The sequence below is a fragment of the Pholis gunnellus genome (assembly GCF_910591455.1).
Source record: "Pholis gunnellus genome assembly, chromosome: 13".
Lineage (NCBI taxonomy): Eukaryota > Metazoa > Chordata > Actinopteri > Perciformes > Pholidae > Pholis > Pholis gunnellus.
Genome location: NC_136540.1, coordinates 20130905 through 20202993, shown reverse-complemented (window position 1 = coordinate 20202993; position 72089 = coordinate 20130905). Strand labels below are relative to the sequence as shown.

General features: G+C 40.7%; 3 protein-coding genes across 3 annotated transcripts; 2 read left to right on the top strand and 1 right to left on the bottom strand.

The window, feature by feature from the left end:
* Positions 1-28376: 28376 nt before the first annotated feature.
* lim2.1 (lens intrinsic membrane protein 2.1) lies at positions 28377-31218 on the top strand (the record flags this gene model as incomplete). The annotated part of the gene is made up of 4 exons (XM_079172374.1): positions 28377-28551; positions 29758-29907; positions 30118-30252; positions 31157-31218. 4 exons carry the CDS (start codon positions 28377-28379, stop codon positions 31216-31218), a joined length of 522 nt encoding a protein of 173 aa, XP_079028500.1.
* Positions 31219-34881: 3663 nt separating this feature from the next.
* On the top strand, positions 34882-36888 carry bsx (brain-specific homeobox; the record flags this gene model as incomplete). The annotated part of the gene is made up of 3 exons (XM_079171361.1): positions 34882-35125; positions 35743-35933; positions 36646-36888. 3 exons carry the CDS (start codon positions 34882-34884, stop codon positions 36886-36888), a joined length of 678 nt encoding a protein of 225 aa, XP_079027487.1.
* A 4952-nt stretch (positions 36889-41840) lies between these two features.
* Positions 41841-68645, bottom strand: jhy (junctional cadherin complex regulator; the record flags this gene model as incomplete). Its single annotated transcript, XM_079171947.1, has 7 exons — positions 41841-42041; positions 45429-45557; positions 49937-50023; positions 55736-55979; positions 56332-56780; positions 61601-61895; positions 68296-68645. 7 exons carry the CDS (start codon positions 68643-68645, stop codon positions 41841-41843), a joined length of 1755 nt encoding a protein of 584 aa, XP_079028073.1.
* Between the last annotated feature and the right edge of the window lie 3444 nt (positions 68646-72089).

The window sequence follows — 72089 nt, the reverse complement described above, 5'->3', positions numbered from 1 at the left end:
AAACAGCCTCCGTGAGCCAAAGTCTGTCTTCAAACCGCCACTAAACACTACTCCACTACATCTCATGATGGTCTACATTTGTCTGACAGGTTTGTAAAATACGCGCACGACTGTTTGATTTTCACGCGTGCATGGATCTCATTTGCGCTCTCGGATTTTGACAGTGATTTGCCTTCATAACTTTGTCTTTAAGTGAACAGCAGCTTTGGTAAGTGAAGTACTTTTGTGTTTTTACATCTGCAGTAGCGTTACTACCGTGTTAATTTGTCTATCGTGTCATTTTTATGATATAGTTAATATTGTTCCCTCTGATGTGAATAATATTTTAATGGTTCGTGCACTTCAGTGTGCGGCGGAATACGTGTTTTAGCACCGCAATTTTGCTGGATTGATTTGTCATGCTTTGTTGTCATATAAATATGTATGATAATAATATATGACTGGTTCTAGTTTGTTCTTGTCATTGTGTTAATTACGTTGATTTTGACTATATGCATTGTCCGTTAATGACGAAGCATCCCGTCAAGCTTGGGATTAGGGTTCAGACATTTGATTCTCTGTTTGAGGTTTTCTTTTGTTTTACAAAGCACGAATTATGGTCTGGAGAAATGGGAATTGTGTGGCGATTGCTTTAGCCCTGTTTGAATCAGTAGGGAACAGCTAAACGTTGCGGGGAGAGTTTGTAACGTGTGTGCTGCTGTTGTTTTCCTGCTAAGCTAGTTTAGCGCGCCTCCCAGAACACACGCGCCACACCAGGGTACAATGTTTTGTTTCCGGGGTCAGAGTGTCTCTTCCGTGGTGGCTTGCCTGTTTGAGCGAAGTCCACCGAAAACATTATATTTCCTACAATTTAAGCTTCTGCATTTTCCAAATGCACTAGTATTATTCAAACGTATTGTTCAGTTCGTAAGCCTCGTACCGAACGGTTTAATGTGAATACGTGTTACACCCCTAGAAACAAATAATAACCATAGCTGTGAGGTTATTAGGAGGTGGTTCAACTAGGACAGCACTGAAGGCCCAGGTATAAAATGCACGGCCCGCCACTGCTTGGAAGACACTTATAATATTGGGTCTGCACAGCAGGCACATTCACAGCTTCCCTCTGCGGTATTCTTCCCGCTGATTCTCTACTACGCATTGTTTGTACTCACAAGCACATCAATATGCATTTGTTTGATGAAGTTACTAGAATTGATGGGAAATACACAAAATATCACAGAGCATAAAGCGACAACCTTTTCGATGTCCAGCGCCAATTTACACTGATTATATTTTGTTATAATGCACATGGAATTCTTTACAGCTGCTGCACGTCTCATGCAAAAACTGACCAAATTGCTCTACAATGCTAAAAAACAACATACACTAATATATAACCTGTAGCTTATTATATTACAGGCTTCAGGTGGAAATATGTCTAATATATATCTCTGAGACGCTACATGCGAGAGACTTAATTTTGCAGAGAAGTTGAGCGTTCCGATGTGATCGTATCCCTTTCAGAAGCCTTGCTCGGGAATCTTGTGTGTTTTATCTGAGCTTCAGACAAAATCAAAAACAAAAGCCATGGGCTGAAAGGCTATGGCATTATGAAAACCCAGACGCTCCGTCAGACCTACTGTTAAAGCCTACATTTAGGTTTGATATTCTGCTGATATCTTTTTAATACTGTAGCAAGAAAAAACACATTTGGGCAACAGCATGGACCTCAGTGGAGCATGGTGACTGATTTATAGTGACTAACCAAGGTCAAAATATCCCCCAAACACTTCAACTTAACAGATTCTTAAAGCTTAAAATTGCCATCCCAAAACACATTAGAGGAAATGAAATACTGTGTCCTTGACTTGTGGAACTGCACCTCCATATTACCTGTAATCTAGCCCCCAGGAGAAGCGCCGGGCTTTGAGAAATTCTAACTGAGTGGCCAAATGGTGGAATTACAACTTCCAGGTCGGTAACGTGATGCCATTGGGCCCAAACGGACTATTCCCATAGACTTACATTGGGAAAGAGTAGTCTGTAAATCAGCAGATTTTTTTTTTTTTAGGTGAATCAATTTCCCAGTATACGAACACTTGAACTACCCTTATTTAAATCATTAGGTCCTAAAAGTTGTACAATGCATTAGTAGCCATATCCAGAGTTATTTCCCTATAGGAATAATGAACTGCTGTTCATGTGAGTGAGCTAAGACCGAGCAGCTGGGAGGCGGGGTTAAAGGAAACACTAGTGTGCTTGCTCTATGGCACCACGGACGTGGAAGGTTGCCGGAAGATCCGGGTAATTTTTTCAAACACTTTTACTCTAAAGTGGAGCTTTTCTTGCTTCATGTGCCACTGAGCTACTTTCATAGGAATGCAATCAGTTTTCTGTATACTGTGTAAATCACCAGCTAGTGATCCATGACAGGGGATCTTGTATGTCACTGGGACTAACTGAGGCCAGGATCTTTTTCAGCTCCTGCGTACCCTGTACATATGGTGGCTGTGTTGTTGTTGTTTTTGTGTGGGCAGCATATCATTTTTAATTGATTCATACCTCTCCAAAGGCTCCTTGTCTACCAGCCACTCAAACACCCTCAATGGTGTTTTCATCATCACTGCTGGAGCTGCCATCTGTCTGCTCGGTGCATCCACCTCACAGCTGGGTCCTCAAACTCATTCACAGCGGTGTCAGCACACAGTGTGTACGCATTGTTTCACATACACAAGCTATTGTCCCACTGTCTCGAGTAAATATGTGAGGTACTTCTACTTCACTGATTATTTCCATTTCACCTACTTTGTACTTCTACTTCAGTGCATTTGAGCAGTGGTGGGCCGTCAGGGTCTGCAAAGCCTTCTCTGCTGGCCTAAACAGAATCACAAAGTTATAGCTATTTTATAATTTAATATTTTTTCTTATATGTATTATAATTTATAAAAATATTTTTCCCATTATCTTATTTTCTCATTGCACAGCTACTGTCTTCCTCAGTTGCTCTGCTTCCAGTGCAGCTTATTTTAAGGAGAGCTTTTATCCAATCAGATGTCACCTCTGTGTCTCTAGGTAAGAAGAGAGGCCCCAGGCCTGCAGACTCACAAGTGCATCCTTGTGCAGTTTAAGTGAATGGGGACGATATTCTTGATTGTCAGTGAATGGGGACGATATTGTTGATTGTCATAGTCTTCAACCAATCAGATCTTTAGTTTGACATTCTTTGACACGCCAGAGCAGCTAGCTGGCCTACAACTACGTCAGCATTAAGTGCAGCTCAGTTTGCAGGAGCAGCACTGCAGTGGGGTGCAGTGTGCGCTGTGATTCGTCAGTGGGCGAGCACGTGACTATTGTGAAACGAAACTTAACTTGCCAGCAGACCTTAGTTGGAGGAGTAAGAGTTCAAATTGAAAGCTATGGAAGAAATTATAACATTTTTAGGGTTTTGCTTGGTGTATTTTTATTTTTTTTTACCTAGCTTTGTTTTTTCAAGACTCAACGGCTGAATAAGGAGGAGAAACGGATTTAGTGGTGGAGTTACTGACAACACCTTTCTCAAGAAAGACATTTCAGGAAAAGCTGGACATCGTAAGAAATGGTCAGTCAACGCCACAGCTGGCAGCCCTGACTCAGCTAGGAAAAGGATTTGTATGAACAGTATTTCTTGCTGACAGTGTCGGAGAAGCATTGAACATGTTATGGCTGGGTTTGGAGCTATGCTACGCTAACCTGAAGACTTTACTGAGTACAGTGAAGAGCGACCCTCCCATGCTTCTGGGCCTGGCTCCCGTTTCTCAGCACAGAGTTCTTCGGAAGGGGCAGTAGATTGCTCCATGGGGTCTGTCATTCGCATTGGCGCTGGCGCGCCTGCAGTTAGATACAAGGCAGCCGGAACCTCCGCCTGTGAGTGCCTTCTTCAGGCGCGTTCAGGCCCACCACCTTTGCTGTTCCTCCCTCCGAAGAATATCTGAGGGAGCTGCATGCCTGCAGGAGAGACACCGGGACTCTGGCCATGCAGGACGCAGCAAAATGTGGCCTCGCCCGTATGAGCCAACTATTGCGTCCCTCATAGTTTCCCCTGAGGAGACCCTGAGGCCCGATGCCAGGTGCCCTCGACACCAATGTTGGGTCACAGATGACATGTTATCCAGAGCTTATGACACAGCAGCGAGCATGGGCCGTATTGGCAACTCCCTCTCCCACCTCATGCTTGCCCTCTCAGCTTGTCAGGCATTTGCATTCATGTCGAGGGAACTTGGACGGCTGATGTCCACCCTGGTCCAGACTCACCGCCAGGTTTGGCTGGCACAGTCACCCCTGTCTGAGACATGTAGGAGGACCCTCCGTACTATCCCAGTGGAACCTGGTGAGCTGTTCAGGTCAGCTGCTATACAGGTGCTTCAGTGGACTGTTGAAGCTAGCCAGACCAGGCAGCAGTTCTCTGGTCTTCGCAGGGACATACACGCACCACGCAGACCTAGGAGTTCCACTTCGGCCCCCCGAGGCCGTTCTCAGCCCCCAGCTCACCCCAGTAGCCGCCACAGGCCTCAGCATCCCGCTGAGAGGCCAGCCCGCTACCCATACAGCCCTACTTACGTCCCCCCCCAGACAACCTCTAAACTTGGGGACTACCAGTTGCCCCCCCCCAGAGCCTCAAGGGGCAGGGGGGCCAGGAGATGATGTCTCCGGGCCGGCCATCGGTTATTTCTCCCAGCAGCACATCAGCTAATGGGCAGCTCATGCTTCGTACAAGCTTCAATTCCAACGCCGGCCCCCAGCCTCCAGCCAGGTCAAAATGACCAGCATCACTGATCCGGCGAAATCCCTAGCCCTGAACCAGGAGTTATCCGCGCTCCTGATCAAGGGTGCAATCGAGAGGGTTCTACTCAACTTACTTTCGTAGTCTTAGACCTAAGGGGACTCAACAAGTTCCTTAAGGTGTTACCATTTCACATGCTAAGCACAGCAGACATCCTTCGGGCTGTTTCCAGGGGAGAGTGGTTCACATCTGTCGACCTGAAGGATGCCTATTTCCATGTTCCCATTGTGCCTCACCACAGGCAGTTTCTTTGCTTTGCCTTTCAAGGCAGTCACTCCCAGTTCAGGGTGCTCCCATTCGGACTCTCCCTCTCCCCACAAGGTGCGTTGCTGCTGCCCTTTCCCCCCTGCAATCACAGGGCATGAAAATACTGCCCTACTTGGACGATTGGCTGATATGTGCGCCATCCCAGCTTCAGGCGGCACAGGACACTGCTCGCCTTCTCTCTCACGTGGCCCGGTGGGGGACTCAGGATAAGGTTATGCCCTTTTCAGAGCATAACCTTAATTGGTGTGGCTCTGGATACAGTCACTATGAGTGCCTGTCCGACACCGCAGCGTGTGGACGACATCCTCCACAGCCTCTCCCCCTTTGGAGAGGGCAGGCGGTTGCCCTACATTATTTTTCTCCGCCTATTGGGCAAACTGACAGCTGTCGTTCCCTTAGGTTTGCTGTCACTGCGCCCCCTGCAGAGTTGGCTGAACAGCCTTCACTTGGACGCCAAGTGGCACAGACACAGGGCGAGAGTAGTATCAGAACAGTGCCTACTCGCTCTATTCCCATGCAAGGGAGAGCATACCTTGCAAACGGTGTCCCCATGGGCTCTGCCCCATTCCGCCGGGAGGTGGTCACAACAGATGCCTGCCTCTCAGGATGGGGTGCAGTGTGGCAGAACAGGACTGCTCGGGGCAGTGGTCTTCCCAAGACCACACGGAGCATGTTCTAGAGCTATGTGCCATGCACCAAGCGCTCAAACATTTTCTGCCATACTTGAGGGGAAAGCAGGGAACACCTCTGCTGTGTTTCACACAAACCATCAAGCACCAGATCCACAGAGTTACTACGGGTATCCCGTGCCCTTCTGAGTTGGGCTGTCCCTCGCCTTACCAGCTTTCGGGCAATGTACCTCCCGGGAGAACGGAACCAGGTCGCAGAGCATCCACCGGGGGAGTGGCGACTTCATCCAAATTTAGTACAGAACATCTGGGGTCTCTTCGGCAGGGCAGAGGTGGATCTCTTTGCCTCGGAGATGTCGACCCACTGTCTCCACTGGTTCTCCCTGACGGAGAGGACCAGTCCTCCGGGTCAGGATGCCCTGGCTCACACGTGGCCAGAAGAGCTTCTTTATGCCTTTCCACCGTTCCCTTTGATCTTGCCAACGCTTCTCAGAGTTCTTCAAAAGGGCCACAGACTCTTGCTAGTGGCCCCCTTATGGCCAGCCAGGACTTGGTTCTCCCTACTGCACAGACTCTGCTGCAGGACACTGTAGTGCCTCCCCGACAGGAGGGACCTCCTGTCGCAACTAGGAGGTTGGATTTGGCATCCCGATCCCAGCCACCTCCAACTATGGGTCTGGCCGCTGGAGGGCCCGACTGGCTGCTGAGTGGCTGCATAGACCAGTCAGAAGAACTATCCTGAATGCCAGGGCACCATCTACCCGTCTGCAGCACGAAAACAGGTGGAGGCTGTTTTCTGACTGGTGTGCAGTTCGGCACAAGGACCCAGTGCAGTGCCCCGTGCCTGCTGTACTTGAGTTTCTGCAGTCCCTCCTAGATAAGGGCCGGTCTCCCTCTACCCTGAGGGTATACATGGCCGCTATTTCGTGGCACCATGCTAAGGTTGACAATGACACTAGGGAGCCACAGACTAGTGTCCCTCTTCCTAAGAGGGGCTCTGCGTTTGCGTCCCCCGAACGCCCCGAAGGCCCCTGCATCCAAAGCTTGTCTCCTTTTGAACCCCTGGCACAGGCGGAGCCGAGATAACTGGCGACCAAAACGTTTTTTCTCCTTGCCATCACTTCAGCTAAACGTGTAGGTGAGCTGCATGCCCTGTCGGTGAGTGAGTCATGTCTGAGGTGGAACTCAGATGGCTCGGGTGTTACTTTGTGGCCTAATGTAGCGTTTCTCCCAAAGGTGCTGACACGCTCACATATCCAAGCCTATCCAGCTTGCGCAGTTTGACCCCCCCATCAGGATAGGTCAAGGCTGCTGTGCCCAGTGCGGGCCCTCAGAGTTTATGTGGAAGCCACCGCATGCATAGGGCGGTCGGAGCAGCTCTTTATCAGTTATGGTGGGCCTAAGAAGGGCTGTGTCCTTTCAAAACAGCACCTGTCACACTGGATAGTGGAGGCCATTGCTTATGCATACAAGGCGAGTGACCGTGCTCTACCATCTGGAGTGAAGGGCCACTCTATCAGGAGTGTCTCCACGTCATGGGCAGCCCTGAGAGGTGTGCCTGTGGAGGATATATGTGCTGCAGCCTCATGGGCATCACCGAGCGCAAGAAGACTCCGTAGGACTGATCTTAGGATGACACCGGAACTTATAGACGACAGGGGTCATCCGAGGTCACAGGTGACTTTGTTGTTATAAAGACTCGACCTGCGTGGGCGCGAGACAGAAGATATCCAGTGTGAAGCACTGCCTCTGGCGGTCATCCAGGAATCATAGAACCGTAGTTACATTCAGACCTACGGACCGTCTGAAGTCAAGGTTTGCGGCTTTGAGACGGACACAAAACGGAGGACTTTCCTTTTCTTATTAATGCTTATTTTGTTCTGCACAACTATTGTGAAGTCCACATACATAAACTATAAAGGAACAAAACATGAATTGCTCTCCAGTACAACAGAGACTTCAGTCACCAGCAAAGCTACGTGTGAGAACAGACTACAACAAAACTGAGGAAACAGGTGAGAGACGTGTGTTGACCACATTTATGGACCCATAATCTAGTAAACTTTTATGTGTAAGTGTTAATTTTAAAGTAAATTTGATGTGAGAGAGAGAGAGATAGAGCAAGACCCGCAGCGCTGTAACTAAGTCTGAAAAATAAAACTTTCCACGAAATGTGTCTGTTTGAGTTTATAGAGGCAGGATTATAGAGGAAGAGTAATATCAAACACGACTTTTCATTATTAAAGACTACTTTATTACTCTGTCATATTTTTTTAACTAAGCAACCAATCTACTTCCTATGACATTGGCACCCACCCGTATGCCCAGTGTATGTGAATAGTTACGTGATATTTGTTTTCAGGCGTTTTAGTCTGGACGGAGATCATTTCGAAAACAATGCTGAAATGCCGTGTGGACGGAGATCGTTTTTGTTTGAAAATGAAAATGTATCAATGTGGATGTAGCCTTAGATGTATTAAATTTGAGGAGCTAAATGTATTTTTGAGGAGCTGGTATTTCCATTTTGAGAGCCTTTATGCTTTAAGTCCACTATATCTATCTGACGTCAATAATGTACAGATAAAAAGTCTGGAACATCCATAACGAACCTATAAGTCATACTTCATCAATAACTAAAGTTCATTAACAATGTCAGATGTATCCCGCAAACTGAGAATAAACGGCAACAAAACTACAAAATCAATTCAATGAATACATTTATATACCAAACTAGAAAACATATGATTATTGTAAAGAGTTAGTACTATATGATAGAATGTGAGAAATGTAGAGTTTACGAAGGTCCATATTTTTCAGCTCGTATGGTTGAAAATACTTTACAGAGCTGCCAGCATCCTGATGAAATGAAGTATCATACATCTGTTCTTTGTGATTAGAATTGGACAAGTCCAATCACAGAGAAATGGGACAACCAAGTCTCAGAGCATCCAGCGATTGGACCTTAGCTGTGTATGTATGTTAATACAGCTTCTTATCACAAAGACCCACACTTTACACAGCTACCTCCAGCCTTTCCAATGCACACACCAGCACCTTATTTACCTACAAGAGGCGTCTTTATAATAGCCAATTGTTTCTCTATCACAACAAATGCACAAACCTCAGCCAATAAAGGACTCTATGAGTAACCCTATGCACATTTCATCATACAGCTGCAATGAGTGTTCCCATAGTATTCCATCACTGCTAGGCAGGCTTCAGAGATGAAGAATGAAAGTAATATGCACAGGTCCTGCCCTTAATTTGTACATACATTCTTCTGCATTTACACAAAAAGCATGTGGTGGAGGGGGGCTTTGCTAAGATTCTCCTCTTTGGCAGCTCTACACTGAGAAAGGCAACAGCTGTTCATTTGATGCCGCCTGCACCTTTGTTGACCCCATTTCCGTCTGTGCGGTCGCTGAGACAGTAGAGAAATTAGTTGTATTATCCGCTCCCTACCGCGACAGGTCTAGCTGTGATTCTGCCCAGATTCTGTCCATTACAGTGGCCCCTCTGTCTGATTAGCCCAACACACTCACTAACATGCCAAATCACTGCCTCACTCAGCCGCCGCAAACCTCCACTCACTGACAAACAGATGGAGTAAAAAGGGAAACTCCACCGCAGATAGGCAGAAGTGTGGATGACAAATGTGCTTACTTAAATTCAGACCACAAAATGAAGTTGTTGTCTGGAACGTGACAAAAACAGATACATTTTGGGATATAATTGACAGTGGATTTGCAAGATATTTTGACATATTAAGAGAATTCATAGAACCCAACAGCAGTATCTTTTATCTTTAGGCACAATTAATGCCTGATTTGACTCTTCATTTAAAAAAAGGATGGGCTATCTCTGTTGCATGCAAGGTATGTAGCTGATGCCAGTTAAAGATGAATAGGAGTTTATTTTGTCAAAGTGATAAATTGACAGGTTTTAATCATATCCTAATGCATCAGTTCTGAGTCCATGTCTAGTCGCTGTCTAGAGTCCTGATTTCTGGGTCTTAACAGCATTGCAACAAGGTCTTAGGAAAACTGTTGCCGTCACAGAGCAGAAACATTTCTGTTTTATATCTGTGTTTGCTCCTGAATCAAAAGACTTGAGAGTGACCACAGGTTCTAATCTAAATCAGTCGTGGGGATGAGAGACCCCTCTGATGACATTCTGATCACAGACTGTTCTACATCACTAATGATGTCTTGAGCAAGAGAAACAGAATTGGCAATGCATCACTATCATGGATATAACAATGTGATAATTCAAAACTATGTGATAAAGTCCAGTGTGTAACACAAATATCATGTTTCATTCTCTCTTTTCATTTGTTGGGTTTGTCACATTTGTCACATTGTCTGATTGAGGTCTCCACCTCAATCAGACCACTTGGTTCATAAAGAACTCTATATTTGTAGATATTTGAGATATTACATGCTATTCATGAAGCAAATCTGAGGCAGTCAGAGTTTAGGTAGTTTTCTTTAAATGTATATAATATTGAATTATTGAGTTCCGAGAATACAATATATTAAATTATCAGTAATTATAGATTTGATTAATATGCGTTATTTTCAGCAGATAACTGTTTGTGTAGTTACTATAAATACAGTACTTTTATAATACAAATATGCAGTAATTCTGGGTACACTTATACGGTAAATTGAATCACCTGCCGTGTCTACCATCATTCAGCACAGCAGAGTAAAAGGTTCTGATCTCGCACTGCATTTACTTAATACAGTGATGAAAGCAAATAGCATTTTGTGACAGAATAGTAATTACTGTATGTATTTACTGTTTTGTTAATACATTAAATAAAAGTATGCACTAGATATTTATTCAGCTTACAATACAAATACTATACTAAAGAGGTTAGTGTCTTCCCTTAATATCATAAATTACTGTCTAATTATAAAATATATAACAGGTTTAATTATGTACCCGCTTTATCAATATGTAATGATAACTGCAGTAAAATCATTGTTTATACTAATAATTACTTGATATTTACATTAGCAGTGGGGCAATAAATTGTCCAAGTTGTAACTTATATGTCAGAATGAGGCATTGATATGATATGACATTTGAAACGTTACATGTTGAATGAGGTGACTGCTCTCTCAGTGATGCACTGGACACAGGGAGAAAAGAACTGGTAGAAAAGGTTGTGGGGGTCGAGGGGGGTGATGTCCCAGCATGTTGACAGTACATCATGGAAACAGTTTTATTCTGTTTTGTTCCATGGATGACATTATTCATACTACGTTATTATGATTATTAATACTATTCTCAAGAAAACCCATGCAGATTCTGCAAATGACATGTAGAGCTACATGGAATGTATGGGGTCTCCAACTCTGCCTACCCCCCATCTATTTTTATTGACTTTATGCACAAGAGACATTTGAACTGAAATACCCTTTTTTAATATTCACTCTCAACACAACGGCAGCCTAAGTCATATCGATTGTGGCTGAATTAAAAGTACCTGATGCAGGGCGTCTCTAATCCGCAGGGTCTTTTAAGAGTCACCTGGTCTGACAAATGGGCCCTTTTAAAGGAGTATAATGTGTTCTTAAATTATTTTATTGATGGGAGGGGGACAGCCTCTCCAGGTACCCATACAAACTGACATAACACGCTGTGAAAGGGTCAATTTGGCCTCCATTTTCCATTTCTTCGTTATCTGCATTTAGAGTCACGCTGAGAGGCTCGACGTGAGCTGGGATGGGCTTTGAGGAGGTTTGGCAAATTTCAGCATTTGCTCGCATTTAAGAGGTTCCTCCATTGCACTAGAAATGTGCTAATAGTTTGTGTTTGCTGTGTTGTGGTTTGTTAGTAATGGTAGTATTTGATTGTTTTGACCTCACAGAATTCTTCTGTATATATTTCTATATTTCTATTTATCTATAAATTCATTATATTTTTAAAGGGAAAGGACAACAAACAGTGCACTTCTACCTGATTTATTAATTGTAGCATTTCTTCCTTTCTCTCTGCCAATGATTTCAAGCTCAGAATGATTTTTTTATGGCAAGTGACTTTGTAAGTAAATCAAGTTTCTTTAAAACCTGAAAAAAATAAGTGAGACTTGTGACTTTCTAAATGTTGCTTGACCCCCACAATTTTCCCTCTCAAAGAATATCAAAAGTCCTCCCTCTCCTGCAGTAGGTTAACACATGACACAAAGCTTTTCAACCCTCCCCGTGCACGTCTAACAAATCCACTCCAAGAAAGAGCCTCATGCAGGGGCCAGCCAGAATGACATTTTGTCTTTCATAAGCCTGGCAATTTCCCCCTGAAAACGAATGATTAATGGTGAATGGAGGAGAAAAGGTGTGTAACGCTTTTCAAATCAGCAGAGTCTGTAAAAGGGAGACCGCTAATTACATTGCTGTTTGTATGACCTCTGCTTAAGTGCATGAAAGCCTCCTGCAAACGACAGGTGAAATTGCATTTTCAAGTAACATTTTAAAGGTCCATGTGGGCACTCTGCCTAATAAAGCCATTTGTAAATGACTCCTCTTTTAGACTCCATTAGGAAGTCGAGCAAGGAACATTTCGTCATAGGATTCAGAGTCAATAAGCATGTAATCAGGACGTCCAGAGAATGTAGCAACCAGTGAAGGGGATAATTAATGAGATTGCCTTGTGAACTGCTTAATTACTGACTGTTGGCCTCCTCAATTGTCCCTCCAAGTGCTGCATTTGTTCCCTGGTTGCCATTATGCTCTGATTGACAGAGGTGGCAACCACAGGAGAGAATCAAGACATCGGAGGGAGCATTAATTGGCTATTTACACATGGAACCCAGGCTGACCATTACTGTGACCAGTGATTAATATCTCTGAAGAGGAGAGGTCAGGCTGCAGTGAAGAAAGAAGCCTTGCAGCATAAACATGATGCACAGCCGGTGGTCAACAATTCATCAGTGTCCAAATGATAAGGCCTTACACTTGGACACCGAGTGTAAGGCCTTACATTTAAATGAAATGACTTTCATTTAAATGCTGGAGTGAATGTTTTAAGACATTTTCTACATTTATACATCTGCTAATGTACAGTCATGTTTACAGAAAAATGTCCACACACACACGCACACATAGATCATTTGGACACATACAATTGTATCCTTGTTTGATAATTTACTTAATACCCAAGAAGGATGGAGAACAAGTAGTAAGACTTATCAGAGGGGTTAAAGGGGGTTAAAGCATGTGAGAGGCAGAGAGAAGAACACTCAAGGTGTATAGTGTGTGTGTGTGTGTGTGTGTGTGTGTGTGTGTGTGTGTGTGTGTGTGTGTGTGTGTGTGTGTGTGTGTGTGTGTGTGTGTGGGATGTGGAGAGGGCCAGGGTTATTCAGAACCACATGAGTCCCTGCATCCTCGGTTTAAGTCTGGGCTTTGTATATCTTGCCCCCCCCTCCAACAAAAAAAGGAACACCATGCGTATGCTCAACAGGGGTGGAACTCCCAGCCAACAGCCAACCCCTCCTCCATCCAAAAACACATACGCAGCCTGTTAACGTGTGTGTGTGTGTCCACTGACCCGTTATGACCTGTCTTTTCTGAAGGCAACAAAGGTGGGAGTGAAAGAGGAGTGAGATCACACACATTTAAATCAACTGGATGAGTGCTCTTATTCACGCGACACCCACTGGGGTGAACGCTGACAATGTCTTGCTTGTTCACTGCCTCCATATTAGTCCAGGACAGGCTGAAGTGGCTGCAGTAACTGCCACACTGCTCATTAGATTAAATCATTGTTTTTACAATGTGGGCATTCTTACTGTGTAATTACTTCACTAGACTAAAATGATTGACTGATTGATTACCTATGTGACTGTCCACTGGAAGAACTACAAGTATCCACTGTTAAAAGAATATATCATATTTTCTTCAGAAAAGGGATGCATTTATTATTTTCTTTTACCAGACTCATAAACTAAAATATCTTGTTCATTATTTAGCATAAAGGTTCTCGATACAATGCACATTAATATAGCAGAAAATAACTATTGTCTATGTAAAGAGAGTAATGGTAGAGTAATATCTGTGGAGAATGAAGTTGTTCTCCTTCTGTGTGTGGTGTTATCAGAGCTTCTCTGCACTTTGTTGACGCAGCCGTGTGGTCTGGTCTTTTAGTGTAAGTGTAGTGTCCATTTGAGGCTAGCTCACGATCACTGCTTTGCACTGGGCTCAGTAGGCGGTTATTGCTGAAAAACACCGTCCCGGTGGAAGCGTCGGCCCACCCTCCAGTTCCCCTCAGACGTTGCCATGTTAGGTGCCATGTAGCGGTAATAGATCAATTTAGCATCTTTAACAAGGCTGCATATGCTACCGTTCCTACCCAGCCGGCTAGCTTTCTAGGCCTGATTATGAGCTTGGATTATTACTCTGTATTGAAGTGACCTTTTAGCTGAGTGACCACAGAAACATCTTCAGAATCAAAAATGCAGCTAAAATAACTCTGAATTAACCAGCTAACGTTAAGAGTTGTTGCTGACTGCCGCAAGCTGGCCAAGTCTGTTAGAAGTTGGTGGGATTGCTTGCGTGTAATGGTCATGTGATTGGCTATGGGCTGCCAAGTCTCACGCATTCGCTGTGAGACACATGCAATTGACCCTTCGCTATGTCCCGCCCCTTAAACGCAGACTGACCAATCTTAGCGTAGCATTGGTTAGCTCTGACCAGGGTACAACAACTAACCAGCTCTCCATTTACAGGCTGGTTTAGTGGATTTGGACCAAGTTGGTTAAAATGTGTGTAATAGTGATACTCGTTACCCAGAGAGGTTGGAAGAAGATATACATTTCTAAAAGATTACAATTCTACCTAAAAACCTGTGGAGTTAACATTAGCAGAGTATGTTAGCACATCATTAACTAGCATTGGCACTTCTATAATACTGAAGAATACTAAATGTCTACATGATTGTAACAGTGAATAAAGAGCTTCCCGGCTTTACAGGACCACTGTTGTTGCTTAATTTTAGTGTCCATCTCCAGGTGATGTGGTGGTTCATTTTTACACTTTAATCTCCAGACTTTGGTTTCTAACTTTGACAACCTGGATATATCCTTCAAATGCATATTGTAGACTCCAGTGGTGGGCCGTCAAGGCCACCAAGGCCTTCTCTGCTGGCCTAGACAGAATCACAAAGTTATAGCTATTTTATAATTTAATAATTTTTCATAAATACATTTTCCCATTATATTTTCTCATTGCCCAGCTACTGTCTTCCTCAGTTGCTCTGCTTCCAGTGCAGCTTGTTTTAAGTAGAGCTTTTACCCAATCAGATTTCACCTCTGTGTCTCTAGGTAAGAAGAGAGGCCCCAGGCCTGCAGACTCACAAGTGATTCCATGTGCAGTTTAAGTGAATGGGGACGATATTGTTGATTGTCATCGTCTTCAACCAATCAGATCTTTAGTTTGACATGTTGGGCGTATTCTTTGACATGTCAGAGCCTGCTAGCTGGCCTAGCCATACATGATTGGTCAGTGGGCGGTGACATTCCCAATATCTGCTGCCTATGTCGAGCGGACATTTTCAGCCCTCAAAAGCATTAAAACGTATTCAAGAAATACAACAGAGGAGGCTCGACTGTCTTCACTGGCGTCCATGAATCGAGAAGGACTTCTTACTGGAACTAAAACGCACGGATGTACTGAACAACCGTGAGATTAAACTCTTTATTAACAAAGAAAGGAGGATGGACTTTGTCTTTAAATAGTGAACAACAGCTTTGGTAAGTGAACTGCTTTTGTTTTTACATCTGCAGTAGCTTTAATATGCTTGTTTATATATTATTATTTATACAAATGAAGCTTAGCGTTAGTTCATGCAGGACACGGAAGTCATACGCCCCCAGCTGTAACCAGCTGACAGCCAGCCGATTCAATCGTGGCTTCCAATCGGCCACGCACCAATCACAGCCCACTCTCACTTCAAGAAGGTTTATTTAATTTAAACACAGTTTTTTAGTTAATCTTCTGGCAAATGGTTGAAACGTATTTAAAAAATTTACTTCTGGCTCATTCCTGTAAACCCTTGGGGGTTGTTGCTCGGTGCTCCCCGTCTTAGCTTGGCAGCTGCTGGCTAATCCAGAGAGCATTCAAAGAGAGTTTAACTGTATTTCCATTTGTTGCAATAAATGGTTAAAATCTATGATGAGAGTGTTCCTGACTGAACTTGTTTTTATGAAGATGGATTTTTGTTTGGTTTTATATGTGATAGGAACTATTGTTACGTCCAATGTTGCGCTGGGGACACATTTAGTCGGTGCCAGTGTTGCCAACTTGACGACTTTCACGCTAAATCCGGCAACTTTCCGAACACTCTTGGCGACTTTTTTTGTCAAAAGCTACTAGCGACAAATCTAGCGACTTTTTCTGGTGTTATTGGAGACTTTTCTGGTGTTTTGACTCTGACATGAAAGCACGTACCGCCACTGGTACCACCAGCGGGTGCTGCCATGATCCGCCCCAAAGCACTCACAAGCGGTCACTCTCACAGTAGTGTGCAGCAGTCCCAGCTGCAGTCAGAGAAGAGAGGAGACAAACTCTCTGCGTATTCATATATCTGCAGTTAGTGTATTTATAGGTGGTGAGCTTCATTTTTACACAAAACCAATAATAACCGTAGCTGTGGTGTTTCAGCTGCAGGACATCGGTGAAGGCCCAGGTATAAAATGCACGGCCCGCCACTGGTAGACTCTTCTCTATGCTTGTCTTTGAAATTGCTTTTTTTTTACAAAAAATATTATTTATGCAGGGAGTGCAGTTAGTGACAGTGTGGGCTCCATAGTAGCTCTGACAGCCTGAACAAGGAATTGACCCTTTACACTTTTTTACTGCTCTAATGCCAAATGTCCATTTTTTCACACAGAGAATAACCAAATGTATTACTGATAAATCATGTATTTAAGTAAAACAATCCTGCGTGCATGTTACCTATTATCTATGCACACAGAATTGTATCTATATTTTGTAAAAGAAATCGGGCTGGTTACCACATACTGTATTGCATTTTAATCAACATGTCAATCACATCTATCCTCTGAATCAGCAGCTGGTATTTTCTCTTTTTTTTCTCTTTTTACATCCACAAGTCGATGGTTTGTTGCACAGAATAGTCTGGCTCTATTTTTGTGAACCTGGTGGCCTGGCCACATTGCAGTCAGGAGCATCCTGCCAAGTGCATTTGGAGCGTGATGAACGCACTCTTAGTAATTTCGTGGCCATGTTTACTTGGTGCACCTGTGGTGCTCTTGGCAGGAGCAATTCCAAGATTTTTTAAAAGAAGCGGAACAGGGGACACTAAAATAGGAGAGGCCCATCAAAAATCAGAAGGTTATAGTGTAAAAAATTGTGACACTGGGATCGATTTTCAGGCTCTTGTGCAGTGCCCTGTGCCGCAGGTATAGGTACTCGTCAGATAATGCAGTTTGGTCAATTGCCTGTAAGAAATCTTTTTTTTTTTAGAACACTATGAGCTATGAGTGATAGGTCTTCAATGTGCAAAACTGGAATTTACCCGAAAAGTGGCATTACACAAGACCTGGAATTGCCCCTGGTTATGTAGCTCAATGGCATTGGGGAGGTGGGGCGAGTCGCTGGCATAGGGAACAGAAGGAACGCTCCTTAGGGAGTTCTAAGCAGAGTAAATAGTTTTAGGGAAAGTTATTAAAATGTTTTCCTGGTGCTGTGTGTACTGTATTCATTGTGTCCATCTCCAACCTGTTGTTGTGCAGAAGAAACTGTATAAAATAAATCATCAAATCTGCACAATGTGCACACAAGCATGGTGGTTCTGTTGTTATTTTACAACAGTCTGCTGTTTGCACAAAATGTAACCAGCGGATCTGCTGTGCTTAATTGTGGCTTTAGTGAAATCATCGCTCCAGTAAAAATGTTAGCATATATGCGTTTTATTTTTAAATGCAGGAAAACCTGCTGAATACAGGTGATAGATTGCCTTACCGGGCAACAGGTTTAATTAACAAACTACACTGAAAAGTTTGCAGACGTGTTGGCTGAAGCATGAGTAAAGATTAATAAAAAGTAGCACGAAATAAAAGCTTAATTGGGGAAAAATGTCATTATGAAATAAAAAATTCCTCTAAAGCTCTGTTATGACAAAAATGATGACTTGCGATGACTGACGAATAACCTTTCGTAATAATGAGTTATTTCACAAATGATTGCTTCATTTAGACATTCTACACCATTTCTGCATGGACTATTTATTTCATAATTATTTATTTAATAGTCAACATGTCTGACACATATTATTGTTTCCTCAAATCTCCCCTTTTTAAACCGTAAAATTAGGCTAGTGAGTAATTGGCATTAGACATTGCTTCATTGCTTCTTTAATGGCTAGCATGAGAGTATCAAAATATAATATTATCCATCCACCCATTCATCCAAATTCAACCTCTGTACTAATATACCAAAACCACAGACACATGCAGACAGCCCTTGTATTGGGCAAAGAGGGTCACTTGATCAACAACACCAGGTACTAAGTGGTGTTCCACAATTTCTGAGGATTGTTTTTTGTTGACAGAGCAGAACAAATGAATGAAGAACAAAGTGCACCAACAGGTCAAGATTTATAACACTTCCATATCCCAGATTTGTTCAGCAATTTATTCAGAATTATGTATATATAATTATTTAACAACAATGATACAAAATGTATATTCAACTAGATATGCATACTACATAAATATGTAAAGTATGAATGAATGACTAGAGACCCTTTCTTTTTTTTAAATGTATTCACTTTCTTCCTTTTTTTAAATTCTACCTTTTCAGAAACAACTGCCAAGTAGGTCACAAAAGTATAGAGAGTAAGATGCATTTTCAGATTCATCCATGTGAGCGTGAATGTTGCCTTAGCGCTACTCTCTAGAGGCAACCCTCGCAGAGACAGGAAGTGTTGGACTCAGGGGGTGGCGTGCTGATTGAATGGGAGCGTTTGCACTCGGAGCCGGAGTCCCTCGCTGCTGTATGGTTCCCTGCTGGAGCAGCCGAGCAGGCCTAAGCCCCTCTTTTCTCACTGCCTTCCCTGTGGATTAAATGGCTTTTGCTCGCCTCTTTTTCCTTCGCTTGCTGCCAATATGAGTGGCATTTCACTTCCTCCCATTGCCTCAGCAGATGAGGTAGCAGTTTTCTGTTTTTCTTCTTGCTCACTTGGAAGGAGCAAATGACCAGCAAGAACTCAATTAGCAACATGTCCCTCCCGGCCGGGGGTCCGAGTCGCCGCTTGTTCAGCCTGTATCAGAGATCAAGCCAGCCTTAGTGACGTGACAGCAAGCGAGTGAAAATGGTAAACAAAGTGTGTGTGTGCGTAGGGGGGGGGGGGGGGGGGGGGGGTGCAGCATCTGCCATCATACAGATTTGCTTAATTGCGTTTGACTCCCACAATTACAGGGTAATAATGGCCTTCAACCCGGCCATATCAAAGTGAAAGGCAGTTGCTTCGCGCACCAGCATGCTGTCAGATGATTTGTAGCGGAGAGTGAGCGACAGGGAGACGGGAGAGAGAGATGGGGGAATTGCCAATGGACTTTGGTTAAGCAGTGGTTATTGAGTCTTTGATAGGACTCCAGGAGGCCAGGGCAGCAACAATGACAGAATTAATGGGCAAGGCACGATGAGAATGTCAGCTCAGCGGGGGCTGCTGTGGCCTTTGAGCTGCCTTCTGACGTCTCTGTGATTGTGCTCTCCACAACACTGTGAAAAGGCTTGACCTGTTTGTTGGTGGATCTGGTCTTGAATGTGTTTCTTTTTTCACAAAGCTATTGTGCATATGATAGCGCAATACCCTGGAGTTGTCTCTGAATGAGGGAGTAAAGCAATGAGGTCATGATCAAGTGGACTTAATTTGTCTAATGCGTACATATAAAGTTAAATAATGTTTTTCAAAATAACACTGATGAAATACAATCAGGCTGACTGGAGTGAGGGCAAGGAGGTGGCATGCTAACCTAAGTCAAAACCCTGCAAATTAAAAACACCAGGACATTTTTATCTTCAATATAAGGCTGCCATGACCTGCTGTAAGGAATCCAATGTAGATGTAGTGAAAGACAAACAGGTGGAAGGTGAATCTGAAGATGCAGAAACCCTGATTTCAGTTAAGCATAGATTTCCTAACAAGTTGAGCACACTAAGCCTTAGGCAACGCACTGGAGGAAAGAATGGAGATATTCTTCCACAAAGCAAAATTAAATGTTTTGTTGTTGCAAACAGTATTATAATGGCTACATTTTATAATGTCACTTCACACCACATATTCATCTTCATTTCTTCTTTTACATTAATTGTTATTGTCACCTTTGCCTTTACTTGAGTAGTAGTAGGTGCAAATAAGAAATGTAAGGATGAGAAGGCTATTGCTCATAACAAAGTTCCCCCGCCTGGGAATCAAACCATGGATGTTGGGGCCACCCAATATGCCATAACCACATTACACTATTGACACACCCCAACCCACAGCACAGTTCTGTTGTGTTGTGTTCACGGAGCCCTCCGAAAACAGCCATAATCCCCGTAATGACGGTAATAGAATTGATGGTATTGTGACCGTCACAATGTTTCAACAGGGTATATAAACCAGTATACCAGCACATAGTTGGGTTATATTCAAAGATTGTATGCTATGGTTAATGTAAATGTAATGGTTCAGAGATTCAAAAAAACATGTTCGATTTAATGCACTTTGGAAAACAGAAGCTAATAATGGGAAGAGTTAGGAAAATATATTTTTTTTAATTTTCACTCTGTATTTCAAACAGCAGACACAAAGGTTGGAGGTTCAGTGTGAGGAATTTAAGCTCTGATATAGCCTCCATTACTGCCTTTGCTATTACTAATAACATTGTGCATTCACATATAGACTGAGGTGTACTTACCAGGAATGTAGATGTTTGTCTTTACATTTTGAATCTTTACATTGTAGCACTTTATAAAATCCTCTTCTTTATTTATATGTGGATCCACATTTGACAAGCTAGTATCAGAAAGCAAGACAGCATTTCACTCTTTGTGCACAAAAATAAAAACTAAATCCACAGGTCTGACACAAAAAAACACAGACTCACACATGGAAAGTTTCCAGTGTGGGCCAACTTGTATGGACTTTAGAGCACACTGCTGTCAGTCATGATTAGCCATAACGATGGGCCCATTTTGACACTTCAGAATCAAGTCTTGGCAAATATCCCTGGGAAGAAGAGCCACATGCTAAGAGATGGCTTTTCCCTGATATAATTTGTGGCTGCAAATTACAAAACAGAGACAGAAATAATGTGTTAAGTCAAGTTTGGTGAGGGAGAAAATGGAAAAATGTAGGGCTGTGTGCCACTCTAATGGATATCCTTGTGGCTGGGAGAAAATGGGACTCAATAATGTGTCCTTAATGTCTACCAGCGCTGTTTCAGGGAATGTATCAGAAGAGATGTCCCCTGCCATTTCAGCAAGCAATCACTTAATGGGGCGGGCAAATCTCAACAAAATGGATGTACTGATCTATTTCTTGGCTTGACAGATGGAATGAATCCGTGGCTCTTGGAAGACAAAAATGAAAAAGGTAGAAGGCAAAGAAGAGAACAGGCTGCAAACAAGAAAAGATCAAAACAAGCCTTTCACGATTCATTCAGCGACGCAGCATGCCTGCAATGTCTGTGTGTGGCTTAAGTGCAGACACTGACAGGAATTTCAATTATTTAATTAGGGAGAGAAAATGAAAAGACTTAAGTGTTGTGATTTCTGCAGTCTTTCATAGATCAATCTAATGTGCGCTCACATTGGAAATCAACCAAGATGGAAGCGGGACAAGTGAAGTAGCGTCTTCTAAATCACGCAATTAAAATGGCAAATTAGTTTCTTGATATATTCATTTAAGTGGTTAAGTGGAAATGTTTCTCTCCCCGTCCACGCAGCTGTCTCATGGGTGGGTGTGGAGAGGCAGTGCCATCCACATGCTCTTATGATTAGAGCCGCCATTCATTTGCTGACAAAACGCTGAAAGCACTTGCTGCACAAATTAGCCATTTGAAGGCTTGAAAATTCAATTCCGAGGAGTTGATTTTAGTATTTAGGCAAAGCGTGGCTGGAACGTAAAGATTTCGCAGCATTTTGCCCACTAATGTCGATATCTTTCAGAGGCCATTATAGGTTTTTGTGGCCTTGTGTCTTGAGAACGGCACAGCTGGAAAATACCAACTTTTCACACTTTTTGGCTCATTTCTGTCAGCTTCACACCTCTATTCTCATATGATCTATAGGCCGTTTTCCTGTTCAACAGCCTTGTCCTTGTTATAATTTGGACATTTTGTCTATAATAAAAGGTCATCTGATGCTCAGTCACTTGTTCCATTAGCACGAAGATGGATCGAAGCTTCTGACTGATAGAAGATCTGTTAGTGGGGTTGATTTGGCAGGGACCGTATATGAAGTGTGGCATTGAACTGAATGTGGAGACATGCAATACTGAAGAGTATAGAAAGAGGTAAGTGATGGGAGCAAATAAATACAGAAATTATAGAAAATTTCAAGGATTCATGTGATGCAGGTTCTTCCTGAACTATGTGATTATAAATGTTAACATTTTAGATTTCCTCGGCTGTGAATTTGACAAGATATTAACAGAATAAAAGATGTTTCTTATCATCAAAGCCTTGCAGTCATGCGTTTATAATACCATGATATTTTTCTGTGGATGCAAATTTCAAGAAATTATGCTGAATGTTTGCAATTATTAGAAAAAAAAGTATCATAAAGGAGCCCAGTGGTTACTAGAAACTAGAAAAAGAGGCCAGGCAATGTGGGAATGTGACTCTTCATGAACATACATTTATGTTGTTAATATCTCACAACATAGAGTCATGATTTAGTAGTTGGGATTTTCAGACTAATCCACCCCTATAAAACCTACAACAGCTTTAAAGCTATGGGCATTTGTCTCCTTCAGTGTGCAATTATGAAATAATATTCATCATGTTTTGATTCTATGCACCTATCATCCTTTCAGCTTTCAGCTTTTGTTGCTCCTGTCCTTTAAAAATAGCAATAACACCATGTATAAATACTCTTTTACAAGAAAAGTCCTGCCCTCAATATTCTACTTGTAAGTATCAACAGCAAAATGTGCCAGTATCAAAAGTAAACTTACTCATAATGCAGGACAGCCCCTATCATTGAGTTAGGTATCATGCATTAAGGGATTATTATTATTATTATTGAGGTATAAGCATGTTCCATCCCAGCAGGCTGTTTAACTTACTTTTCCTGATTAGGGTTGTGTGGCCTCACACACACTGCCTTAATTGACATGATAGATTTTGGTGGCCTCACATTAATCCCACCATGGCTTTGCTCAACACCTGAGCAGAAATAATAACAATATTAACACATCATAATGTATATGTTCATCATATGTTTGTGTGTAATATCATAGTTAACCAGCAGACAGATTAACGTGTGGGAATAAAAAGTACAGTGTAGAGAGCTGAAGATATGACATATTTTGTAGTCCAAAAGGAAGTTAGCATCACATTGGTTGGCTCAATAGAAATAAAGATGTTTTCATTTAATTTTTGGATTATTGCAGAAAAAAATGCACACAAATATTTATGACATTTACACGTTTTGTTTATCAAGATTATTTTCACAAATGAACACTTTTATGATTGTTGAAGCGTGAATACAATCAGAATAAGTAAAAAGCTAATGTTAGGCTATAAGGGAACTACATCACAGTCACATGACTTCACGTCTCCACCACTAAGCTAAAGGAGGACTAGTGTTTTAGTGACGACTCATCTAGACTCTTCTTTAAGACATGTAAAAGCTTCTAAACTCACCAAAGGGTTTTTAATGACATATTTTATATCATAGAACAAAAGAGTCAAATCTCTCCAGCTTGTGTTCACCACAGACCTTATTTCAGACATCTAACCAAAAACACATGAAAGATAACTTTGACTTTGAGACCATGGAACAAGTGCAAGTGTGTTAGGACTCATTCCTGCAGCATAATTTGGAAATACTAAAGTGTTACTCAAAGTTATTATTACTATTATTATTTTCATTATTATTACGCTATTGTTGTTGTTATTATTATTATATATCATCATCATTATTTGTATTAAAGTAAAGTACCTAATATTTGTGCTTAGTGAATGTACTAAGTTACTTGCCAGCATGGCTCAGGAAACATGCAGGGTATCAGATACATTGTCATCACTTTTCCAGCCATGATTTCCTGAGCCAGTGAAGCCTGTGATCCAGTAACTCTAAAATGGAGTTTCTCAATGAGACAGTACTTTACCACAGCTTATAATACGAAGACAAGACACGGCATGAGAGTGTGTGGCTCATCTTGCTCGTACAGCGGGTGCACATGAACAAGCTTATGAGCCGGGGGCTTCCAGACGTGCCTCAGCTTAGTGACTTTACCACAACAATGCGGCCATGCTGGCCACACACTCTTTGTAATTACTCCTGTCACATTACCTTCCCTAGTGCTGCATGAGCTCCTTACCCACTGATGATACCACATAAATGTAGACTTTCCATAACAAAATGAATATCTCAAAAGCTGGATGGATTCAAGAAAACATGGATTTGCTCTTCTGTCACAGAGGCATATTGTCCACTTTGATGGTGCATGGGAGGATATCAAATGCCCTCCTGGCTGCCACACTCCAGATGGAAGAAAATAGCCTGTGGTCTATAAAAATGAAGTTAGATGTAAGTACAGCACTCAAATCTCGGGGAGAAAAAATGCTTTTTCTGGGGCATTTTGTTGTTGTCAATTGGTCTGAGCAACTTGCTGTAATGCTGGTAATGGAGCTACTCTTCTCCTTTCATCTTTGGGGTTTGTGCGTGAGTGTGTGTCAAAGCAAAGGGAGGCCGGGCTGGATATGGGAAAGAGGCACAACAGGAGAAAATGCAGCCAGACGACGGTCAGAATGAAGGAAACATCGAGTCAGAGCACATTGAAGGGGTCAGCACTGGTGTGAGCTGCTTCTTCAAACATCTCCCATACCCATATTTCAAGTATTGTATTATTTAATTCAGAATGAATAGGCTCGATTCCAATTCATCATCTGCCTTGATTATATTGTTCTTGCTTTTATTGTTTCTGTCTTTACCATGTAAAGTGCCTTTGAGTACCTTAAAAAGCGCTATGCAAATAAAATGTATTATTATTATTATTACTATTAAAACTATGAGCGTCATCCTTTACAACAGTGACGGGCATCACATATCCACTTTCTGCCTACTTCTGTTTACTTGAGACATCTTTTCCCTCAGCAAACGGAAAGCTACCACAAAAACTGACCATAAACACGTTGATCACCTCATCTCTAAGCCTTTGTCGATTTTTTTGCTACTTTTGGGGCAGCGTAGCAAGCTTTAAACGCAACATTTAACCACCTTATGAAGTTGTTATAATTAATGTGTTAGCAAACTGTTTTTACACATCCAGCAGACAGAGAGCAACATTAGCATGCATTTTTGAAGGGACCTAATGAATGTCTCCCGACCAATCAAAGCGCTTTAACACTACATGTCATTCACCCATTCATACACTGATGACATCAGACATCAGAACTAACTAACATTCATACACAGTAGGCACAGCTACAGGAGCAATTTGCCCAAGGACACATCAACATGGACTAGCGGAGTCGGGGATCGAACCGCCGCTACTCTGATTAAAGGACGACCCTGCTCTACCACTGAGCCACAGTGTAAGTCCTACACTCACTCTCCTTCTAGCTCTTCACGACTCCGAGGAAAATATCTGCCACTTCAGCTGCTGGACTCTAGTTATCTGGCTTTAACTGACTGCTGTTTGGTGCTGGTAGTGTGCATTGGGTTTGTGGGTTTTCACATGCAGGAAGCAGGACAACGATCCTAAACAAAGGAGTTTTATTTTATACATCACTCTTGACAGGCCGAGTCAGTCACATGACCTCTATCCACCTGAGCATGTGTTATTGTCTGCACTTCAACCTTAATAGTTTTAACAATCACAGACTGCTCTGTTCTTATGTACAAAGTCCTGAAGGTGGTGAAAGACAGTTTACATGAAAAGAACGTTGATCCAAATGTATTCTGTCAGTGTTCAAGTTCCAGAAATAACGTGAATCCCAATGTTTAGACATGTGCACCATTTCACTGTTATTTCTGAAGGCCACCTCAGGAGTATGTGTATATGACTTTTAATTATGTTTACCTTTGAGTGTCTTTTTAGTGGTTCCATACTTTTCCCAGCTTAAGAAAATACAGACTAAAAGAGGGTGGAAATGTAAAGCACAAACTCACATGTATGCTATGTAGACATGCAGAGGAAATGACTAAATGAGTATACCAGGAAAGTCAATTAACATATGTTTTCTGCATCTTCAGTGCATTTTAATATGTACTGCTATACTGTCATGTTGCAATGTTGGCAACTGGGATCAGTGCATGCTATTTAGATGGTCATTGTTACTTATTGATGAAATGAAAATCAGGAGTAATAGAAATGAAATGGTGATTTAAAACATTTTTTTCCTGATCAAAATGAAAATGGATAGCTATTTGAAATGACTGAATTTATAGCAGCATAATGACAAGTTAAAGAGTTACAGCATGTGGTTGTTGGTTGTTGGCAATTTCAACCATCTGGTGTGATATGTAGCCCCCCGGTTTACTGTGCTCAAAGCACTGCATTTACACTATACACATATAATATTAGTGACATCATGCTGATATACAATATCTGCTGTCTTAACATTTTACATTGATTGTCTGATTCTCTCTGTCCTTCTCCTCCTTTGTGATTCGAATAGACTTCAGCACATTTTAAATGATGATCTAGATGACCTGTATGTGATAATATTGCTTCACATTTACTGGAAGTGAAACTAAAGTTCATTGTAGCAAATTTACAAGTGAAAAAATGTCAAACTGAACCGGCATATTGAGACTTAATAAGACTTTTAAAATGGGGTGACAGAGTTTGCTTTAAAAATTAGCCAGAACTCAGAAGCAGAGCAGCCAATGACTGATTTACTGCCTGGCTTGCCCTCCACTAAAGCCAGTTCAGCCCTCTACTTTCAATCAAAACCATGAAGTCATCAGTATTACTTCAGCTTGCCAAGCTTTGACCATTTCTGTTTTTTCAGCAGATTCCCAAACCACAAAACTGGTGCGTGCTGATTGGCCAGTGTCCGGCCTGGCCTATTGTCTGAGCGCTGTGTTTGTTGGAACCCCAGTTTCTCCCTATTCACCCGTCAAACGCTAGTGTTATTAGCCTGCTGGAAATCTGCCTGTCTTGGCGTTATAGAATCTTGTTTTATTTCGTCAGGTAACCCTGTCTTCATAAACATCTTCATAAAAGGCATTGATTAAGGTAAGATGATACAAAATTTGGTCCAATTAGCTGTTCATTTAGTTGTTTGTGTTTTTCTTTATATTTCTTTCTGCTATTTCCCCCCATGTGGAGACATAGCTGCAGCTCTCAGAGCTCCACAGGGAACATTGTAAATATTAGTCATTGCTGTATCAGAGAATGTACACACCAGTTTCTGTCTCACTTTATTGTCTTTTAAAATGTCTTTATACATAACTCCATGGAGAGGAAGGTTTTCACTCTGCAGCCAATTAGGTACAAATGTACAGATATGAGAAGCTTCTGTGTTCATGTTTATGGGGTGAATGAAAACCCAGTCTCCTCTGGAGGCCAACAAATAAGGAAAGATAGAGATGGATATATGTCTTTTGTTCTTTATCTTGGTGAGTCCATTGTCTCAGATGTTTTACAGGAATATAAGACATTTGAAGTTAGAGTTGACAGATTTCTGTGGAAAAGATGAAGTGATGTGATTGAGTCAGCCTCGAGGTCAGTGCCAGTCACAAGGCCTCTCTTTGAATGAAAAGGAAATTCATTTCACTTGTTTTTTGTAAAGGGGGTTTAACCTGGCTGGGAAGAAATTACTTCCTAAAAATGCATTAAATCCAACTGGCTGACTGATTATTCAATAGAATTTGATAAATTCCACATAACATTGACATTATGAGACCATCTCCATTTGTTTTTACATGGTGGGGATCAAATAGATTATAAAGTGCTCTGCTTTGGACTAAGACAGCTCAGAAAAAAAATGGGATCCTGCAGAAATACAGAGCTCTTCAATGAATACTCAGAGCTCTTCAACAAGCATCTATCAATCCCCCCCCCCAAAAAAAGAAATGAAATCAATGGCAGTCCTCTATGAGAAGGATGGCTGCAGGATATTGCATTCAGGTGGAACAATGAGCAATAGATGTATCAAGTATCAAAGCATCGCTGTGTGTGTGTGTGTGTGTGTGTGTGTGTGTGTGTGTGTGTGTGTGTGTGTGTGTGTGTGTGTGTGTATGTACTGACTGATCTCCTGGAAAACAAAGTGGAGCACACACACACGGGCGACCCCGCAGCTCAATCCATTGGAAGTAATATGTTCATTACAACACAATTACTGACACTTAGAGCCTCTCTCTCTGAAGTGTGTGAGTGTGAGTGTGTGTGTGAGGTGGAGAGAGGGAGGGGCCCTGCCCTGCCACTGACCGCTGATGCTAAGTGACCTTATGTGTGTGTGTGTGTGTGTGTGTGTCTGCAGGTGCAGGATGTACAGCTTTATGGGTGGAGGTTTGTTCTGTGCAGGAGTAGGGAACATCCTCCTGATCGTTTCCACAGCAACCGATTACTGGATGCAGTATCGGCAGTCCAGCAACTACATGCACCAGGGCCTGTGGCGCTACTGTATGCCGGGCAAATGCTTCCCACACAATGACAGCATCGGTAAGTGTTGACACAGAGGGTTCATGGAGATGACTGGGAAAGTCACAAACATTTCTCAACGAGGGAGAAATCATTTCATTGGCTGAGGTAAAGCTTGTCTTACTTGACAATGGTGGTAACGAGGGACGCAATGATGTAGAGTTTTATCACAGATTGCCTGAAAAAACTGTTGATCAGGGTGAATATGTATTATTGGGATAATCAGGAACATCCTAGAGTGATGTGCAAAAGCTGTGTAGCTCACTATCATGGTCGAGAAGTACAAATAGAGGTTGATTTAAAAAAATACAGGAATTATCATGTCAGAAAGAGCAGACTCACACAGTGCTGTTTTTCTTTTATGTATCCTTTATTTATGGAGAGGGAAATTATAAATTAATAATCATATTGTCAGTCATATCAATTGTTTTTCACTGAAAAGGATGTTTTCTCAGTTATACAGTAAAAATAATTGTTTCTTAAAAAAACATAAGGTAGAGTGATTCCAATAAGTTTTAGTGCCGTTTTAAGAGTTTAAAGAATAATGTTGATGATTAACTATCGTGAATCGCAATTATTTTGGACAGAAAAATCATGACATGAAATTTTCATATCATCCCATGACTAGCAGTAACTATGTCAAACATTCAGCATACTGGCAAACTGCTTTTATTCTTAATTTGAATTTGGAAGTGTAGCTTTGCTAACTTGCAGTAGCATATTTTAGCAGTAGCATATGGACTTCATGTCGCTCGCCTTTTTCACTGGATTTTGGTCTAATGTAAGAGATATTTGTGTCACAAATATAACATTTTCATATTAAATACAATAGAAATGAGGGTAATATTTGTCATTACAGAATAACACAGAGAATGTGCTTTTTTATTTAATAACAAATAATATGCTGTAATACTTTCTTATTTAAAAAGAAAAGTTATGGTTATGGTAAGATTTGGACTTTATTTAGTTTAAAAATAAATAAATTAACAACTGTCTCTGCCTCCCAAACCGCAACTCAACTCTATATTAGTGTCATATATAGATAGTTTTTGATAAAGATCAGATCGATATATTCAGGATTTCCATCTAACATGGATGAAATGAGGTCTATTTTTTTCTCAAAGATCTTTACCCTTCTTCATCATATTGGTGTGTTAACATGGGCCTGGTGGGGCCATGGCACTGACCCCACCATTGACTTCCATTGACATTTGACCTTGTCCACAGCCCACTTAGACGCCACCCGTGCCCTCATGATCCTCTCTCTTTTGGCCTGTTTCATCGGCATCATCATTGGCATTATGGCCTTCATCCATTACTCCTCCTTCGACAGGTTTGACAAAACCTTTGCTGCAGGCATATTGTTTTTCATCTCATGTAAGTTCAACTACATTGTATTGTTTTTCTTCTTTGTTGGTTTGGTTAGAGCTGTAACTTGCAATTGATTTGAACTTAATTGATCAATCCATGGTCACAAATGAAATACCTAAAGAAGCATTTCAGTGATTTTCCAAATGAAATATTCCATGAGCAGCCAGCAGTAATGGTTGTCCATTTCTACAAACATTTTCTTTTTGTCCTGCCCAGGCTTTTTAGTGTTTCTAGCAATGGCTGTGTACACTGGTGTGACTATTAACTACTATGGGAAACGCTACGGAAACTGGAGGTTCTCCTGGTCCTACATTATTGGCTGGGTGTCAGTGGTGCTCACCTTTTTTTCAGGTAAACATGCAACCCAACGAACCGAACTGCATTATGTTTCCTCTCTTTCACAGCAGTGTCACCTGTGTCAGATTTCCACTCATGGCGTGTTCTCTTTGAAATGCAGTGACATTTGGCTGTGATCACTTTCTGCTAAATGTTAACTTCTTCAGTGAGTTCCTGGATAAGCAAATAGTGCACTCAGTAAAACCTCTGCTTGGAGGACATATTTTGTAAAGTCATGGCAAGCAACAGGCTCAACATTTTAATTTGACATGAGATCATGTATCCTTTTGACAATTCAATGTAAGATCGGAGATACAATTGTTTTAACCTCCATATTGTCAATGCCTCAACTCGAACCTGCATAACTAGCTAATGCTATTTACACTGCATGTACTATTTTTAATAAAGACAACAACAGTAGGTAGAGAGTAGGTAATATCAGACAATGCAATGACTCACTTCCTGAGCAGAAAACAGTCAAGACCATACATGGGACAACCCAGCTGAATCAATGATGGGACATTATCAGTAAGTGATGCTTGTAGTAAGTGCTCATCTCTGAATCCTCCACCATGCTGTGCAGAACCTGCTGTTCAGCAGGCTTTTCACTATACTGAATATTAAATGGTTTAGAGGTAAACAGCATCCATATGCTGAAAATACCATGATGTTAAAACTGAGGCCGAAAACATCTGCAAAAAACTATGGTAACTAACAAGGAAGTGGTGGAGAACAACACAACAATGATACACATGTATTTATAGTTATTTTTATAATTTGTATTCATTAATTGGATGCCAAATAAACAGTGTCATTTAGGTTTTCTATGCACTTCAAATGTTTTTGGACATAGCGGAAATCACAAACAATAGTTAATTTTTTGCTGGATAACAAAGACCTGCCCTCTGTTTCTCTCCAGGTATATTCTATTTGTGTGCCTATCGGATGCATGAATGCCCCAGGAGCACTAACTCTCATTAGAAGACTGACACCATCATCCAGAAATAAGCCATGGATTATGATCATGAGAGCTGCATCGAGGCTGTGTGTGCATTCTCACCATCAGCATCGAAGCAGAGCTTAACACTTTGAACATGAATGATCAAAGTTTAAATGATTCCAATAAAACAATTGGGGAGAATATGACTCTTGCTTTTCATCCACAGATATGTTGCTCACTCTCTTTAAGTCTGCGTGATTTACTCATCTGCTGTTACTGTGCCTCTACAGTTCTTTTTAGCATAGTGCTTTTGGAGGCTGACCAGCTGGTTTTATGTCAGAGTCACCCATTCAGAGCCTATAGCTTTATGACACTGTGTCAAGAACCATAGAGTTATTACTAGGGTAGCCATGTCTATAATGCATTTTAAACACACTTTTATTATGCATTATATACATATTCATAATGCTTTTTTACTATTTATATTATAAAAACACATTATAAAGCATTGTAGAGTGACTAATAAGGTCAACAATCATATTACTTCATAATTGTTACTCCAGTGACATTTTTTTTTGTGTTGTTCACAATTCTTTATATTTTTCCATTTACTTAGAGCAAATAGTGACCATAGTTATAATCACCTATAATGTGTTATATCTGCCGATAACTCAGGAATGTCATTACTTCAACTGAGAGTAATCACACTATAATTCATTATAACAGTGATTATAATGAATTATACATATTATTACCAGCAACTATGAAGTATTATGATACTTTATATATACTATACTATAATTTGTTATTGTTGTTATATAGTATTATAAATGTTTATGTCTGTTTTGCAAACTATACTGCATTATAATATATGTATATATATATATAGGTTTTTTTTTAAAAGCACAACCAGATGTACTTTTCAAAAAGATTGTTGACAGATGCAATTAAGTCACACAAAGAAAAAGAGATATGCCTACATGAAAAATGTCTGGTGAGTGCATTGAAAAAGTGCACAATTGACGTTGGTACTTGTTTTAGGGCAAGTTTTAAACCGAGCAAACAAATATATGATATAGTGTATGGGTAGAAAGAACCATGAGGGATCTATGACATACTGTATGTTCCTCGGATTTAGAATAAATTAAGGTGGGTTAACCTCCTAGCGTTCACTATATCTCCAGCACGGCCAGTATTACTCGTTCTAAGAAGTACCCTGCACTGCTGCAAACCTCTTATCCAAACGTGCCACTTAACGGAGTGACGCACTGCCTGACCGGCTAAAATTTTTACATAATGAAATGGCCACGTAAAGCCGCTTAACCGCGCCTCAAGAACGGATCCTTAAGACGATTTCATCACCATTTGTTTCATTTACTTTCTAATTTTCCCCTAAAAGCAACTTGTTATCCTGGTGCGCTCCAGAAAGGAGATTGACGCCCAGCCAGGTGCACCACGTCGTTAAAGGCGCTTTTCTTTTCTGCGCTTACAAAAGGGGAAAAAAAAAGCTTTATTGGTTTTGACTACAATATGTTTTCTGCATTACTTTTCTGACCTATTCTGATGAAAACATAAATGACACAATGTGTATCAGGGAGGACGGATGTAATGACTGAATGAATTAGTTTAGAGCTAATGTTCAGTGCCCACCATGCCAAACGGTGTTTGATTTGCAACCATCCAACTATGCAAATGTGCATTTTGAGCGCACGTGTCCATTAAACACAAACCTATGCAAACTAATGCAGCGGAGAAGCACTTTTCCATCGCAACTGACTGACAGTAATTAATTTGTTATCCCTCCATCTGATCAAATGGAAATCCTGTCCTCCAGCACCAGGATTACAACTTCCGCTTTAACATCTCCCTTAATTGCCTAATAGCATTGCAGCGTGAATTCTGCCTACGTTAAGACACTTTCACATTAACCGGCCTGATTGGAAATGTGATGACAACACCATATCAACAAATTATGGCGCAGCGCTTTCTTTCGCAAATGGGCACAAGAGCGGCACTTGTACTCTCCCAGATTTTAATACCGACAATTACAGCCAATTTGGGCGGAATTACTAGACAGACCTGTAGCGGTAGAATCCTCCTGCGACACGGGCTACACGGCTTCATTTAAAAACCACTAACATGAACGGAGAGTTCAGAAGTTACCCGAGCGAATTAAAAACACATGTGGTCGCATGTTCAAGTTTCAAGATAAGAAATCTTAAATTCCGTGTCAAAAGCATGGATGATTAGAGAGCTATAGAATTATAGAAATAAGATAAATGTTACATCAAATCGCATTCAAGTCCATTTATATTGTAGGGATATTATAGAAACGCCACATTGATGCCACGAGAAATACAATTTAGACTAATGGTGAAATACACACAAACTACATATGAATATAAATGAGTGTGTTTGTACCAGCCACGTGTAATAACGCAATAATACCGCCACATGACATGAACTAATTGTCCACATATTAAAAGCAAATTTTCGAAAGGAGAGAGTCACTTTTAACTCACAGCTGAATTTGCCAAAGAAGAACTCTAGGCATATTCAAATCTTTTAACCAGGAATAATATTAAGGATTTTATAGAAGTCACCATTAGGCCAAAAATGGAAAGTAGATTTCCCTTACAATAAAATAAAACAACGAAACCATTGAACCACCATACCAACAAGCGGGATTTTCAGCACCATGGCAAGCGCCAACAACTAAACTATCCTCTTGTATCCTATTAGATACTTAGTGAGCAACATGCTGCAGATTCCATGAGGAATAGCTCATCTCCTTTGTGTTCTATGTTTTCAGGAGATGCAGAGATGCCGCAGCTAAGCGTTTGTTTCTGAACGTGCTTCCTTTGTTTATTCTGTCCTGAGAGTGGCGATCCAACAAACCACAAAAACACTAATATAATAAAAAATTTAGAAATTGGCATAACTATATTCATAACATAGCCTACAACAGAGCATAACCAAAGACGCCTACGTGTAGAGGCTGTTATAAAAGATATCAATTGTGGGCTATAGCCTACATTTGTCTGTCTCACATCAGAAAAGCTGCTGTTAAAATACAAAGTAATAACACACAACTAAACTCCATAAATACGCCGTTAAATGCGTAATAAGCATCATACTGCAGACTCCAAGAGAGATGGCAGCTACATCTCATTGGTATCCATAATCAATTTAGTACGAATTGTGTTCATAGGCTCAATAAAGAATAATTCTTCCACAAGGCCATGTATGCTCGTGAACCTGGCAAAAACAGCATGGTTGCTAGGCAACCACATAAGCACCGCTACGAGTGGTGATTCTCGGATGGATTTTTAGTTGCTATTCAAATGAACTGTGATGCTGCGGTCACAGGTGCGCTGCATTTCTGGACCCTTGTTTGCTTTTTTATTTTTATTTTTTCACTAGCTCCGGACTTGTCTCAGCCAATCAGAGCGAAGAACGGGCTCCTCAAGTCTCCCCTCCGCCCATCCACAGCTTTAATTGGCTGATGCGTAAATCAATTTCCCCAATCCGCTATCTGTCTGAATAAATGCTTGTTGGAAGTCTGCCCTCCCACTGATGTCTCTGTAATGCTCGGCGAAGTGTCATTCACCGATCACACAGGGACTGCATTGGAGACTTGGGGAGAAGAGGCAGATGCTGATGCAGGTTTGAAGGCAGGGACATAACAAACCCAAACTAGCACCATGAGTATGAACTACGCGTCTGCGGTGCCCACGCAGAGGTCCACTTCGTTTTTCATTGAGGACATCTTATTGCACAAACCCAAGCCGCTGAGAGACGTCATTCCTTCGCCTTTCTGCGGCTCCCTGGCCTCCCGGATGCCCATCCTGGAGTATGGATACCCGCTGATGCCAACCCCGATCCTGGCACCACATCCGCACCATCCTCTCCACAAGCCAGAGCACCACCAGTACTTCTTCACTTCTGGTAAGCACGGGAGAGCCTGTGAGGGAGAGGTAGAGAGAGAGAGAGAGGCCTTAGAGTAACAAGGAAACTTGTGTCAGATAAAAGACAGTTAAAGTGGCCATGCGGCTGGAGTCTAGAGCTATAAATTGTATTTGATTCGTCACAACGGAAAGTCATTATCAACTCTTATGAATTTATGGATGTATTACCATATAGTACACTATAGGGGATCACATCATTTGCATTGATATTGAAATGAGTCATAGCCTACGAAATGCAGGTGTGAATGAAATGTTGAACTCTCCGGAAATAACAATAAAGTACTTATTCAGTTCGGCTTTTTTTTCAGAAGATAATTAATATATAGCCATTTAATATAATAATTGAGTTATTCATACGGCATTAAAATGTATATTATTTATTTTCAACTTAATTTAAGCCCAAAGGGCAATTATGCTGCTGTGATTATTCTGTAAACTATATTATGTTTTTACATTCATTATAAAGTAATGCCATTAAAATATGAATGACCAGACGCCTATTATTCCGTTACAGTTTCTCAGACATATGAAGAGTTTGTGTGTGTTATTGTTGTTGAACAGTTGGAATGTCTCATCACTTGTTCTTACCACCTGTAGGCATGCAGATGCCGGCCCTGTTCCAGCACCACGCAGAGTTACCGGGGAAGCACTGCAGACGCCGGAAGGCCCGGACGGTTTTCTCCGACTCACAGCTGTCTGGCCTGGAAAAGAGGTTCGAAGTCCAGCGGTACCTGTCCACACCGGAGAGAGTGGAGCTGGCTACGGCGCTTAGCCTGTCCGAGACGCAGGTACACACACACACACACACACACACACACATCTGAAAGCACAGGAGATACAGGGATGCTGCCATGGAGCAACGTGTATGTGAACGTCGTTCCTTTGTTTATTCGTTATTAAATACTTACTCTTCATGACCCAAAGAAGAGCGGCGACCCGCCAACCACAAAAACACACAAACCGATAGATCGTTAAAAATACAGACATCGGCGAAATTATATTTATATGTAGCTGTTAAACAACAGTGTACGGCGATAGACAGTGTGGGGCCTGTTATAAGACAATTCATGTTGGCTGTATATCTTTTGGCTATTTCACTCATGAAGAATTGCTGTTTGTGTCTAATTATGTATGAAATACAATATAATAATACATACATAATTTACCTCCAGGGAACAGATGGTTTTTCAAATTCTACATGTCATTCTCAGATTGTAAAGCCCACTGGGGCAAATTTGTGATTTGAGATTTTGGGTTTTACAAATAAATTGGATTTAATTTTAAAAGTCTACTTCTGACTATATATGAAATTTAGTAGCAAACATAATTTAACAGGTCACCTCTTACTGTGTCTTAGGTGTATAGCCCAAATTAATAATATTGACTAATATATTTAAGGGATTTCTTTAGATCACAGATCATTAAGGAATGAATTGCGTATATTTATGATCGTTTTTACAATTCACATAATTCACTCTCACATGCACAACTCCCGTGCAGGTAAAAACGTGGTTCCAGAACCGGCGGATGAAGCACAAGAAGCAGTTGAGGAAAGCGCAGGACGAGCGGAAGACGCCCGGGGAGCTGGACCGATCCGCGGAGAACTCCAGCGAGAGCGAACTGAACGAGAAGAGCGCGGAGGAGCTGAAACATGGACTGGAACCGGACTCGTACCTGCTGGAGGAAAACGACGACGATGTGGACATCGAGGATGACATTTGCTCCCCGGATCATCTACTATAGTAGGCTGCAGAGTTGTTTCATCTGCAGCTACCTCCGCACTGTAAATGCACTGTAGATAACGCTGGCCTCTTCCCCTTACCATTACAAATATATAGCGTATTACTGTTTCCAAAATAAAGGGGGAATAGGCTTTACAATACAACGTTCAAATTTATTTAAACATGCAAACTGGACCCATTGATTTTTAACATTTGCCCCATTTCCTCTATGAGAGTTTTCGTGTTGTTACATCCGACAAGACACTTATTAATAATTCACGCTTTTATTATTACGATTATTATTATTAGCTAAATATTATTAGTAAAAACTAGACGTTTATTTTGACATGTCATTTAGCTACGTCTTTTTTATTTCCAGAGCGAAAATGTGTACAGATGTTTATAAATACGCCAGTGGAACAGCTCTTTGCTTTGTAACAGAAACGCGTCATGCTACCCATCCTTTTGCACTTTTATCCCAAACGAAATTTGCCATGCTTTTCTTTTTTATGGTTATCTCTTTTATTTTAGTGTATTTTTATATATTATTTGCTGTTTTTCATATCGTTGAAAGTTTTGTAAATTAAGTTTTGGTCGAAGATACTTCAGTGACTGGCATTTATATTTGTCTGTAAATATATATATATAGTATATAAATGAATCGGTTATCGGCTTCGTTTATTCTGTTATCCCTTTATTTTTTCAAAGCCAATTTGTGTTTGTTCTTTACATTTTTATACCTCCACCTTGCAGGGATTATTTGTGGAAAAAATAATAACTACATAAATGTAGCTACCGAATGGATTATTAATGTTGTTATTTTTCTGCATTAATATTAATGCAGTGTTATTATTTAAGCTGCACGTTCCTACCTCCGGTCCATCCTGTTATCATGGTTCATTGTTGAAGTGAGCTCAAACGGCTCTTCGCTCGGCTCTTGTCAGCCTTTATTGAGGAACCGGTCTCCACAGCATGGAGCTCCGTTCTGAATGCGAGGCTGCTTGTTCTCTGCGGGCATCCTGCGCGGTGGCCTGGAGCCCGCTGCGCTTTCAAGCAACTAACACAGAGGAAAAACACAGACAGCGAGACATCCCCACTAGTCAGCAGCTCTCTAACGCGATGCCACACCAGACTGCAGGTTTAAGATTACTGTATATATTCCTCACTAAAGGTAAGCCTCTGACAGGGATCTTTGTTTATTTACACACTGAATTTACAAGGATATTTCTCGTTAAATGATGCTCAGTTTAGAATTAAATTCACCAAAAACAACAGGATTTTTACTTCATAACACTCACAGGTGTGGCACGTGCATTCAATAACATCTGTTAGTGGTAAAAGCTTGATGGATACATTTCGGTCAAGAAAATCAGTCATGACAACAGTCATCAGAAGGAAATATCTTCATATCCGGACCACCAAAAGAAATGGTTCATTTTTCAGAATAAAAACATTTATAGTGGCGCAGCTGTGTTGAACACTTGTGCTTATGGCAGCAATGTGTTTCTGCTGGTAAACTGTCTCTGAAAATGCAGATAATGACTCCATGTGTGTAAAATATTTGGTCCTAAGGCAAGTGCTTGGAAATCCAGTAGCCTTATATTTTTCATGAAAATGTTTTTGGCATTTATTTTAAGTCATGGTCAACACTACTGATAATAATTTAATATGAAATAATACATATCTATTTGACCCCCCCAAAAATATTGTTTTTGCACAAAAGTATGAGAATTTAATTTAAGAAAAAAATAAAAATGCACTATATAGTTCAAGCATACAAACATTTAATGTATTTCTTGTGCCGCCATAAACTTTTTTTCGAATCAGGATGTGGTCATGGGAACATTTTATTTAGATTTGAAATGTATTATTATTTCTAAATCACAGCAGTCCAAATTCAGTTTTGCAGTAAAAATACATTTTTACACATTTCATTTATATAGTGTTAAGACATAACATTCTGCGTTTTGTTCCTGGAACAAATGGAACAAAACAACAAAAATCAATCCAAGAAAAACATTCAATGCACATTTTGGCATTTTACTGTCAGTGAACATTCTAAAGATTTTTGATGTGTGTAATCTGGTAAAATTATCATTTGGAGCTGGAATTTCCTGCAGCAGTGCAGTTTTGCCTGTGTCTTAAGCAATATGGTGGATGCATTTGGAACATGTCAGTGTTATTCTATTAATTCACTGGCAAAGCAATATACTAATGGTCATGCTGCAGGATGTCTCATTCACATAAGCTTTCAATAATCTTGTTCAACGAATGTCAAGCATATCAACCAACATCAAACCCACTTTGCACATTTGACCTCCGGTCCACAGACAGCTCTGCTGTAAAACTGTAGAAGCAGATTAATAAAAGAGATCAGCCTTATTGTGAGTGTTGTAGTCAACTCTTTATTGTCCAATTATTACTGTGATAACAATGGAGGGAGGTGTAGTAAAGTTTTTTTTAAATATTTGATAACACATGAGCCACATACACATACGCACATCTAAGAGTCAGAACAGTCCTGATTACATGTTTTATTTATTTTTTTACCATAAACTGCATCTCTGACTGGGCATTTGCACAATAGCATACGTTCCTCTCTTGTCCTTCGTGCTGGAGTTGCCATCCTTTCCTGCCTTTTGAAAAGCAATTCATGTCATCTTCAAAATGTGATCGTGATTAACAGGCAGTGGGGAAAAAAACTAGGTGGAGAACAGGCCATGCAGAAGGTGATCAATTAAAAGATTAAGCGTTTGCAACACATGGACGCTTCTGCATTTGGACCTAATAGCAGGGCCATCAGCTCATTTTCAGGAAGCCTGCCGCCTACTGAAAGCGTGCTTCTCACATCAAAGCCTCCACGTCTGCCTTAGCTTCCCAATGGGCAGAAAGGGATGCTAATTTGGCCCCCTTCATGTATAGCGGGGAGAGACTCTTTCAATTAACTGGATTTCAATGGCAAAAAATGAGTAGGTGGGACCTAAAAAAGAAGCAAAGAGACTCAGTCTGGATAGGCGGCGTTTCTCATTCAATTAAAAAGGGCTCGGTCATTTGTTTCCAACCGCGCATCTGAGGACTTAACACTAAAAACACAGGGCTTCAAAGAGTCCATGATGGGTTAAATAGAGACTATAATCTCATTAAAATATTGCACAGAGGTAAATAGTGCTTTGATAATGATCTGAGGGTTCAATTAGTAAAATGAGCTGCTTGAGAGTGCTTTGTGTTGGGGAGGAGTTACTACTTACAATAAGGCTATAAACGCAGGACTGCGAGCAAATCAGGGGAGCTTCAAAGTGTCATCTTCATTTGAGCAGGTTTTCTCTTCCGTGAAGGGGGGGTTGTGACCCACAACAAAGGGCGTGTGGAATATTCTAAGTTAAACAGTGTGTAATGGGGTGAGAGGAGACAAAGTGATAAGGTGGCTAAAACAACAATATGAGGAAAAATGAAAATTGAGTGTGGGCATTAACCATGTGGAATAGTTGGATGTGGACTGAATCAATGAAAAAGGCTCAGTGACATACAACAACCACATCATTGCATCGAGGCTAGTAGGTCTTCAGAGAGATGCTGTTACATTTTGAGATAGAGTTATGTCTGATAATATTGCATAAGTGCAACTACGAAAATCAATATAATGCATAGAATACAAATCTAATGTAATCTTTACTGCTTAGGTGATAGGATGTTCCTGTGGGTGTAAATATATATTACTGCAACAGGAAGGACGGATTTAGAGCTACACCTGCTTCATCATTCATCTTAACACACTGGAGAAGAATTCATGAGCAACAAGTTGGATGTAATAGACGAGGCATAACAACAGAATTCATCCCAAGTGTGTGTGTGTGTGTGTGTGGGGGGGGGGGGGGGGGGGGGGCATCTTTATCCACCTAATCCCTTCTCTAATCATTCTCAAATATCTAGTAACGTCCAGTTCAGCCTACCTCAGGTATGCAGAATTGCGTTATAGCAGTATTGTTTGCGTATAGAGAAGATAACATCAAGATACTATTAAAATGTTATATTTTGCAACATAGTTTAGCCATTTCAAGTGCAATAGTTATCACAAAGACTGGTGAACACTCAGTGAGAGAATATCATTAAACTTGATTCGTCCTTTGACTGGCTGATCATGTATGACAGTAGCATTATTGTTACCACGCTGCTACAACCATCAACAGGTTCATTCAAACTTTAACTACACTACGCTGCAGACAAGTAATGATGCACACATTGCAACACTGCCAAGAAGGTTGCATTCACACAAAATCAGGTGCTTAGCTCAGAGTCAATTTAGTGACACTCATTTTATTGGCCCATTGATCACCGCCAATGTGATTGGCTACCTGAGCGTGATGTAGGCTTGCATTTTTTCAAAAGAGGATTCTGTTTACATTTTTTGCCACAGAGTTGTTGTTTTTTTAATCCCAAACACACCCCACACATTCAAATAAATGGAAGGAGTGGCATTTTTGCTGCAACACCTGATTGGGTGTGAATGTAGCCTAATTCAGACGCAGGAACCCGTAGCTACAGCTGAGTGGTGAAGCCAAGGCAGAAATTCTTTAAACTGCACTTCCTTTAAGTGGCAATAGACACCAGTTCCAAAAAATCTTAGATACAGTGTGACTCCATACAAAACTGCTCTTTTCTTTTTTAAAGTACACCTGAAGATGTTAGGATCTCAGTAGTTAATTCCTATAATCTGTTTTGGTGGCTCCATGAGTAATCTAATGAATTTCTTATCAAATCTTTTCTGGTGACACACAATGTTAAAAGTAAAACACGGATGCTGGCTAAGGCTGTCAGTCTTCTCAGAGATCTTCTTTATTACCTAACTTTTGTATTTATTATGTTGGCGTGATATAGGCTGAACTAATTGAATGAGGCAGCATGTTGTGTCCTACATCTTAGAATATCTATGAGAGCATGGGATCCATGGACTGTATACGGGAAGTGCAGCTTGCCTCAGACAGCAGGTACTTTTCTGAAGAGTGCCACAGCCTGCTTTTCTTCTTCATGCCGTTTTCTAAGGACTTCCAGTGTGGCCAGCTGGGAGACGTCCAAGTAAGAAGCGTGCTCAGTGAAGCCTTCGGACCGGTGTTTCTGTCTCTGTTTTGGTTGAGACTGTACAGGGGGTTTGGCTATGGTCTTGGCATATTCCAAGGCCTAACATTGAAAGAGAGAGAGATCCACAAATACTGTAAACAAGTTGCTGTCAAAAATGGTACTGGTCCTTCAGAAATTACTGCAAAACCTCAGTCCACTTGTACATGTCATGGTTATATAACTTTACTGGTACATTCAAATACAATACAGTACATGTGATGTATAATTCTCCATCATCATTTCAAAACTTTGTAAAACAGGACAAAGGTTTCATGAGATTAGGTCACCATGGTAACCTAATCTGCCTGGCTAACCTGCAGCGGAGCAAGTGAAGTTCAAAAGATCGAGTCAGAATGTGTAAACAGTTTACCTACTAACCAATAAACCAAGGGCGTAGGTTTGCATATGGTCCATAGGGACTAGTCAAGACCAAAGTTTGGGAAAGACACAATTGTCCCCACTAATATTTTGTTAATTTGAATTGCCTGTTAGAAAAAAATATTTTGCACAATATATTTGCAAACTCATTCGTAATATTATTAGCTGGGCAAGTTAACGCGTTATTATCGCGTCAACGCATTCATTAATTAACGCCGACAATTATTTTATAGCGCGTTTCTTTTTATTTTGAAAGTCCGTTGCTTACTGGCAGCGGTGGAGGAATGGAGACTACTGGACATCGCTGCGGTAAAGTCAGCAGACACTCAGATCTCCGTGCTCAACTCAGCAGACACTTACATGTTAGTGACCTATATGCTGAAATTCACGGTAAACTCATTCAAACGGCACAGATCTGGAGCGAGCGAAGGACTTTGAAAGTTAGCGGAAAGATTAACGTGAGACAACATCCGGTTTCTTCAGACAAACATCCGGTTTTCAGAATAAGATGCCAACAAAGTATGGATTTTATTCACATTAAGTATAAAACATGCTACCTGCATCTCGTGAGTTAAAGGGAAAATACACCTAAATCGTGCCTAAAGTGTCTTTATTCTTTGATCGCTTGGTAACCATCATCACCTCTGAGTTACAGCATTATATAGATGAACAGTAGAGCTGCATTCACATGCTCTGACTGTCATGAAGACACAAGACACATACTGTATTTAGATGAAACGTGCTGAAACATGTTATTCCTGTTGCACAGCAGTGAGTTAGTGAAGAGATAGAACTGCTACTGTGTAAAAAGAATACTGCTGTTAAAAAGAACCTTATTTGTTTAAAGTGTTTGCAAACCAAATGTTATTGCACTTTTGTTCCTATAGCAGTACTTTTAAAATAAGAGTGTGCAATACACTACTTTTGAAGTCATTATTGAACTTTGCCATAACAATGCGATTAATCGCAAAAAATCCATGTGATTAATCGAGATTAAAAATGTTAATCGTTGCCCAGCACTACTAATAATTGCATAAAAGAGGAAAGCACTTTATTTATAGCCTATTAAGTGGTGCAGAATAGTTTTATTTGTTTTGTCTTTTTTGCCTGCACAACTGAAAAGTGTTTTAATATATATTTTGGATATAGAATATACTGTTACTGTATATTGGCATTTTAGCTGAACGTTTTTTATTCATTTATTTAACTATTTATTAACATAATATCAACTAAGTTTTTATGGCAGTGCTGAGACCAAACCTGCACCCTTGCAATAAACTGTCTGGATTAATAATATATAATATATAATATAATAATATTCGATATAATCGATATAATCGATATAATAATAGTTCGGAGCAGGAAAAAGACAATTGTATATTAATCAGCTGATAACCCTGATGAAAAATGAAAAAATGAAATTAATCCGAATGAACAACTTCTGACTCTATTACAGACTGTAACAACTGGAAAACTGTTGAACTGAACATCTAAGTGAAAGTAAAAATACTTAAACAAATAAATCTGGATCACTGAACATCAAACTCAAAGTAATATATACCTAAATAAATAGCCTATATAAATCTCAAACTCAAAGTCAAACTCAAAGTAATTAATAAATCTATCTGGATCACTAAACAAGACAAATAGGTGGGAGCATTTGATTTGTTAAAAGAGAGAAGTGAGAGGTTTCTCTCGGCCACATCAGGTGGAGTGCATGATGACGGTTATTTTTGCATAATCTGCTGACTGTCAGTCTGAATTTAATCATTAGTAAGAGAGTATCTTAAAGTCTGATTTGTTGGATTACATAGTTAGAATATGTTCTATATATGTACAATGGGTCATGTGCTGTTCTGTGGTTTATGGTCAGGATTACTTCTGCTGCATGTCCCATTATATTGTTAAATACCACTCTTACAAACCATTGATGTTGGTACATATCCCTGGATTAAGGATGATCCTAAAGTCTGTGATTCATTTCATGGTGAATAGTGAGGTGGCTGATTATTTAGAAGAGAGAATGCCAAATTGGTAAATTAGTTAAAGTAACAAATTAATGATTTCTCTTCCTCCATGTCTCCCTGTCTTCTATTGTGGACAAAGAGCTGATAATGCTGCATAATATATTCAAGATAACTTTTGTGGGGAGAAATACACTGAAAATCAGATATATCGCATTGATACCACTTTTCTGCTTGACGCAAAATCAGCTGTTCACAGGGATCACAAAGGTTTAGCCCAAATTTTCTAACCGTATCGCCAGAAAGAATCATGCACTGAAGGTTTTTGAGTTTTTATGGAATGGAGAAAAAAATTCAGATGTGGTCTACATTAAAAGACGTAATTTAAAGTCTGTCACACATTTATTGCTGGAGTGCCGGCACGTCGTCTTAGTCACTGGGAATTTATTAAATTACGTTACACATAAAATGATGGTGACATTATTTCATTTTATTTCTGACAGTGACTTTTTAGTGTATTGCCCTCAAATTCCATCAAAGCATGTGACGACATTATGAATGAAAAAAAATTCTATTGACTCAATAAAATAAAAACGATTAAAGAAGATAAAAAATAGTACCCTGGACTCTTTGAACATCAATGATGAGACTTTTGGTTTTCAGACTTTGAGGTTTATCAAGCCAAGCATTCATCTGCATTTTCTCTAAAGTAATCCTCTCTGTAGTACAACTTCCTAACTTTGAATTATCATGGTGTTTTGTGTATATTATATTTATTCGCAATACGTATGTTGTTAAATACACATACAGTAAGAGCGCAACTGTTAAATTAGTCATTATTTAAAAAATCTGTATTTTCCCCTAATGTATAGTCATATTTTGCTAACCAGTTGTGTGAGACTGGTTATCAAGGATCAGTCATGCTTAGTGAATCCAGATACCAGGTTGGATCCATGTAGTGACATTCTCCCTGATCTCATACACTCTTTGTCATTTTGCTTAGTCACAACTTGTCTCTCAAACAACCACAAGCACATATTCCTGTTGTGAAAAAGACATGTGTTAGGTTTCACACACATACACATTCAAAGAAGCACACACACACCTTCATCCTGGGAACTTTCTTGTCATTGCCTTCCGGGTCCTTGGCCAGTAGAAAGGGAATCCTACTTATCTTTTTGTTCTGCTCACGGATCACATTTGAATACAGCTTCTGTCGTTTCAGTTTCTCAGCATGATGACGGTGAAAGAGCGAGAGAGGGAGTGGGAGAGAAATAGAAGCAGATTATAAAAGAGGGTTTTAATTAACTGAGCCATTTCTCCCTTAAGGCCCTTCTCTTTGTGCTCCCCCCAGCAGAGCCTCTCCACGCAGCCCAACAATACCAAACACAGCCAGCCATTCAGTGGGGCTATCAACATTTACACATATCATTCACTAATAGGCTTGGACCTGGAGATGCCCAGGGCTCAATCTAGTGTAAATTGGCCAAACATGCTCACTTTTTACAACTGGGGATTAAAAGATACATCCCAGCATAAAGCACTTAACTTCTTTGAGGTACCCTCATTTGCTTTGTAGATGTAAGTGTATCTGTGGAACAGCATGGGAGCCTTTAAATAAAGAACTATGACAGTTGGAAGAGAGTCAGTGGACACACAGTGACACTCGTCATCAGGATGTAGACACAGACATAATTTTGTCCAAACTAATTCTAATCACGTTTGTGAGTCACTGCTTACAGCAGGTATTGCAGCAAAACAGCAAATTAATATAACATCCTGGTATGTAGGGCAGCTTTTGTATTGTATTCTTCTGTATCATTCTTCTATTTAAAGACCAGAGAGGCTCTGAAAAAGAAAATAGAAAATGTGTACACTAGTCTACAGATTCATTTCTGCCTCATAATGCTGAAAAGCTCTAAGTAGACAGATAAATGCATAGGAAAACTAGAAAATACATTTCCTGCAAAAAATGCATTGGAATGCTGAAAGCTGAAATGAATCGCAAAGAAATTCCTGAAAACACAGAAATGGGAGACCACCTGTCTGAAACATGTTGAAGGCCAAAAGCATTGGACTGCACTGCTGAAAACCCTTCTAGTGGAAATGTCTAACTGGCAGACTTGGAAGCTAAACTGTATTATCGAACGAAGCTAAGAGTTGAATTACAATGCAGGAAAAGCTTGAAGCTCAACGATTTTACTGTCAAAGTTATAGTAGTAAAAGTAGTAGTAGAAGTGGTAGTAGTAGTAATAGTAGTAGTAATAGTAGTAGAAGTAGTAGAACTATTAGAAGGAGTAGTAGTAATAGTAGTATTGGCAGTAGTAGTAGTCATAGTAATAGCTATAGTAGTGGTCGTAGTAGTAGTTGATGTAAAAGTAGTATTTGTAGAAGTAGTAGTAGTATTAGTAGTAATAGCATGTGTAGTAGTAGTAGTTGTAGTAGTTGCAGCAATAGTAGTAGCAATTGCAGTTGTAGTAGTAGTAGAAGTGGTAGTTGTACTATAAATATTATTAGTAGTAAAAGTATTAGTATCATTAGAATAAGTACTAGTAGTAGCAGTAGTGATATTTACAGTAGTAGTTGTAGTAGTAGAAGTGGTAGTTGTAGTAGAAGTATTAGTAGTTAAAATAACAGTAGTAGTAGTAGCAGTAGTAGTACTAGTAATAGTAATAGTAGTATTTGAAGTAGATGTAATAGCAGTAGTAGTAGTACTAGTAGTAGTTGTGCTAATAGCTGTAGTAGTATTAGTATTGGTAGTAGCATGAATAGCAGTAATAGCAGTAGTAGTAGTAGTAACAGCAGAAGTTGTAGTAGAAGTAGTAGTAGTAGTAGTATTACTAGTAGAGTAGTAGTAGTAATACTATAAATATTAGCAGCAGTAGTAGTAGTTGTCACAGTATTAGTAAGAGCATTAAGTATTTCAACAAAAAAGCCTCATTTTGAGCTTAATGTTTAAATACAGTTAATCCATGAGGCTGAAAGGGTGGGACTGGGTGGGGGAGAGAGGAGGAGAGGAGACAGAATCAGAATGTTTGAAACACACAAACAGGTTATTAAATGACAGGCTTCATCACAAGCATTCCAGTTAGAATTCACTCTGTGGGGCTTTTATTTTGAAATGGGGGGGGTTAAAGGGGAAGACCTGAATGACTATAAGAGAGAGAGAGAGAGAGAGAGAGAGAGAGAGAGAGAGAGAGAGAGAGAGAGGAGAGAGACAGTGAGTGAGTGCAGTAAGTAAGTGAGTAAGAGAGAGAGGGAGAGACAGAGGGAGAAAGACAGACAGACAGAAAAAGACAGACAGACAGAAAAAGACAAACAGACAGACAGAAAGAGAGAGATGACAGAGAGAGAGACTGAGTGAGTGAGTGAGTGGGAGGGAGAAAGAGAGACAGACAGACAGACAGAGAGTGAGGGGGCATGGAGTGAGAGAGGGAGAGGGAGAAAGGCAGACAGACAGACAGAAAAAGACAGACAGAAAGAAAGAGAGACGACAGAGAGAGAGAGAAAAAACTGAGAAAGAGCCAGAGTGAGAGAGGGAGAGACAGAGAGACAGAGGGAGAGACACAGACAGACAGAAAAAGAGAGAGAGACACACACAGAATGACAGTAAGACAGAGAGAGACACAAATACAGATGGGCAGACAGAGACGATGGCTTTTACTGATTATCTCTAAGTCATTTGTGTATGTGTGTCAGTGTGTCTGTGTGTTTATCAACTTCACAAATTAGCTCAATCAAAAACACCTGTGTGCCTGCAGCCCTAACATTGAGATAAAGCTGTGAAAAACCTGTCAAAACCCCCATAACCGTAGCTCCTATTGCTCCGATATTAGAGCTGGAGAGGAAGGATGACTAGAAATGTTGGACAGTTGTCTGTGCAAGATGTTCTTGGAGTAAGAATTAACATTGGTCGCTATGGAGCAGATAGTAGCACTTCCTCTCAATGTGAGGCTGGAGTGCCAAACTTGTAAATCTGTTGGATTCCACAGTCATTTGTCTACAAAAAGTACACGATTAGCTACACTTTCACCCAAAATAATGCATGAAGAGTGAAAATTGTGGATCAGTGGCAAAATATAAATATTTTTTTCACAAGATTCTGAAGCTCCTCTTCACTTTTTAAAGTTGAAATGGTGTCTATAGATGAAAGTTTGAGGAAGAAGAAGGCTTTGAAAGTTTAAGAGGATTTGAAAATGTTCTCCATAAACATCCCATTTAAAATTGTTTTGCAAAAAGCTTAATAATTCTAAAAGCATAAGAGGTAGAAATATAAAAAATCATAGCAGAGGTGTCCTTAAAGAGCTGAACATTTTGATTTTCGAACGGTTTCTGTAGCTTAGAAAATGTGCAAGAAGAGATCCAAAAAACGTATGGAAGAAATAGTAGTTGGATAAAGAATCAAAGAACAATACTTGGAATGCTGAATCAGCATCAGACAGACACAAACACACACACATGTAGACACAAACACACCCACACACGTAGACACAAACACACTTACACACACAAACACACACACACACACACATAAACACAAACACACACACATACAGACCAGACATAGACACAAACACACATACACGTAGACACAAAAACTCATAAACACAAACATATTGAAACAAATACGCACACATAGACACAAACACACACACAGATAGACACAAACACTCATAAACAAACATATTGAAACAAACACACATAGACACACACACATAGACACAAACACACAGACACAAACACCTATACACACACACAAACACACACACACACAAAGTGTGAACAGAGAGGCTGCTGTCGTGAAGTGAACCAGGTGAAGTGAAGGATACCCGAGTTGATGGCAACTACGCTTGTTACTGTTACAAGTAAAAAGCCAATACTTTATCAATACATCTGCCAACATGTAAACGAAAGTGAAACCTAACTCCACCACCGCTCAGCCAACAGGAATGATTGACCAAAAGTTTTTTTACTAAACTTCTCTGCTGGCTGCCAGCAAGAGAGAGGACAGGAGGACAAGAGGACAGAAGACAGGAGGACAGGAGGCCAAGAGGACAGAAGACAGGAGGACAGGAGGACAGGATGACAGAAGACAGGTGGACAGGAGGACAGGAGTACAGAAGACAGGAGGACAAGAGAACAGAAGACAAGAGGACAGGAGGACAGAAGACAGGAGGACAGGACAGGAGGAAGAACTGTTACTGACGGGTGTCTGTGTTCTTCATTCTTCATAAACTTCACTCAAAAATTGTAATCATTTCATTGACATTTTAGATTTGTGTCCAGTGAGATATTAGTGACGTTGCTGCTCTAGAAACAATATTTAGTTATATCTAAATTATAAATAACTAGTTGTACTAAAATCCTAACGATACTTATCCTGTAGGCCACCGTAATTCTCCGATACGCTTGGAAAGGGAGGGGCTCACACAACTAGATGCCACTAATACTTACAGTGTCCCTTTAAAAGAAAATAAATGACAGGCCTGTCAATGCAACATGTTGATATATCTTTGCAGTTCCTGGATAAATGAACCCACCTAACACAAACGGTTGAGTCTGGGACAATTTCTGCTGAGTTGACACTGACTGATGTTGCAGGTCAATACTTACTGTCTCTTCCATGGCTGTGTAGTCAGGACCCAGGCCACACAGATTTATATCTGACTTCAGCTGCTTGTAGTCTTTAAGACTGTATGCCTGAGAGAGAGACAGAGAGAGAGAGAGAGAGAAAGAGAAAGACAGAAACAGAGACCGAGAGAGAGAGAGAGAGACAGAGACAGAGACAGAGAGAGAGACAAGTTTTGCAGGACACCATTTGTGCGATCAAACATCAAGTCACACTTTTGATTACTTAATTTGAAGCTGACCTTTGTTGAACTGAACTCTATTTATTTTGATGGCAGTCAAAATGGCTCAAACAATAGATTCCTGACTGCAATTTGGATCAATTTTGATGTTTGTCATTGGGTTCAAATGGTGCACTGAGAAAATAAGAATAATATACCAAATAATAGACCAATGCCTAGCGGATGACATAGCAAGACAAAGCCTCAACGTGAGTGACACTGTCTTCACCAAACATTCTGTAACACTCTTCTTGTTTGGCCGTCTCACTACCTTGCAGAAACAAAGAGAAACGCTGATAAATCAAACATTACAATGCAGTGGACTCAAGTGAGCTATAAGTGTGCCAGAAAGTGCTCAGCAATTTGAGGAATATTTTCAATATTACTTGAATACAGTTGTTATGTGTGCTGTTGTTTGTGCTCTCCCTCTGCCCACCCTCAGTGTCATCTCAGGTGCCGCCCATTTCCCGGGATGCCAGCTGCGGCGGGTGATCGAACGCGGCTTCGCTCAATCACTGATTAGTAGTGGATAAGAAGCTGGGAGCTCCATACGGACAGCCCCAAACCGCAGTAGTACAGCTGTGGGTATCGGTGTGAAGCTGTGGATCACATCACCTTTGTTTCAGTGGTGTGGGCTGTTGTTCGTATAGTGTCAAGTAGTGTCGCTTTCTCGTCATAAGAAAGTAGTTTTCAGTTGCTGCCGTGTGAAGAGTCAATCGTTTGTTAATAAATATTCTTATGATAATTCATCTGTTGATCATGATTCTCTTTCACTGGGAATTTTACTTTATTACTCCCCTCATCCCTTAAGGTGCGTTCACACCAAAAGCGTTTCACGCGTCGCGAATCGCGCCAAACGTGCCAAACGCAACGCCGGCATCGGCGGGGACTATTTGTGTTCATTCGCGTCCAGCGCGTCGACGCGCCAAAAAGGGGGCGTGGCTTATCGGCCTGAAAGCTGTTCAACTGTCCGCCATCAACCGTAGAAAAATAGCCTCTATTTCTGCTCAGTACGTGTTGTGGAAGTCCCAGATATCACGGGGAACTAAACGCCGTCATGTCTGGTTCATAACATAGTCCGGAGGAGCTCCGTGGATTTCATCGAGCTCACTGTGTCTAGCGAGCCACACGTCGGCTGTTTACTACAGCTGTATGAACACACTATAAACTGACTTGGCTGTGATTTAACGGCAATAAACCGACAAAAAGGGACTCCGAAATAACTACGTAATGATGCCGATTTGTACTTGTTTTATCAATGAAGCTCGGATCGATCGGTGCTAGGCTATGCTAACATTACGATAACGTCATATAGACGTAAATACGGCAGCGTCTATTCATTGTTTGTACCATATGGTTTACACACAAACATGTCTACACATAGTTTGGTCCGGTCTCTACTGATATGAGGTATCGTAGAGCTCTGGGTGAACATAGCGGCTACAGCATTTATTTTCTGATTTAGCAACGGCAGGACTTCACTGATGACGGAGAGAGCAACTCAACGCTGATTGGCTATCGCGCTGGAGCGTCACGCGATTTTTTCGCAGAAGTTCAAATATTTCAACTTCAGCGTTTGGGGCGTTTCGGCGTTTCGGCGTTTTGACGTTTTGACGCGTCAAACGCGCCGCGCCAAACGCGCCAAACACGCCAAACGCGACGCCCCAAACGCGCCAAACGCGCCAAACGCCCCAAACGCGTCTGTACATAGACTTTGTATGTAATCGCGCCGCGTCAAACGCGTCAAACGCTTTTGGTGTGAACATGGCTTTAGACCCTAAAAAAGGGAACGTAACAACAGTACTATGGGTTACACTACAGTATCTCTAACTACAACATACTGTGTATGTAACTGTGTATGATGAAATATATCAAAGTCTAGATGGCATTCCTTGGTCTGATTAAATGGGGTGAAGTGACCTTAAGTGCATCTGTTTGGGGGATTCTTGACATGATAAAGCCTGGTTCTGTTTCATGCTCAACCACACACATGCCTTACACCCAGGGACTGTTTCACATTCAATGTCCCCAGACGATGAAGCTCACTGACATGAATGATCCCCTGACACCATGAGGGTGACCTTTTTAGTGAATTGTCTCAACAACTTTTGGATGGGTGTCATGAAATTTGGTACAGATATTCATGGTGACCAGAGAATGTATCCTGATGAATTTGGTGATTCTCTGAATAATCATCTTGTCCCGCTTGCACATCAAAGTTCTAATTTATCCAGTCAAAGACTTCTTGATGAATTGGCAGCCAATTGTGTGCTTCCATGGTTCCCAGACAATTTATCATAACTACTTTTCCTTGCCTAGCACCACCATGAGTGTGTGAAATGAAATGGTGGCAACCCATCTGAAGGCCGTCTCAACACCAATCAGATGAATTTCCATGAAATTTGGTTGAGACATTCATGTCCCCCTTAGGATGAATTGTAATAATGGGGTGATCATTCCATTTAGTTTCAAAATGTAATCAATTCATACTTTGGTTTATGACCTGTGAAACTAATGCCATTCCCATCAGCCTCAGCATGGCCACTGTGAGCATGTCAATGCTGACAGTTTAGCTCAAAGCACCACAGAGCCTCACAGAAACCCCTGGCTGCAGACTTTTTTCTTTGATTATACACATGATCCTTTCTAATTGCACTGTAGTTCAGTGAGATTGCCTCTCAATCAAACAATATGTTCAGTCTCATGAGGTCTTTTTCTGTCGATTTTGATGGTAAATATGTGTAAGTGGTGTTTTGTTCGATAGTTGCTATCTAGGTCTTGCTAACCACCCTAACTATTCCAAATAAACCAGAAACCTATTACTCCTGTGTATAGTTTGTGTACACCAGTGGTTGTTAAATAACTTGACACAAACAGTATAAAGTATAAATACTGTGTCAGCTTTCAAAGGATTTTGCATAGCATGCAATATTTCCTAATCAGGCTTTGATATTACATTGAAGTACTTTTCTCAGGGAACTTGATGTTGAGCTGAGGTTAAAGTGATACTGCAAAGCAACAAAGAGATGTACTGTATACCCGCTCCTAAGCAGCCACTGGGGATGATGGCGTGTGTGTGTGACCATATGCGCATGGGGGCATGCAATCCACAAGCTGCCCCAGACAAAAGGGAGCTAATCATTCCAGATTTTACTGGCTGCTTTTCAGAAGGAGGATTTCAGTTTGCTTTAGCCATTGGCCATGGACACAGCAGGGTACCTTTCTTTCCAAGCCCTCTCCCCTCTCACTCCACCCCTAAGTCACGCTCATCTGCTTTCATGCCCGGGCGCTGCAACAAGACTGCTTTACAATTTGAGCCTGTAATCTCGTCAGACATGATGGTTAACATGGTGGGAGAGATGGGAGGTCAGGGGGTGAGGAAGCTGGGCACCACAGGATGAATATGTGAAGGCTCAGTGTGAATACAGCTCTAAACACTTCACCATACTTTCTAGCCTTCCTTGGGTCTAGCTAACTCAATTGTTAGTTGAGGTAACAATACATATGATACACTATACCAGGGGTATCACTGACTGATCTGATTGGTCAAGTCTTTACTATCGCTCACTGATCCCCCCTCTGTTTAAACTTTATATAAAAAAATATATAAAAACAACAAAATGATTGTCCGAGATACACGTGACTATCGTCTAGCTGTTATAATATAATAATAATAATAATGGACAGCGCTGTTTATTGTGTGTAGTGTGCGTGTACAGTGCCGGCTATCTAAAATACTCTAATGAGCAGAGATCGATGAGACAGACAGAATGACTATGGAAATGGTGGCGCATGTACATGCTGCGGCCGATAGTGCCCATGAATTTCGCTACATTTTTGTCTATATATTTTTTTTTTTTCGTGTTTATTACTAATGGCATATGACGGAATACATTCATCAACATCTAATGTGAAGATGTCGGCCATATTATCTGCCCATAGAATTTTTCATTTGTTTCTTGCTGCTGTTTACATTCCTTATGATGCAAATTCATAATTTTATTTGTTTGTCATGTGTTTGTTGTGAATGAGCTACAACTGAATTTCATTGCGCATCCCTGTGTGGCATTATGAAAATTAATGATCCCTGTATCCTTGAATCCTTGAATAGACTGATATTTAAACCAAAAAAGGATATATCTTAGAATTTATTGGGAGAAACCAAGCAATTTATGTAAAATCTGACATTCAGCACCCCCATATAACCAGAAAAGAATGGTCCTTTATTTCATAATCACATTTTTCTGACACTGCGACGATGCGACTGTGAGACTGGCAGTGAAATTAGGCTCCTCCTTAGATCAAAACATCAAATAGTCGACTAGTTGAGGTCCGCCATACTCAATATATATATATATATATATATATATTCAATCTGTCTGTCTGTGCCTGAATTTTCCCGTTTGCCTGCAGTTGGGGACATTGCTGGATAGAAGGGTATATTTGTTAAGAGCATGGCCAGTCGTGTGCAAATGTTTGCACACAGAGATCACATTATCCTTTTGTATTATGGCACTTAAAGCTAACCTGATGAGTCAGATGGTTTGTTACAGAGAACCATCTGACAAGCTGTTATTGGTGATTGGTCTGGCCAGAAGTTGTTCAGACAAAAAGGCATTACTTCAAGAAGATGGATATCCTGTGATCCCGCGATTTTAACATAATCCTGTGATGTTGCAAATCCAGCTGCTGTGCAAGGAAAAAACACTATGTTAAAATATCAATATTTTGTTTGCTTGTTGTCAATCTGCACCAATTATGGGATTAGTTTCACCAGTGAGACTTGGACCGGCTTGAACAGCAAGAAGAATTTTTGCTACAGTCACCTGTATTTAAATATACCCGACATCAGGACCCATCTCAGCCTGGCAAACCAAAGGAGAGGTGAAAAAAAACAAACAGCCAAATCATTAAATGCAAATGGTAATCTTTAGTGGCCCTGCACCTCACAGACTCTCTCCCTTCTAATCACCTTATCCTCTAACACATCTTTAAATGGCTTTTCAGAGCCTGCAGCTCTGTGGTTTATATAGTCATCATCTTATGGCAATTAAGTGTAGCTTAGTGGAGCTAGACAATTAACCTGATGTTTTGTGCCCTTAGTCACCAGAACACTCCTGTTGGATTAAGCTGTCCCTGCATGGAGACAGCTGAGGGGATTATCTGGGACTTCAAAGGGGAATTTATTTGTGTAACCTCTCGTGTACGTGGAGATTAAAAGGGAATGCCACTCAATTGAAGAATTCATGTGTCACTTTTGTTAGGTGAAACTGCATAATGAGTCCTTATTTTTCTAACTGGAACACAATTATTCAGTATGTGTTGAGTGAGTTTTGTGGCTCTTGAGCCCTGTTTAACCACAGTTTTAAAATGCATGGATTTCAAACAAATAGTCTCGTGGTGTGTTTTATTATCTGTGTGACATCTCAGATTAGATGGCAGCTATACAGAAATACAATGATACACTGACGAAAAACTAATATAACCTCCAAAGTAGGTGACAAAACTGTCAGCATTCACAAATGACGCTCACAGACACACCAACCTTGTAAGTGACTCTCACCCTTCGCTGCTTCTGTTTCTCCATCTGAACCAGGTAGCCGTTAGAGCTGCTTCTATGGACGGGATTGTCTGTGTTCCCATCAGGGCTCAGCTCAGGCTCTTTTCCTGTCATTCCTATAGCTGGCAGAAGTGGGCAGGAGCCAGAGCCCAGTGACAAAGGGGTGGTGGATGTCCTGAGGAGGTTTTGTGGAACTTGCTGCTGGTCCTCCCCTTCACAGGTTAATGGCCACTTTAATGCAGCTGTCCTGAAACACAAAGTTATTGGTGGATGAATACTGATGACACCCAATAATAATAGACTACTACACCAAAAAGTATTTTTCATATTGTATTATTTCATATATTGCATATGCTTATATTCTTTTTCTTCTTCATTTGGTGTAACATTGCTAATCGGTTTACATAACGCACAAGTGTTCTGTCATTTGTGGTTTCATTTAACCATTGTGTTGTGATCGCACTAGTGTGTTTTTTAACCTCATTTGCTCTATTTCTTCTATCTGACCGCTATTATTCGGTGCAGCAATGATCCAATTTACCAATGAGATCCTCAAATTGTGAGATTTGGTCAGAAAACTAATTCTATAAATGGTTCACCTTTGTCGTTCTTCGGAGCAACTCTCCAGGTCTCGGTGGTGCAGATGTGCGTTTACCCCTCTCCAAGACATCTGGGAGGACATTCCTGGATGTTTTTGTTGACATCCAGGGGACAAGGCAAGTTCATTTTCAGATGCAAGGCTCCAATGTGGACAACCATGTAGAGACGCTAAATTGATGACGTCATTCTGGCCTCTCTGCTGGATTAACGGAAGGAGATGGGAAGAAGTGTTGAGGTTGATCTTGAGGTGGATGGTGGGGAGCAAAGGCTGCGATGGAGTCGTCTTCTGGGAGTTTGGCTGAGTTACGGCGGCCGGTCCTGCCAATGGGGAGCTCAGACAGTCTCCCCAGACAGCTTTGACCCCCGGGGCAGGGGGCTGCTGCTGCGGTTGAAGGTGGTTGGGGTATTCTTTTCGCTGGGCTTTCTTCCTTTCGCTGATCTGGGTGACCTGGGGTTAGAGCAGGATTAACAGTCTGAGGATAACATCTTTTCATTGATGTAAAATGTCAGAGCAACAAAAGGGTACTGATAGTGACTTTGGTATGCAGGGGTATTATTTCACAAAACCCAGACATATGGCAAGATCCAAGCATATAACATGATTTCCCACATAAAACCTCCATATCCAAAGAGAAAATAGGCATGTAATAACAGAAACAGTCACTACCATACACAACTGGAATACTGTGTTTTAATACCTGCATACAAACTCTAATTGTGGGTCTGATTTTGCCATCATCATAGGCAAAGACTGCTGCTGTGAATGTTGACTGTCTGAATCTTCTGCATTCTGTGAGATATGCTAACATGCAGAGTATAGCTTTGCCTATTTCTGAAAGTGTTCTGGAGGACAAAGCATCAACTCTGAATCTACCCATTCACATCAGAAAAACAACAACAGATAAACACAAGCTCTTTATAAGAGGCACAATTCTTTCCCAAGTGTAGGAAGGGCTGGAGCTCTTCTTTGCATGATCTCACCAAATTATTTAGCAGGAGGTCTATGAGCAAGTGAAAATTTTCCCTGTTCAAATAAAGAAACATAACATCATGCATCTAATGCCGCTGATTTAGCAACCATCAGCTTTGCCCAATCCAGTGGGAAAATATTTATCCTCATCCCCTTGGCAGCGCCAAGGTGGCTGCTCAAGTGCTCAAAATAATAATGCTTCTCAAATCCTCTCCTTTTCACTCCGGCTGCTCTTTTTTTAAAGATCATCCCTGGCAAGTCACAGTGCAACAACAGCATCAGCCACTGTGTTTATATTCCCTAAAGGCAATTAGAAGACAAGGTGATAGTGTCCCAACTGTGCAGCAGCTAGGTGGCCCTTGCAAGAACGTAAACATTTAAGTGTCCATAGACACAATACTGCAAAAGAAACCGTGGCATCAATACTGCATCCATTACTACACCATAATACATTAATTTACTTTTTCAGTTGTTACTCATTTTACGTTTGTGGCATGGAAATATGTTCAGTTAATGCTGTAATGAAAATCATTTAGTTTGCTTCAGGTCTCCCCTCCGTGGCAGAGGACCATCTGACTGAATCGATGGTATTGACAGGCTGAAGACTTTCCACTGGATTCCACCAATTATGTGAGCTTGAATAAGGTCACAAGGAATGAGTGGATCCAGTTGTAACATATCCATCAATAAGTGTGTTTGTGATTGCATCTAATAGGCTAAGGTGCTACTATTATGCTGAGAGGAAGTCAGGGCACTGTTGCACAAACCACCTAGATCTCATGCTGTTTCTATATGTAAGCTGTATGGTCCTCTATCTGTGACTTTTGAGGACATTTTTATGCTTTTGGCAATTAACTGAGCCATACATAAACTCACAAACCAAATAGGGGAATCTTTTTGAAATGACAGAGAGCCTTTTAGACATGTGGGTGCTGTTACAGATGATCAATAAGGATAGAGCAGTCGTTTGAAGATCAGGAGCAGGTGTCAGTGACTACTTCATGTCCAGCAGTGTACACACTTGCACACACACCTTTACCCATTCCCCCTGCCATTGCCTTTTGTCACCCATTATAAACCTCCCAATCAGTTGGAGCAAATGATCAAGCCTGTATTGCATTTTGAGCATGGTAAACTGTGTAATATCTTTTTTACTAAATTGGGAGGCTCGTAATTGCTTCCCTGCGAGACGATGTCACAACAAAGTCTGGCAATTGCAGCAAGCTGTATTACCTCCTGTACCCGGGAAACATCTGCTTTTTGCAATGAAGACTTCAAAGGGGCTGTGGATCTTGAATTGCATTTAGCTGCTATTGTGGCCAGCCCAGGTAATCTTGATTAGGTGTTTAGACTGAGGCAGGGTATACAGTGGCAGAGAGCTCCCCAGAGCTTTGGTCTAAAGCTATTAAAAGATTGTACATTATGTTGCCCTGGCTTTGAAGTGAGGGCCTGCCAGAGGAGTAGGGACTCTAAGGGGTGAGTGCAATAGCAGAAGATTGATCTGCTACTTCTGTCTTTATCAAAGGAGGCCCAAGCCCCGATGAAGCCAATCATGTCTACTGCCACTTGGCTGAGCTAAACATTTGCTGCATTAGGAAATTGTGTACATTTAATAACACGTCTAATTATCACAAGTTGCCTTCAGATGGCCGTGCTCTTCAAAAGAGGGCTGTTTTAAAAAGGGCCTAGTAACAACTGGCATGTCTGGACACATATTGAGTGTTGCTATCTTTTGCAAGAAGCCATGGACAAGGAAGGGTGGGAGGAAGCACAACAAGCTTTGTGATATAACAGCTTTGTGATGTGGTTATCCTAGTTAAGAAAAATAAAATGTGTTTGTCTATCTGACCTTTAAATTACATTTCAAAATATCAAATACTGAAGGTAGAAGATAACAAAATTCTCATATGTTACTTCTTTAATCTTATGATGATATAATATTTCATTCAGTGCTTGTGAAAATAAAAATACCTATTCCTATTCCAAACCATTCCAAACATGAGGCACCAGAAGACTAGAAACTGTGACTCTGTAGAATCAGTTCAATGTTTGTGCATTTACATTCAAACAGTTAAACAAAATGTGCCGTGAGCATTTGCCAATTTAATTCAGCCTCTTACTTTCTAATTACTCAATAATGCAGGTCAAAGAGAAGTCTCACGATGATGGCATCTAAAGAGTTTGGGATCTTTTGATTTTGAGAAACCTGCTCATGTTCACATATCAAGAATGAACTGTACACGTTTGTAACAATGGCATGTTAATCACAATGATGCAATGAACTGCAGTTTTTACATAGATATTCCTATATTTTGGTGAGTCTATTTTTTTAAATATGGTTGAAAAGGACTTTGCTTTAAGCCTATTTCTGATCAGCTTTGTTGATACATTATACAGTTGCCAGAACATACCCAATTCATAGATTAATCTTATGATAAAACAGGAAATAGACGACAAATTGGTGCCCCTTCTTTTGTGCCCTATGTCCCCCATTAAGTAAGACACGTCTTTGGGGAGACGGGGCAATGGAAAACTAATAAGCGAATTCAGAGGGAAATGACAAAACACAAGGGTTCCGGAGAGGGAAAGGCTCTGGCTCTGTTTACCATTGCACAAAGCTAACGGCTCTTGACTATGTAAATGGTGATGATATGAGACATTGTCGAGGGCTGGGGCTCAGGTGGTTGGGGGATATTATAGTCAGCAAACAGTCTTGTGGCCCAACAAATGGGGAATTCGGGCCATCCCGACCAATTATGCCACTGTGCCAGGTGCAGGGATCTCTAAGAGCCTATTGGTAACCATGCGTCTCTGATGTTCTTGTTGTACACATCAACTCATAATAAGCACTGCATTGCCAGTCATAGCTCTTTTTATATGGTGGAGAAGAAGGCAGATGAAAACAGCTATGCTCCTCTGCCAAATTAATTTTGCAGACCGGGTCAGAGCAAACATCATAGGATATTCTCTTAGTTGTCTGAGATGACAATAAAAGGTATAAAGATACCAATAATATTACTAAATGAGAATAAACTTGGCTCGTGCAGAAGCAAACAATCAAGGCCTATATTCTGCTCGGGGGAAAAGCTGCATTCAAGGAACTGCCGATTAACAGTGTCTCCAAGAGGAGAAATATACTGACACTCACACTGCTTTTCATCTGAGTGGACAGTAAATGCAGATCTCTGATAGACATGAAGACACAACAGCATGTGTTGTGCAGGAGCACTAACAAGCCCCAGAACTGACCTCTGTGTTTAAAACATCTTAATGGGTTAAGACATCGCAAAACATTGCGCTATCATCACTATCACATTCATTCGCTGATACTCCAAAAGCTATACTTACTGCCTAAAATACACAGCATCACAAACTTGCCAATAGCTGTTTTACCTCAATAATACCTCAATCATGGCTACAACCACAATCTGCCATCTTCATTTCCAAAACAAACAACCTAAAAAAAGGTCATTCATAGAGGCCAGTATCAAATAGATTAATCTGTCCATCACCAAACAAGGCCAAGCGGCAGATCACAAAAACTCAAGTGTAAACAGTGACCGTTTATTCTGTGATTTAAAGAATTCATATTGCATATTTCATTCCAATATATATATCCGGTAGTCCCCAGTGAAACCTAACCTTAAGTCCTGTAAGAGTAACAAAAGCTCGACAGCCCAAGAATCATTATCAATGTTAGTGCAGCTCCTGCTGTCTGTTTCTGTAATTGCAACCTGTTTCAAGAGAGGGCCTGCCTATGAGTGGCCATTACAGAGCTGTTTGAGAATTTATCACAAGACAAAAATCCAATTCTCATTCAGGAATTTTAACCGTCAGCATATGTTGTTGGTTGAGAAAAATCCAAACGATATACACACCTTATTGACGTTATGAGGCATATCCTGCTTACGTACATGCACTCTCGCATAGGAGCCATATGTGGACGTGTTGCATCCCAGGGTTGTTTTGTTGCGTTCCACTATGTCCTCTGGCAGTCTTTCTAGCTTTTTGTTGAATAAAACCTTGGGAAATGTGCTCATTTGCTGTATTTGACTGGGTCCCCCTTGTGTATGCCTCAGTTCTTGCAGGCTGTACATAGCATGAATATCCTTGGTCAGCTCAGGAGACCTGCTTGCATTTTCCCCAGCATTGTCACAGCTATTCAAATACTTCGCTATGAATCCTTTCAGCAAACTTTCGTCACTTTCATTTTTAGTGATACGGCAGGATGGTTTTGAATGATCAGCCTCTGGTGATTGAAGTTGTAACGTATAGTTGTAACAGTGGGGTGATGTCACTGTGCTAGTCTGACCATCTTCTGGGTGGAGGCGGTACGGCTGCGCAGGCTCATTGCCAGCCATATCAGGAGTCACCAGAAGAGCTGGACTTGTGTCGATGATGTATCTGTATTCTCCTTTTATTACGGGTCCTTGGCTGTCACCACGTGACTGACCAGGTTTCTCTTTAGGGACCTGGTAATATTCCTCAACAGAAATGTGTGGACTCTCGTTGAAGCGGCCAGCTCCCCTCAGGTTGGTCCTCCAGTTGGGGTCATAGCGTAGGTCATTATAGGCATCGTCAGTGAGCAGCTGGCTGTGAGGTTAAAAAGAAGATAGCAACAATGATCATATGTTCAATAACTAGCCTGAGACTAATAGCTGCATCAGCAAGTTGTAACTCTATTGCTAATTGCAATCCATTAAGAAAATAAGAGACAAGAAATAAATTGGGAATTATCATTATGTCCATATATGTACAGTACAGGCTCAATCATATTATTGGTAGCTGATTTAATTGTTGGTAAGCAGCTTTATTAAGGAGACCTGAATGTCACATAGGCCTTTACTTTAAGGTCAAAGGAACAAGGGGCATTAGACAATTATTAGAATGATGATGTCCTCAAACAAAAAGAGCTGGGCCTTATCAGAGACTTCTGAAATTGAAACAGATGAGGGAGATTATGTGCCTGTTTTTAGAGATAATTTTCGAATTTTCACCTCCAGGCTCACTAATGAGAGTGTATTTGAGAGCTACTAGCGGGGAAATGGTTCACAAACGGCAATTTTCAGCTTATGAAATGGCTTGAAAATTGCAGGCTAAAATGTTCTTTCTGATGGTGATGAAAAGATCTCATTAAAATAAATAGCAGAGAGCCTCTTTGTTGTGCTTACGGAGAGGACGAGGGGAGCCTAATTCTCCTGCCGTTATGTTGTGCGTCCGCGGGGGGGGGGGGGGGGGGGGGGTTTGCCTAGGTGTAGGGCCCTTCACTTCGATGAGGCCAAAAGGGTAAGGGATGTCTCTCTAATGACTCAGACTCAAACAACTTGGAGAATGCATTATAGACAACATGCAGCTGAACGTGATGCTTCCAACACTGGCAAAACATCACAGCCTAATATTTATTTCCGAGATACAGACACCTAAATACAAAAGCCAAAGAAATATTGTGACAAACATTGAATGGGTAAATGAAAAAACTGACTATACTCAAATATCCTTTTGCAATATTTCGAGCGAGGTGTAAAACATAGTCAAGAGGGATGAATGGAGTTGCTTAAATAGGAATCTTTGGCTTGAATGAGAAATGCCCATTGGGTTTCTAAACTATGCAATGGCACTGTGTGAAAAGGCTTACCCGCTTTGAGGAGGACTATGAGAACACGATGATGGGAATAAGACTGTGTCCACTGCCTTGGCTCTATTAAATGGAGCCTTTTGTGAGAATATGTCATGGTCATTTTCCTCTGAAACAATGTACTTTGGAAGCGGACCCACACTTGGTGGGCATCAATCTGCGCGGGGTAATGATGGGAAAATGGAGAATGCCCCTTCTATATTTTGGAGGGAAATGACTGTGGCTGTGTCTGCTGGAAAGTGAAGGGAAACAACGGTACGAGTCGAATAGAGTGCAAAAAAAGATGTGGTGTTGTTCTCACCATAGATGGCTACCTCTGCTCCTTCAAAAGAGAGAAAGAGAGATCTCCTTTTCAGCAACAATGATCCTTGTTAATGGACCATGAGTGACGCTTATTGTGATCCACCCAAACAAAACAAAAATCTAATTTACCTCAAATGAAAGCTGTTATTCTGAAAGCTCCTGAATTAGGCCATTTTCTCTACAATGTGCCATCGGTGCCTGCATCTCATTAAATTAATTGACACCACTTCATTGTTAAGCGATGAATGAGGGCTATTTATCTTTCATCATCCATGTACTGTTTAAACGTAAAAGGTTTGATTGCTGCCGCCATTCTCCTTGCTGTACACCATCTAAGCAGCACTATTATCTGTTTAATTTCAATTAATTTGTCACAGACATTGAAAGTGACCGTCTAGTTCAATAGGTAAATTGAACAAGGGCGGACCCATCTCAATCTCATCATGTTGAATAGCTTATATAATGCCACGTTTATATCATTATTGTGATACACAAGGCTACACAGCCAATAATGTGATAAAAACATTACAAAAAGTTATCTTCTATATTTTTATCACCAAGAAATGAAGCCTGCAGGTTCTTTTTTTCAGTTCTTAGCAATTGTGCCACTAACATAAATCACTGCCATCTACTGGCCAAACCTCATAACTCTATTTAGTCACATGTATTTCACATGTATTTAAAGGATAAATTGGGGGATATTCTTTATTTCTCTTATTGTCAACAAATTCCATTAAAGGTTAACCCAACAAGTATTCTGTGTGTATCAATGTCTGATGTACTCTACTGTTCAAAAGTTTGGAACCACCTGTTATATTGATGCTTTTTTTCTCAATAATGGCTCTTTAAACTAAATGAAACCAGTATAATACAGACAACATATGTATTATTTACATTTACAAGAAGAATAAAATGAGTAAAATACTGCTACAAATACATTTTTCCCCAAATACACTTTGATTTGGAATTTGTTTTCCAGTCCACAAAAGCCTAAGGGACCCTAGATCATTACTGAATATTGGTCTCTGAATATTTTGGGAAGCTGCTTGTCTGCAGTCTACTTTGTGGTGTGATTGAACAGGTTTGAACTGGGATTTGTCAGTCAATAGTATGTTTAGCTGATATTACCCGATCAAGTTCCAGTAGAGCTTCTGGAAGCACAACACGTTGCCTGTTAATTTGACTGTTGCCCTCAAGCTTTTGTAGCAGGAGATTCCAAACCTTTCAACGGTTTTCCTCTGTGCCACAGAGCTCCACTGCTGTCCAAAAACTACTAAAACACGCTATGTCATTACATTGGCTGACATGGAGCCGGGACAGTGGCTTAATATGTTAGCACTGAAAAGAGAACCTGAAGTGAAAAAGGAAACATTGGCATTGAAGGGTTATATTGGCACTGAGTAATAAAACAAAGGCATTAGAAAATAAAGAATGAATGTAACACTTTTTCATTTTTTACTTATTATATTTGTATATGTTTTTTGCATTCTGTGGATTTCAACAACAATCTTCAGAATTTCTGCTGTAGGTCAGTCTTTTTTCCGTTTTTTTATGCTTACAGTTTCTATCATGTGACAGTGGTTTAACTTTTATTTTCCTGTCATCGTTTTTGTGTAGAGATGAAGGGTTTGTGGGGCGAGGGTAAGAAGAGCATAAATGGACAGAACGCCTTCCTTCCTGAACCTGCAGCTACTCCAAAGCCTCTGGCATGACTGCACATCTACTGAATGACTTCCATGCTACACTTGGAACTCCCAGACAACAAGTAAGTCTATCTCTCAATGCCGATGTTTGATCATGTTTAACCATGCTGGGATCAATTAACTTTTAACTTATGTTATGTTGTGCAGCATACAGTAGGAATATCTGTAACAACACACTTGTATACATGCACACAAACACTTACAATACTCCCTATAACAAATACAAGCTAAGTAGGTACCATATTCATAATCAGCTTTATATGTCCGTTTATGTTGTGTAACACCTTTATCTGTATAATTCTTCACCTGTTTGTTTAACAAGAAGCTTAACAACCTTTTCAAAAGTTATGTAATTCTGGTTTGGAAGAGGTCCGCTGAAACACGCGCTAACATGAGCTCAGTGGTGTATAGTAACGAAGTAGAAATACTTCCTTACTGTACTTAAGTAGTTTTTTTGGATATCTGTACTTTACTTTACTATTTATATTTCTGTTGACTTTTACTTTTACTTCACTACATTTTGCAAAGAAAACTGATACTTTGACTCCGATACATTTCCCCTGAAACCTTCGTTACTCGCTACAAAATAAAATCTATTTTAAAAAATAGAAAAATTACTAACTGAGACAACACTTTCACGTGTGTTATTTTGCTACACGTGCTCCAGTATAATGACTCCAGTCGTCTCATTACACAGACGAGACGATCATTACGCACAGACAAGAAAACACATTGTTGATGAGCTAACATGTATGAGTTAATTGTAGTTACTGGATGGAACTCCAGTTCTATGAGGACATGAATAGCCCTCTAACATGTGAGGAGTCAACCCCCTCAAAAAAGATGGCGTGAAAATCAACGTACATTTTGCCATCAGGGGGTGTACACGTAGGCTCTGTGCTGACGTCCTGATGAATCAGCTCCATAATTCAGATACATAATGCCCATATATAAAGTGATATTGCATCAATTTGTTCTGTATAGGCCTATAACTATCCTAACATTGGTAACATCTTTTTAACCTTTACTTTTCAGAAGAGTTTTAGTTTGAGATGACTAAAACATGAAAGAACTATAGAGTTCATACCCACGCATGACCAAAGCATGCCATCTGTACAGGGAGGAACAATGCAAAATCTCTCATTTCTGGAAGAAAGTTATGGAGTAGACAGGAAGCAGCTGAGCACTGATGCACAGCAGGGACATGTGATCTACTTAGAACATTAGTAGTGAATCTGCAAACGGTATTCCTAGCTAACAGCGTCGGAGAAGCGTTACACATTTTATGGCTAAGAATACGTTTTATTTGCAACTGAGCGTCTTGGTGTTGGAGCTACGCTAACCTGAGTTGGCTAACCAAGGCAGCAACAAGACACCATACCACGACAGGACACTTTCAAGTTACGGTGCTTTTGAAAACTTTTGCTGAGACCCGAGTGGATCTAAAACTCAACGAACACGTTTGCAGGAGGACCTCTGGCTGGAACTGAACCGCACCGATGTTCTGTACAACCGCGTCATTAAACTCTATGTTAACAAAGAAAGGAGGATGGACTTTGTCTTTAAGTGAACTGCTTTGGGTGTTTTACATCTGCAGTAGCGTTACTACTGTGTTAATTTGTCTATCATGTCATTTTTATGATATGGTTAATATTGTTCCCTCTGATGTGAATAATATTTGAGTGGATCCTGCTCTTGAGTGTGTGGTGGAATACGTGTTTTAGCTCCACAGTGTTGCTGGATTGATTTGTCATGCTTTGTTGTCATATAAATATATGTGACTGGTTCTTGTGAGTTTGTTCTTGTCATTGTGTTAATTACATTGATTTTGACTATATGCATTGCCTGTTGATGACGAAGCATCCCGTCATGCGCCTATCCATGTATCTGCACTCTGCAGTTAGTGTATTTGTAGGTGTTGAGCTTCATTTTTACACAAAACAAATAATAACCTGTGGAGGTTAAGGTGCGGACATGTGATTCTCTGTTTGGGGTTTTCTTTTCTTTTACAAAGCAAGAATTATGGTCTGGAAAAATGGGGATTGTGTGGCGATTGCTTTATCCCTGTTTGAATCAGTAGGGAACAGCTGCCTAAACTCTGCGGGGAGAGTTTGTAGCGTGTGTGCTGCTGTTGGTTTTCCTGCTAAGCTAGTTTAGCATAGCGCGCCCCCCAGAACATGTTGTTCTTCCGTGGTGGGCGTGTCAGACAGCACGTTGTCTGTTACGTTGGGTGGGTTGCCAGGTTGAGCGTAGTGGCTCCACCGAAAGAACATTATATTTCCCAGAATTTAAGCTTCTAGATTTTCCAAATGCACAAGTATTATTCAAACGTATTGTTCAATTCGTTATGCGCACCGAACCGTGAGCCTAGAACAGTTCAATACGAATATGTGTATTGTTACACCCCTAGAAACAAATAATAACCCGTAGCTTTGATGTCATAATGAGGATATTAGGAGATGGTTCAACTGTAGTATGACAACACAGAAGGCCCAGGTATAAAACACACGGCCTGCCACTGGTTTCAACGTATCATGAAGTTGGCTTATTTGGAACACATGGGCTTAAAAGGAACGTGAGGAACCCATTAAGCCCATGCCAGACCTTTGACAAATTAAACAATAAAAAACATTACAAATGTATATAAATTATTGACACTTAAAAGAGAGATTAGTATTTAATTTCAACAAAAATGTTCTCACTTAAATTGGGGAAGTATACTTAAAAAATGTCTGAAAGGGTTTGGTGGGCTTGATAGGGACATTTACTGGAAATTATACATAAGTCAGCCATGATGAACACATGAGGTCACACGGGACACCGGGCAATGTGTTTATTATTTTACTGTAATATATTACACACTGTCTTTTACATTTAATGCAGCGCTTATGAACCAGAGTAGTACAGATGCGCAGGTTTCTTAGACTTTTATTGCACATATGAGAGACTGAAACCACTCAAATGAGAGGTGTTGTAGTGCTTCGGCCCAAGTCTTGAAGGGCTGCTGTAAGTTCTACAAACCACCAGATGTCACTGTGTCTTTTCTGTGTGTGAAACCCCAAAGCTTCAAATCTTTTTTGCCACAAAAAACTGAGTAAAACAAATATAGAATACTGCCACTACCATCTTTTAACACAAGCCTAAATCCTTGTTTTACTGGAGTTCTAACTTTGCCAGTGTGATATGTACTCATGTACAATGTGTTCATTACAGCCTAATGACATGGTTAGGTGCCATTTCATGGTCGACAAAACACGCCTCCTACCACAACTATCTGATGCTGTGTGTGTATATGTGTTACTTTGGATACCATCATTTAATTGCAACACCAAACAGAAATTGAGTAACTTACCTTGTTCCCTCTCTTTCATCCATGTGTGTGTCTAAATATTCAGTCTGTAACAGGGAGGGGGTATGTTTGTCATGGGGGTGTGCTGCTGCATCAAGGCTATCATAAACCTGATGATCCTCAGTTTCATCATCATTGCACGCATCTTCATCTCCCTGCTGTAGGCGTTCAGCATTCTTCTTTTCAGGCAGTGTGTATTTGTTTTGGTCATTACGCATTTGTAGCTGCTGCTGGTAGGTTCTCTCGTGAGCCAAGCTCTCTGTGTCGGACTCCACAGAGTCCCTCTGGACGGCCAGAACCACTGGTCTTGGAGAAGGACGCTTCTCTTGCTCCGTCTTCAACATTTGAGACATCTTTTCATGTTTCAGTCCCTTATCCATTCAACTGGAGAAGGTTGCGACAGGATGGCAATTATAAACACTGCAACCAACAAACAACAAAAAAAGACAGATTTATTGTACAAGAAGAACAGCAGGCTATAAAAGCTGCAGAAGTATGTTGAGCATTTATGTCTTGATTTCATAGCTTTGAACAGCACATTTCTGTCTGGGTAAAGTGCAGGTCAAAGATATTATTGATGCTTTAAAAACCTCATGATCTAGCATGCATGTTCTTTACACTTTTGACCTCCTTTCTAACCAAAGTTCACAATGTGCACTTGAATACCTCACTGAAAGCCGACACTAAACATGTGTCAATATTGACTCAAGCATAAGGATACTGGCCGTATTATGATTCATCTTTCGTACACAGTATAATCAGGTCACTTCTTTCACCAGCCAAAAATGCCAACTGGAATATACTTAACAAATTAGTCTACAATTGCTCCCGTAGCTGTGCCTACAGTATGATAGCATCTGAAATGTAAGTCGCTTTGGATAAAAGCGTCAGCTAAATGACTGTAATGTAATGTAATGTAATGTAATACACCAATGGTGAAAACTAACAGGAAATTGTCAATCTGCCTTTTTCTCAAAGCAGGCATTTTAACTTGTCACAGTATGGAACACAGCTGTCACTACGACAATATCCATGGCTCCAGTCTATCAAAGTGTTCCAGTAAAGCCATGGTTTGCACAATACCCGGACCCAGAAACTGTGACACCTGAATGGAATTCAGCATCATTCATTTTTTGTATTTCCACCTGTTTTTCCTCCTGTGACTCTGAAAACGGGGAATACGATAGTGAGAAAAATAAAGAGAAAAGGTGAAATAAAAAAATCTGGAAGTGACGCACTTGAACAGATAGCAGACATCACTAATGGCGTTGATTACACCCACAATTTCGTAAAAGATACCACAACATACAGATGTTTGAGGAGCTAGATGATAACAGCGCGGATCCCTTTATAAACTCACTAATTATTTTAATCAAATACACATTACAGCAACTGTATCTCGTCCCTTACAGACTGGTAGGAATAGAGTGATCTAGGCCTGAATGCATTGCATGTTGGAATTTAACCGCGAGTAAAACTGATGTTATGTAATTCCTATACATTCATTTCAAGCGAAATGAAAGCACCCATCGTTTTACAGGGCACTCGTCACGTTGAAATGAAAGAAAGAAATAGGTGTATTATTCCTCCAATAAAGCCCTTACACTAAAGAGGAAACTAAGATATTGTTTGTAAGGTGGAAAATAGTCAGTTATGTCTCTTTCTTTGCCATCGCTTAACTATAACCTATCTCATTAAGTCAACTAGTTTAACGTTAAAGCCATCTGTCAGCTAGCTTAGCAGCTATTTTGCCAAACGACGCGAGCGTTGAGGTAAAACCTCAATATACTTCAGTTCAAACCACGTGAACATATCCACCTCACTCCTGTTAACAGTGACAATGAAGAGAGTAATGGATTGTGTCGCGTTAAATAAACCTCCAGAGAGTAAAGTAGAGCTAATGCTAAGTGAACTTCAGATACTAACCTGTTTTCCTGTCAGCACTCCGCAGTAACGCAACCATGGAAACGCCAACGCACACATGCTGCCTTCAAGTGCTCCTTAGAAAAGCTAAGACTTTGTTTTAATGAGAATTAATACACTATAGATGTATTTTCGCGGAAGACATTTCTTCACAGCCAAACAGATGTATCTACAAATGAATGGTCGTATTGGAACTTCATATTTGTGACAATTTTAAAAACTGCCGTTATTCAACGATATATATCGTTATATCACTTACCATAATATTGAGGATCCCCCTCACCATTTCACACTTTTTGCATGCGCTCCACGTCTCGTCGTCTCACTAAATGAACTGTCATGTATTGTTAATTAAGTAGGGGTTCACATACAACTTTGGCTGAGATAGTCAAGAACGCAGCTTCGACCAGTAGATGTCGCTATACAGGAGCATCTCAATGAATTAGAATATCATCGAAAAGTTCATTTATTTCAGTAATTCAATTCAAAAAGTGAAAGTCATATATTATATAGATTCATTACACACAGGTTGATATATTTCAAGCATTTATTTCTTTTAATTTCGATGATTATGGTTTACAGCTAATGAAAACCCAAAATTCAGTATCTCAGAAAATTTGAATATTGTAGACTCATGGTGTCACACTCTAATCAGCTAATGAACTCAAAACACCTGCAAAGGTTTCCTGAGTCTTTGGTCTCTGTCTGGTTCAGTAGGCTACACAATCATGGGGGACGTTGACACCCTCCACAAGGAGGGTAAGCCACAAAAGGTAATTGCTAAAGAAGCTGGCTGTTCAGTGCTGTATCCAAGCATATTAATTAATGGAAAGTTGAGTGGAAGGAAAAGGTGTGGTAGAAATAGGTGCACAAGCAACAGTGATAACCGCAGCCTTGTGAGGATTGTAAAGCAAAGCCCATTCAAGAATTTGGGGGAGATTCACAAGGAGTGGACTGCGGCTGGAGTCAGTGCTTCAAGAGCCACCACACACAGACGTATCCAGGACATGGGCTACAACTGTCGCATTCATTGTGTCAAGCCACTCCTGAACCAGAGACAACATCAGAAGCATCTTACCTAAGGAGAAAGGGACTGGAGCTCAGTGGTCCAAAGTCTTCTTTTCAGATGAAAGTAAATTTTGCATTTCATTTGGAAATCAAGAATCTGGAGGAAGAGTGGAGAGGTACACAATCCAAGTTGCTTGAGGTCCAGTGTGAAGTTTCCACAGTCAGTGATGATTTGGGGAGCCATGTCATCCACTGGTGTTGGTCCACTGGGTTTTATAAAGTCCAAAGTCAGCGCAGCCGTCTACCAGGACATTTTAGAGCACTTCATGCTTCTGCTGACAAGCTTTATGGAGATGCTGATTTCATTTTACAGCAGGTATTGGCACCTGCCCACACTGCCAAAAGTACCAATACCTGGTTTAATGACCACGGTATCACTGTGCTTGATTGGCCAGCAAACTGGCCTGACCTAAACCCCATAGACAATGGGGTATTCTCAAGAGGAAGATAAGAGACCAGACCCAACAATGCACAGGAGCTAAAGCCCGCTATAGAAGCAACCTGGGCTTCCATAACACCTCAGCAGTGCCACAGTCGTCGCCTCCATGCAGTAATTCATGCAAAAGGATCCCCGACCAAGTATTGAGTGCAGACTGTATACACGTTGCAGTAGGCCAACATTTCTGTATTAAAAATCATAATTGGACTGAATATATCACCCTGTGTGCAATGAATCCAATACAAGCGTTTCACTTTTTGAATTACTGAAATAAATTAACTTTTCAATGATATTCTAAATTTATTGAGATGCACCCGTATACCCAAATATGATTCTCACACCAGGGGTACATTTTCTGTCTTGTACT